The sequence below is a fragment of the Vigna unguiculata genome, chromosome 3 (genome assembly GCF_037176805.1).
Source record: "Vigna unguiculata cultivar grain cowpea cultivar isolate G323 ecotype 2 chromosome 3, ASM3717680v1, whole genome shotgun sequence".
Lineage (NCBI taxonomy): Eukaryota > Viridiplantae > Streptophyta > Magnoliopsida > Fabales > Fabaceae > Vigna > Vigna unguiculata.
The window spans coordinates 55,104,230-55,175,064 of record NC_140794.1 but is presented as its reverse complement, the minus strand read 5'-3'; the positions used below and the strand labels follow the sequence as shown (position 1 = coordinate 55,175,064).

Genomic DNA, 70,835 nt, shown 5'->3' with positions numbered 1-70,835 from the left:
TACATTCTAGAAAGATAGTTGAGTTTGTAAAATGAACTATATAATAAATACTCTATTATAATTTAGCTTTTTTTAACAAAATATTATTGTACATAATTTATTCATATATTTGGCAAAGAAAATCATTTACCAAGATATAAACCACTCCTAGTATGAAAAAATGTCACAGGGTTACCGCCCAACAACAAAGCCACATATAAGACAGTTTTTCTACAAATTGATGAGGACTTTCTCATCATTTCATATCATATCTTCAATTTACAACATTTACACATACAAAATTCTAATAAGCAATCCTATATACCACATTCATAACTATGACATTTATGATATTAAATTTGATTCTCCCTTCCCTATTCTTACAAGTTTCAGGAATTAATACTTCAGCCATGTTTTCATACAACTCATGTATGTTCCCAATCATAAATTTTAAGGGAAAACTTCAAAAATCACAATTACACTAAGAAAATCCACTATTTCACAACATTAAAAGTCTCAATGAACTTCATATCTTGAACTAGAATACTTTTCACAATAATTTCTTAACTTTCTCATATTTAAGTTAAAATGCAACTACAACATTCATACCCCAATAATTAAATTCAACAATATGACTTTAAAATTGAAAAGAATTTATCTCCTCTAACCTTATATAATCCACTCATCACTTTTCTTCCCATAGCTCCAACACTTAAGATTGCTGTAACTACACAACAAAAAAAGCCCGATCAATGATCAGGACATGATTTTAGAATCACAATAAGATGGAGTTTCATATAAGAAACAAACAAATTACATGCAATCCAAAGAAAAACTTAATGTATAAGAAGAACACCTTGTTTTATAGAAATGATAGAATCTTGAACTTACCTTAAGATGAAATCCGAAATCTGAAAATCTGAAGTCAAGTTATATGGTAGAACCATTCACACTACCCACTCCCATGACTTTGAATCCTCAAGAGAAGGAAGAAGGAGGTCGAATTTTGTTTGAGAGAGTAGGAAGAAGATGAGAGAACCTGGCTTCTCGGGATTGAAAATGAAAAAGATGTCAGAAGCTGCTTTTAAAGGAAACTTCTTAATTTTTTAACTTTTTTATTACATATAAATTAACAACCAGGAAAAATATATCATTATGAAAATAATATATACTTTTAATTTTTATTTATTTATTTATTATTATTATTATTATTTTATATCTAGGTTCTCACAATTTTCAAACAAAAATATATTTAATTATAATTTTAGTTTATTTAAATATTAATTATTTTATAGGTATTTAAAAATTAAATACTATAGCAATAGCGACGAATATTATACCAATACTTATGTCAAATTTTTTATTTTATAATTAGATGTTTAAATGTATATTTTAGAGAATAGTATATTAAATAATGATTTTACATATATATATATATATATATGTATTTAAATTAGTAATTAAATATCTATATGTTTATATGTTGTAGAGAGGACTTCAACTTCAGCGGCCATTGATCAAAATTTCAAATTTATTGTAACATCTGGATTTAATTAAATTTAATACTCTTAATAGTATTTGACGAAGTATTAAATTACTTAAATAAACGCTGACTATGTATGTTTTTATAATTTGTATTAATTTATATTTAATTAGTAATTAATACTTTTTTTATTATACAAATTGCCTTAACTTAATAATCGCGAATTAATTAAATAAAAAAATTATCAAATATCAATACATATTATATTATAGTTTACTTTTATTCAAATTCAAATTTTAAACACTTTGGATATATATAGCATTTAAATTCATAATAATAATGTTTAACCTTAAATTAGTATTTATGTTTTCTTTTATTTATTTTGAATGAGATATTTTGAAATATATTTATAGAAAATAATAATAAATTATGCTACATGTATTTTTTTAATACATCTCTCTCTTTCTTCCATATTTTTAAACAAATGTTATATTATAAGTAATTAAATTTAAATAAATAATCATTTAAAGGATCAAATAATAAAATAACTATTTTAATCTTAAAAATATTAAAATTAAATGAACCATTATTCATGACATAAAAATGAAAATATAATTATTTTAATTTAAAGTAACCGTTACTAAAAGTAACATAAAAAATGTGTAAAATCTTCTCTCTCTCTCTCTCTCTCTCTCTCTATATATATATATATATATATATATATATATAATATAATTTACATGAATCTGCATGGTTTAAAATCTATAGAAAAAGAAAAGAAGAATGTAATGTCACTCTCGGGCTATTAACTTATTTACATTCACTTTTTTCTAAAAGAAAATTCATTTTTGGAGTGTAAGTTTGAGTTGTGCAAAATAACTTTGTTATGCTGATAAAGTATAAGATATGTCGTTATGAATTTCTTTTTGACAATTTTTATACTAAGATTAAATTTTGGTGAAGTATACCGTTTTTTAAGTGAAAAATACATTAAACATAAACTGAAATTAATGTTAGCATGATTAGCATAGGATAAAGGAAATTATTCTTCTCACTTTCTAAACACCAAAATAACTAGAGCAGTCAAGTCATCATCAATGGTCAAGACCAGGAGGAGCATCCAAGTCTGGGACCTTCTCCACTCGTGTGCCACGTGTCTCACCAGACATCATCATGAAAATAAAATATGCTCTGCAAACTGTACTTAAAAAATATGAAAAGTTGTTTATTTAATGGAAAACCATGAAAGAAGAGATGGGAAAAAAAATACAAAACCAGATAATTTAATTAGAAAAGAAAATAAAAAAGTATTTAAGAAAAGGAATAATAAGTGGTGTAATTATAAGGTGTAAAGGTAACGGTCAAGTGAACGGATATCAGGGGACAATACGTGCAACGTGGCACGTGAAAAGTCTGAGTGGGATGAAGTGTCCGTACACCAACTCCCCCTTAGCAACGGTCATATTTCACCGACATGCCTCAACGGTAATGTAACTCCCCAGCTGTGGACCGTTGGATCTGAATCGGACGGTGCAGGAACAAAGTGTTTCCGTCCCTTTCCGAAGCATGTTGTCATCATCATATTCCTTACTTTTGCTCCCATGCTGGTAGATGAAAGCACTCGTAGGCCCAGAAGAGAAGAGAAGAGAAGAGGGGAACTACAACTACCTACTATGATGGAGTGGTGAAGAAGAAGAAGAAGTAGAAGTAGAAGAAGAAGAAGAAGAAGAAGAAGGGTATAACGCAACATGGTGGTGGAGGGAGATCGTACGTAGTTTGTGATATATATAAAAGCACTGGTAAAGGTTTGTGTTATCTTTTGGGTAAGTGAGAGGGGGGTGGGGGGGTTTAGTCTTCTCTTGTTCTACTACTTCATTCAAGCAAATGCATGTTTAAAGTGCATTCAGAGGTTGGGTTTCTGGCTTTTGCTTCACCCGCTGCTGCAATGATGGACTTGTTCAACGTTTCCACTGCTAATATGCCTTTCACTATTTCTCAGGACTTCTTCTGCCGCCAATTCCAAGGTGTATGTTTCTGTTTCTCATCCCTTCTTTCTGAACCACACTTCCTAATGTCCCTTCTTTGAACGATTCTGGAATCCGATGATTGCATTCATGTCTAGCTAGCACTTTTTCCTTACACTCTTCAATTCTTTCATTCTTTCCTGCATATACCAATAACTTCTTATTCTTTTTACAGATTCAATTCATATAGGAACACTTGGGATTTCTAAACATAAAACCACACTTTCTTAAATTCATCGGATTCCTTTGTTTTTCACATTAAACAAATTCTTTACAAAATCTCCACACACTCACATAGATTCTCACACTGCATTTTAGAGGAAAACAATAGATAAATACATATTTTTGCATAGTTGATCAAAGTTATTACTAGATAAAGAGAAAGGGAAGGGAAAGAGAAGCAGCAGCATTGGGGTTAGTGAAACAACAGGCCTTCCAAAAACCATAGACGATGTTGGCTGGGTGTTCTAGTTCGACATTGTTGTCACCGAGCCACAGATTGAGGAGCGAAGCACCAGCACAGTTTCAAGCCTGCCATTTTCCGCGACCTTCCATGAGCACGCAGAGGTTGGATTTGCCATGTTCTACCTTCACTCGCAAAGACAGCTCTTCACGCTCGCAGCCCCTCAGGCCAGTGGGGCTTTCGGTGGAGAAACCCATAGAAGCCAAGACCAGCACATGTTCTCTCAAGCACAACATTCGACTCCCACCTTTGGCCATCACAGCAGCAACACCATTGGTGGAAGAGTCCATCAAGGACAAGAGTTTGAAAAGGCTCGCGGAGCACGATGAGTCCTTCACCAACGTAGCCAAGAGGAAAAAGGGTATCACCGAGTGTGACAATTCCGGTGATAACTTCTGGTTTCAGCCAAGCGTTGAGGGTAACACTTTAGGAGGGCTTAACAACACTTCACTTGCTTTCTCCCCAGAGGAAGAGACGGTTTGTTTTGTTCCTTCTGAAGTGGTGTCTCATTCTGCACCTTTCCCCTTAAACCCATGGCTGGAATCATGTGTAACAAAGATCACCAACTTCGGTGAGGGTAGCCACCGTCCTCGCCAGCATCACAACGACCATGCAACCGAAGGGTCGGTCTCCAACGCTTCTTCAGAGAGCCAAAGCCTGAGGCTAAACGAGAACGCGTCAGAACATGAAGTGGGGAACGGTTCAGGAAATCCTTACCATCACCACGAGGTGGAGACAGGGGAAGAAGATGATCATCACGGGTTGGAACTCGTTAGCTTGCTCACTGGCTGCGTGGATGCCATTGGATCAAGAAACGTCGCTGCTATAAACCAGTTCATCGCGAAACTGGGTGATCTGGCGTCGCCAAGGGGAACCCCCATAAGCCGCATATGCGCTTATTTCACAGAAGCCTTGGCCATCAGAGTCACAAGGCTCTGGCCGCATGTTTTTCACATCACCACCAATTCCCGAGACATGGTGGAGGATGACGAAACCGGAACTGCACTGAGGCTTCTGAACCAGGTGACCCCAATTCCCAAGTTTCTCCATTTCACATCAAACGAGATGCTGCTGAGGGCGTTTGAAGGGAAAGACAGAGTTCACATAATAGACTTCGACATCAAGCAAGGTCTTCAATGGCCAGGCTTGTTCCAGAGCCTAGCGTCGCGAACACACCCTCCGAGTCACGTGAGAATCACGGGGATAGGAGAGTCAAAGCAGGAGCTAAACGAAACCGGAGACAGACTGGCGGGGTTCGCGGAGGCACTGAACCTCCCCTTCGAGTTCCACCCGGTTGTGGACAGACTCGAAGACGTGAGGCTGTGGATGCTCCACGTGAAGGAGCAGGAAACGGTGGCCGTGAACTGCGTTTTGCAGCTGCACAAGACGCTTTACGACGGAAGCGGGGGAGCTCTGAGGGACTTCTTGGGGCTGATCCGCAGCACCAATCCCAGCGTGGTTGTTGTGGGTGAACAAGAAGCAGAACACAACGAGGCAAGGTTGGAAGGAAGGGTGTGCAAGTCGTTGAAGTATTACTCAGCGTTGTTTGACTGCATCGAGGAGAGTGGGGTGGCGCAGGAGAGTGCAGTGAGGGTGAAGATAGAGGAGATGTACGGCAGGGAGATAAAAAACATGGTGGCGTGTGAGGGGAGGGAGAGGTTGGAGAGGCACGAGGGTTTCGGGAAGTGGAGGAGGATGCTGGTGGAGCAAGGAGGGTTGAGATGTTTGGGGGTTTCTGAGAGGGAACTGAGTCAGAGCGAGTTGCTGTTGAAGATGTATTGTTGTGAGAGTTACAGTGTAAAGAAGGTGGAGATTGAAGGAGCAACAGGGGTTACTCTTAGTTGGGTTGACCAACCTCTGTACACTGTTTCAGCTTGGGTTCCTGTTGATGTTGCGGGTACCTCCTCCTCTTTTTCTCACCCTACTTGATTTCATTTTCTTTCTTCATTCATTTCTTCACAGTCAAGTTATACACACAGAGAGAGACACACGTAAAAGAAGTATTCTTTGTAGGTAGGGAAATCTTCATCACCGTCGTTATTATCATCATTATTATTCTTTCATTCTTTGTTGCAGATAAGATTTGGTAGCCCAAAATTTAGTTGGTGCAATTTGTATCAATACATACAGAGCAATACTGCCTTCTGTTATTTGTTTTTCTTTTTAGTCATGATCATGTCTACAGAGCATAGGGTCATTTTCAGATCATTGTTTCATTCTTTGTTATGTAAGTCCAAATTCTTTAGTTCCACGAGTCATTCAGATTGAAATGAAATTAATTCAGTTATTTTTTCCCTCTGGTCTCTATGCAATTCCGATTCCTATTTGCTATGTTTTATTTCTTCTGTTTCTCACTGCAAGAACTTTGCCTTGAAACAGGCTGCAAGGATTTTTTTTTTTTCTTCTGTCTTCCCTTGTCTTCCCTTGATACTGAGAATGATTCAATTGATGAGTTTAAATTGGTACAGAAATTGAGTAGGGAGGAACTAGTTTGTTCTAAAATTTTATAATCCAAGGTTTTACTTGACATAAATTGAATTTACATTCTCTTTTTTGTGGAAATGGACAAAAAGAACTTTGATTTGGCCACACTCTTTCATGTTGGATTGGGTCCAATCAAGTTTGATGGGTAAACTAGCTTTGTTTACGAACTATCTTAACTATACAATTGTTTAGGTCTGTTTAAGGATTTTTTACATTTTCTAAAAAAAGACTTTGAATGCATCGAAATGAAATGGGTTTCTAATAAATTAGTTATTTTTATTGTGAAAAAAATATTATGTTAACAACTTTGAATAATAATAAAATATTAAATAAAGTTATTTAATTCAAATATGAATTAAATTATTGAATAATATATCAATAAAAATAGTAAATTTAGAGTTGTCAACGTGGCGCCCTCTTTTACCATTGTTGTCTATACATTTGTAACTAATGTTAGGTAACCAGAATTTATTATCAAATCAAATTATTATTGTCATTTTTTAGAAGCTTCTAAATTCTCCCAAAACATGCTTTGCTTTGCTTCTTCCTCTTATTGCTCGGGTGGGTGGCATTTTCTATGTCCTTTTATTGAATTTTATCTACTGAAATAGTTGAAAAATAATGAATAAAGAGAATGTCTGTATGGAAAAGTAAAAATTACATAACAATTCTATTAAATGGAATTTACATTTTTCTTTACAATTTTAGAATAGATATTTATTCTTTTTTTAAGAAAAAAAAACATCTTTAATAAAGATAAAACTGCAGTATTTTTGTTAACACTTTTAAATAGATATTTATTCTCTTAAATTTTTAACTAAATAATTACACTTTTATAGTTTCTAAAAGCATTTATCTTCTACGTTTCATAAAATATAATGATATTTATATATCTTGTCTTATTTAAAAGGAATATATTTAATAAAATTTAAACAAAAATTTTGAAAAAAAAAAGAAAATTTAAAATAATTAAACATCCTCTATCTAAATAAAAAACTTAAGTGTTATATATATTAACCATTTCTATAAAATGTAATATTGCTCCTTAATAAAGATTGTTTCATAAAAATATATTTTTTAAGAAATTTATTATAAAATATTTTTTTAAATGAATGAATAAATTTATTAAATTGTTATTATATTTAAATATAATTTCAATATAAATAAAAATAAAAAAATTTGTCTCGTAAAAATGTAAAAAAAATTATATTTTAGAAAACTAATATAAAATAATTAAATATTTATTAAATGAATGCATAAATTTATTAAGTTATCATTACATTTAAATATAATTTCAACATAAATATAAATATTTAAAAAAAATAAGCATGACTATAAATAAAATATGAAATATAAGTTTTATTGGTTATGACATAAGCGATGCAAAATCTATTTTAAAATAAGAGAAGTTTGAATACCATTTTAAAAGAATATCAGGAATGATTGATATGATTTTATCATAATCAAATCATTCAAAATTTATTTATATTTTAAAAATTTAATGTATAATTTTAATAAATTAAATTATATCTTATTTAATATTTTTTAAATAAAATAAAAAAGTGAATTTTCCTGAACACATAATAAAAATATATATCATTATATTAAAAATATAAAATATATTAAGTCTTTAACATATTAAATTTAAAATTGATTTAGTATAACTTTTAAACGAAATTAATACAAATTTGCTTTAATTGAATGTTATGTTTATAAGAACCTTAAAAAAATTAATTAATTATTTAAAATTTTATGTATATAATTTTTTTTATACTAAAAAGTTAAATGGTTTAAGAGGTTATTTCAAAAACCCTTCCTGAAAACCATTGTAATTCTCATAAGTCAGATTCTCGCATTCTTCTTCATTCTTCTTCAAAAATTGACCTTCTTCCTCGTTTATTTGAAGATCCAATGTCATAGAATTGGTTAGTATGAAAGATTCTACCATATAATCGGATTTCATCTTAAGATAAGTTCAAGTTATGTAGCTATAACAATCTTGAGTTGTGAAGTCGTATAGGAAATGAAAAATGTATTCTATAAGGTAAGGGAGAACTAAATTATTTTCAAATTTTAAAGTTATATTGTTGAATTTAAATATATTGAAGTATGAATCTGTAATTGCATGTTGACCTAAATAGGAGAAAAATATGAAATTAATCTTAGTTTGATTCTAGATGTGAAGTTGATTGAGACTTTTAATTATGTGAAATTGTGGAAATGTGGATTTATGAGTATCATAGTGTGGTTTAGGAAATTTTCAGTTAAAATATATAATTTGAAACCTGTTCAATTGGTGAGTGGTTGGTTTGAGAACATGACTGAAGTGTAATTTTTCCTACGGTTAAAACATGTCATAATGATGAACGTGGCATATTGGGTTGCTTATTACAATGTTGTATGTGTGTAAATGATGTAAATTAAGGATAGGAATGAGAAAAATATGAAGTGATGGAAACTCTAAATTTCCAGAAAAAAAACTATTTTGTTTATAGCCTTGCCATTGGAGTGGTAACCATGTGACATTTTGTTTATAGTAGATGTGTTTTTATATTGGCAAATGATTTTCTTTGTCTATCACAAATTATATTTATTATTGTATGATGTTATGTGTTGAAAATAATGATAGAAATAAATTTCGTACAAAATTGCAAATCTGAATAGTACAAAATTGCAAATCTTAATTGTACAAAAATTTATTTTTATATATTTAGATTTTTTGTACAATTATCTATATAGCATGTGAAGACTAGGAATAATGAATATTTTTGTTTACTTAGAAAAAAAAATAAGAAGTTTGAACTATAAGTAGTGTATCTATTGTAGAGTCATATTACAAAATTTAGCTAATATCCCTTGAACGAAAGATTAATTGTGAAAGTTTAGTGTGTTATGGTTGTCACATTAGTTATTTTCGTCCGAGGAGAAATGCTAATCTAGGATGAGGTCAAATGTATTGAAGGAGACTTTGGTGGTGAGATGATAACTCGGTGGTGAGAGTTGAAGGTGGTTTCACATATCAAACAATATGATATGAAAGAGGAACATACTTAAGGAACTAGTGAAGTCAACCATGTCAGTACTGGATGAGATATATATGATATCCACTTGAGTTATTGTTGTATAGAAGGAGGAGAGGAGGGTCAATATGACAGATGTAGAGTCTAACGAGTCCATTCAATCTACTAGTATTTTGGAAGCACGAGTTTAGAGTTTAGAAATGTCTCTCTAAGGTGATGCTTGAACTTTGTTTAACTAACTTTATTTTAATATTTTAGGAAAATTCTTAATATTTTTCAAGTATAGATTATTTTTGTGAATAAAAAAATAAATATCAAATAACAATTGAATAAAGGTAAAATAATTGTAGGCAAAAAAAGTAAAAATAACCAAATGTGTGTCTTAAAAGTAAGTTATGAAATTAAGAACCAAAAAATTTTCAATTTTAACTATGTTGACTTTGGTAATTGAAAGTTGGACAATATGTTGACTCACTTATTTGAAGAGTATATAGAGTTTTTTCTTCAAGAATACTACTTTTGTGTGAAGTGAATTAACCTCATACAATTTGATAAGAGTGTCTTGTACCTCTTTCGCAGAAGCCTTTTATACAATGATGAACAAAACTTCATTTGCCATTACTAAGCACAAATTTGTGATAACAGTTGTTTCTAATTTATTTTTACCTTTGATTTGTGATGTTACTAGTCTTTCTTGCATTCCATCTATACATTTGTCTTTTCTAAAAGGCTTTTTTATCTTCGATTTTTAAGATGAAAAATTATTCTCACTAAACTCATATATCTTATATTTTATTGCATGACTTTAACAATAGACTTCTTTATACACTTTCACGATGAAGAGTATTGTCCAATGGAACAACAATAATAGATTGTGAACCAGTAATTAGGTGAATTTATAGAAAAGAGAATGTGTCACTGATTGACACACCTAAATACCAGGTCATTCCATTACCAAAATATTCCTAAACATGTACTTTCACACTTCCACACTTTATATCGAGTAACAACAATAATTATTTTCTAAGGTAAAATATCACAATTAACTATGTTGACTTTGGTAATTGAAATGTTAGACAAATAACATACTCATATTGTTGGTGTGATGTTGACTCACTTATTTGAAGAGTATATAGAGTTTTTTCTTCAAGAATACTTTGGTGTGAAGTGAATTAACCTTATACAATTTGATAAAAGTGTCTTGTACCTCTTTCACATAAGCCTTTTATACAATGATGGATAAAACTTCATTTGTCATTACTAAGCACAAATTTGTGATAACATTGTTTGTAATTTATTTTTACCTTTGATTTATGATGTCACTGGTCTTTCTTGAATTCCATCTATACATTTGTCTTTTCTAAAAAGCTTTTTTATCTTCGATTTATCTTATATTTTGTTGTCATGACTTTAACAATTGATTTCTTTATACACTTTCACGGTGAAGAGTATTGTCCAGTGGAATAACAATAATAGATTGCGAACCAGTAATAAGGTGAATTCATAGAAAAAAAATGTGTTACTAATTGACACACCTAATACCATGTCATTCCATTACCAAAATGTTCCTAAACATGTACTTTCATACTTCCACACTTTATATCTAATAACACCAATAACTATTTTCGAATGTAAAATATCACAATTAATGGACACACTTAAATACATGTCATTCCATTATCATAATTTCCTAAATATGTACTTTCAACCTTTATATATATATATATATATATATATATATATATATATATATATATATAATTATTTTCTAATATAAAAGATCAAACTAACTAAAATGACATAACATACTAAGATAATCTACCATCAATAACAACGAGATGTGATCAATAATCTGACAACTAAAATAAAAAGTAAAAATAAAATAAAATTGTTACTAAACAATAGTATAACTTTACTAAAAAAAATTAATAGCAATATTTTCTATCTAACTTTGATGGGTTTATTTTTAAAAGGTGTATTCAGTAATGAAGGATTGAATAAACGTGACTTAAGTCCAACCCATACAAAAGATTCACATTATTTTTAACCAAAAATATAAAGACATTGAGTTTATGGTCTATTTTCTTACATAACATTTAACTTTGTCATTATTTTGTCATTTCTATTCAATGTAAAACTTAAATTCACACTTTCATTATTTTCAACCATCTTTCTTCACGAGTAAGTTTTTTTCTTATGATATGTTTTCTCTCAAGTGTGTACAATGACATTTATTTATACTACTATTTTGTTATTGTTATTGTTGTTGTTACAACAATAAGTGAGTCACTAAGATAAACCATTAAATTTGATACAATTGAAGTTTATTTTTAAATTGTGTATTTATTAGGAAATAATTATATAATTGTGACTTGACTGCAACTCTCATAAGATATTATTACCATGAATTAAAAGCAGAACATTGTTCTTTTGTTATAAAAGAAGGGAAATAGTAGAAAAATCTTAAAAAAAAAAAAAGAAGTTATTTGTTCTTTCTTAATTTTTCTTTTTAAACACTAAAACACTTAAGAAGAAAAAAAATATTTTCTCCTACTAAGAGATATAACATGTTCCTTTTATAAGAAAAAACACCAAATTAAAATTTCAGTTATACATGACTTATTTTCTTACGTCACCTCTAATAAATCAATATGCCATTTGGTTTCAACAAAATAAAATTATAATAATAAAAATCTTTGAATATATTGTGAAGGAGTTAAGGTCGACTATGGTTTGACAAATTATGAAAATGATGGAAAAGAATATAACTAGTAATTCTCTTGTATATTCTTTAAATCAAACTGCTAATAATTTCCCAATGGTCGGACAAACATCATGTGTCAACTCTAGTATCTGCTAATAATTTGTTGCCTTTCACGTCTTTTTGTTGTCGCCGTTCATTCCAAATAAAGAATATATTTTTTTCTTTCTTAATAAAGTGAAGAGAATCAAGAGTGGGAATTATTATGTTGATGACCCTTGGCTTTTATGGTCGTAAATTCTTCTTTTCTTCTGTTATACAAGATATTTTGATTGAAAACTAATGATTAAGGTATAAGTTTTACTTTGAAACGTGCAATGAAGAATTTACGATTAATGTACTAAGTACTAAATTTTGGGATTTTAAGTTTAATTTACCTTTCCAACTCAAGATAAAAGGATTTTTCCTTTGAAGTTCTAGAACGACTTATTTACCGTTTAAATTTATTTATTATTTCGAAAAGACGTCAACCTGGTATTCTATAAAAATTCTTAAGACAATTTCATATGCAGGTATACTATATTTATAAAAACTAGTAATTATTATAAAGACAAAATATTATTTTTTCTATTGAAAGTTGATTATTTTAAAATCTACCTTACGTCTAATAATTTTTAAATGATTCTGAATTATTTTATAATTCCAATTAACATTCACGTGACACATTTGAATTTTTAAATTTAAAATAAAATAATGAATAACGTTTAGTCACCTAGGTCGAATTATATATTCTTAACGCTATGTATAAAATATGATAGATATGTAAATATATTTATATTTTGTTAGGAATTCAAGTGTGAGTCTAAATCTCATATTGATTAGAAATTAGAAAGTTGAACACTATATATTATATAAGGATGAAGATCCATAAACCCATCATTTTATAAGATTTTGGGTTGAAAGTGATATTGATGCCTCGTGTGGTTGAGCTCATGTTTGATTGGTGTTTATCTTTCCAGTGAACCTCCTCCCTCCTTAAACCCAACAATATCAGAGTCGATGGTTAAAATCGGCTTATACGAGTGCGACGGTATAGAAAAGGCAAAAAATGAGTATTTATGGTTGAAAAATGCTTTATGTAGTTGGACTCAGGTCTCCCTAGTGAAACTCCTCCCTCCTTAGACTTAAGTATTTAAGTATAGTTATTAAAAGATAAAAAAATATTTTTCACTTTCTTTTTAATCCAATACTTATTGAATTATTTGTTCTTTTGTATCAAGATATAATCATAGTAAACTCATAATATCAAATATAAAAAAAGTAGTAATTAGTATAAATTAATTGGTGGATTATTTTTAAAAGATTTTAATATTAAGTTGGGAGAGATTAATACATATCACTAACACGATATATCTTACAATGTAACTATTTTGATATAATCAAATTATTATTGTCATTTTTTAGAGGCTTCTAGATTCTCCCAAAACATGTTTTTGCTTTGCTTTATATGTTTATTGCTCGGGTGGTTGGCATTTTATAAGTCCTTTTATTGGATTTTCTCTAGTGAAATAAGTTGAAAAACAATGAATAAAGAGAATGTCTATTGAAAAGTTTAATATCTATCACACGCATCATATCTCTTGATAAGTATATCTCTCGAATCACATATATCTTAATTCCAAAACACATCAATTATATAATAAAACTTAGTTTTCTTTTGCTTGACAATCAAAACTTTCGTGGAACGAACAATAATTTTACTTAAAATAATAAACTTTCACATGATTAAAAATATTTTCAATATAATTTTTATTTAAACAACTAAAGTTGTGCTTAAAAAAAACTTATGTTTCCTTGTTTTTACTTGAGTAAAAGCATCTTATTCTAACAAAAATATAAGAAAAAGAAAAACTAAATTGACGATGAATTGTGATAATTTTTTATTTGAAAGAATTAATTGATAGATGTAACAATACAACAACAACAAAAGGTTTAAAAATATATGCCGCAAAATAAAATAAAAAAATAGGTGACAAGAATATATTATAGGAAATACAAGACAACCCACCGAAAGTGACCTACCCAGCACTCTGCAAACATAAAGTCATAAAATTCTAAGATGCATCGTTGATGTCTGCGTCAATATTTTTGAGCTGGACAAGTTACACATACTTATGTCATCTTTTATCTTCCCTTTTTTTGTCACCACAAGTTCCCCATCGCACAGTTTTTCTTCTGCTATGGTGGTGAGAATTATAAGATCAGGGCCTGTCATTCATCTTAGAGACTCAGATATTTTGTTTTTCAAAGTTTACTATTGACGTCGAATCAGTTTCACCGTGCAACTGCAGTGGAAAGTCTTCCGACGAAAGTCTCACCATGATCGGTGATAACGTGAGTTTATAATATATAATTGTATACAAATTTAACTTTATAAATTATTTTTTAATAGTTGGATTAAATTTAAAGTTTAATTTTGAATGATAATAGACCTATGTGTATATGGGATGCGTAGATGCATCCCTGATTTTATTAAAGTTACTACTAAATATAAGAAAGTTACTACTAAGTATAAGAAAAAATTTATTTTGTCTTTTCTAATCTTATAGATTTAAATTTGTTAACAGTTGCTCTATGATAGACATGTGTGTAGTGGAAAGGGTACAAATACATTATTTGACTAGTCCTCACTGACTTAGGGTCTTAGATCTCTCTCTACTTCTTAATATGGTATAGAGTCTAGAGTCTTAACATGGTATAGAGTCATGAGTCAGACTCTATCATAGTGAGGTTTGTTGCTTTTAGGTTTATTGTGCTAACCACTATTAGGGGATTTGTTGTTTGTTGGAGTTATTGTTCCACCTGTTATCAAATCACTCATCAATGTTTAGTCTCATGCTCGAAATATATATGTCTCGGTAAGAAGAGATGTATTGAAAGTCTTACGTTGACAGGTGATAAGGTCAATTTATAAGTTAATAATATACAAATGGATACAAACCTCATCTCTACAAGTTGATTTTGTAAGATTGAATTATGTTTAAAGTCCATTTCTTAACAAAAACAACATCAATAATATTTTCGTTTTCTATGATGAGAACTTTTATCAAATTCTTAAATCTCAACTTGTATGACCATGTATGATGAAGAATAGAAGAAGAAATTATCAAAAAGAATTCAAAATGTTGACATTAAATTTCTAATCATTCTCAATCTCTATATAGATGAGTTTTTTCCATGTAAATAGAAAATAAAATCGTATATTATTTCAACAAAAACAAATTTAATAAGTGATTAAAAGTGCTACATCGATTAAGGATAAAACGATCTTATAGTATATGAGTGCAAATCTCATCTTACAAACTGATTTTATAATGTTGAATCATGTTCAAAATTTACTTTAGCATGATATCAGAGTTATGGTAACCACCTATGTTTAGTTTTCTAGACATATAAGAGAAGTATGTCCTTACAAGCCAGCTTTGTTTATAAGTTTGACATAGTTTAAAGTTCAATTTTTAACGTAAAAAGTTTAAATTTTTGTAAATTACCGAATTATGTATTTAAATAAGTATTTTTCGAAATAGTAAGTTGAAACTGCTACCATATATTTAGAGAGTTTTAACTATTAGCCACTCTTTTCATGAATGGACAAGCTTGCTTCCGAGTCTATCGACACCTGCACGTAAGCTACCAAGTCCATCCAACGTAGGTTGTGGTCTTGTGAACATGACTTATGTTTTTGTTCTGTTTTGCTTCCGTAGCCATCACTGGAGCCATAACTTTTACCCTTGTTGGTATTGGAAATTGTTTTTTTCTCTTGATATATTATAATATATTATCGTGATGATATGAGTATATGCTGTAGTTGTGAGCTGTTGGAGTTGTTATATAATGAAAATGTGGAAGAGGACGGTGCATATTCAGATTTTTCGAACGATAATAATTTGAAAATGACAAAAGGGGTGGTGGAATTCAGAATTAAAATAACATAAAAAGGAATGAGAACGAGATCTCCCAAGAATGACACCATTATTGTATTATTATTAGCATATAAAATATATTGCATGACTTACTCACCCGTCTACCCAAAGAAAAATGTGTTTATTTTCGAAATGTTTTTATATATATCAGTGTGTTTGCTTTTAAGATGTTTAAAAACAAGATTTTTTTAATACACATACATTATGACTCATCACTGTGTTAAACTGTAGTAGGGGCACAGCAGGAGTTCAACAGAATAAAATATAGAAAGCTATATGATATGATGGATGTGTTTGACAGAATGAAAAATGTATAAAGCAGAGGAAATTAAGGGTATGTTTGACCGAAAAAATAAATTATATATATATATGTATATGATAAATACTGCCAATAGTTTTTTTCTTAAGAAAACATAGTAAATGAACTTAAGTAAAACATATAATGAATTTTGGATGTAAGAGGAATGTGAAATGAATGGAAAAATGAAAAATAAATGAGAATAATGAAAAATAATTAGAATCAATTACTGTAATACACATGTTGTTGTAAATTATAATAAATTTACCTTTTCTGTCCATAAAGTTACGGAAATTATTTTAAATATTCTTGAATTAACATGAAGTCAAATTTTAGATAAAGTTGAAAAAAAAATAGTAAAAAAATGTAATACTCACGATATAAAAGAAGACTGTAATTTTATCCATTTAACTTCCATAAAAAAATAATTGTGTAAATCACAAGAATCTCTTTTTTAAAAATTTTCACCGAGAATTAAATTCGTGACCTTGATTTTAATACCAATTATTAGGATCAAGCCCCACTATCACTATGCCAAAAGATATAGTCACTAGTCATGACACAATTCTTAATTTTTTTTACTTAAGAGTGTAACAGTCAGTGTTAAGATTCGATTGTGACTGCTCAATTGGCCTCTGTCACGAGACAATTGATGTCACCTGCAACAATCTCTCCCTCAACGATTGTCCTACTAGAAATCACACTTTGCGACTTGGCCCACCTGACCTCCGTCTCGGGACAATTGTGCAACCTGTAACCAGTTGCGGAACTTTGAAAAAAAAATTAGGGAGGCCAAATTTTATTCTTTTATATATAAATTATTTTTTCTAATTAAAAAAATTTTCATTTCCTGACATCATTTTCTCTATTCAAAACAAGCACACATGATAGTATAATTCAAAAAATATGACAATAATATATAGATGAAAGTGTAACATAAAGTTTATCATCAACAATAATATATTAAAAAAAGCAAAATGTGCCTTTAGTTAGAGTGCTCATGTATGCTCTTTCAATACCTTAAAATCTTCAATAAAAATTTTAGACTAAATAATTTTTTCTTTTGAGTAAGTTCATGTTTTACTCCCTTTAGTTAGAGTGTTCATGTATGTTCTTTTGTTTTTTGAAACAATATGTTTTACTTTTGTATGTGACTTTTCTATGCTCTAGGCATATATCTATTTGTTAAAGATTATAAAATCATGCTCTGATTATTTATCAAACTCTTTTTTTTTTGTTATAAATAGGGTTATTTTAGACTTTGAAGTTAGGTAGGGGAAGAACAATATTAAAAATATATTTTAAGATAAAGAAAGCTAATCATTTAGAAGTTCTTAATTTTCTTAAAATATTTAGTCTTGATTTTTAGATTTAATCTGGGGTATTCATAATTTTATCTTTTTTATATAAGACATGGAGTGAACTTTTAACAAGCACTATGGTTATCTATATTGAAAGAGATATTGCAACAAATTTTAGTTCTAATTATCATGGTGCAATTTGTTTTTGAAAATAATAAAAGATTGATGATGAAAATTGACATAAAAGGGGAGAGAGTGAGAGATGGAGGTACGAAAGAAAGAGAAATCGAATAAAGAAATAAAAAAAATTACAACAGAGAGGCAAAACTTGATTTTTAAATTTTAAAATGTTTTTTTAATTAAATTCATATAAATAACATAATAATATAAAAATATTTTTTTAAAATATATATAAAAAAACATTGGAGGAGTCGTTGATCCCCTATTACAACATAGGTCTGCTTTTGCCCGCAACATATATATATATATATATATATATATATATATATATATATATATATATATATATATAAATTGACTTTATCATGTTTTTATTTTTATTATTATTATTATTTTATTTTTGGATTTTATTTAATATTTTAGATTTTATTAAATAAAAGTGAAAAAGATAAATGTGGGGATTATAATATGCAAATAAAGGGAATCTCAGATATTTCGGAAGATTATAAAGAAAATGAATGGAATATTGAATATTCAATTATTATAAAGAGTATTAGATATCCACAATGTTGGTTACTAAAATTACAAGTCATAATAATTGAAGAATAATTCAAAGATAGGGAGTCTCCAAAGATTAAAAAATCTATATCAAGAATTATCTCTTACAGTTTATTCAAGTACCGAATCAAATCTTAATTTTAGGCTTAGTCCAATTATGAAAGTCTATGAATTGAGGGTCTGACATAGGCCAAACACATACTTGGAGAAAAAGAAATTTGATATCTCTATATTTGAAGGTAGAATGACATTCTGAAAGATGGAGACATTCAATTTCAACATCAGTATAATATTTAGTAATATGTCTAGAAGTTGCTAACTCCCTAACTCCCTCATTCACAGTGTTGGGTGCAATGCATTATTAATTCGCAGTGAATTTCATTGATCAACATGATATTATAACCTATAGTAGAATAAGCAACTAATTAATTGTGCGTCTAGACATAGAGTACATCATTCGTCATTCATAACATCATAATTTTGATCATTAATGCGAACTCTTAATAAGGTCTAAGACACTTAGACTTGTCGCTAAGACATTCAAACTTGTTACATAAGGTGTGAATGCTAAAGTAGGAATTAGAAGGGTATTGTTTGGTGTTTTTACTTTTGAATTGGATCATGAAACCCAATCTCAGTGAAGATTTTATTTGATACTTTTTCTCAATCAAGTTCTTTGTTCCATTGTACCAATTCCTTTTAGTGTTTAATGAATTTATTTTATTTTATCTCAACCTAAAATGTTTTGTTATTCTCTCCCTTTATTAGTAAATAATTAATTTAAAAACACACACAGGTTAAATATGTTTTTAATCTCTAAATTTGGATGCAAAATTAGAAGTCTCTTTCTCTTAAACTTTGATATAGTTTGGTACTCAAAAAATTAAACTCAATTTTTTTTACGTAATTGGTTAGAAGAACTATATTTATTGATCTTTAATCTTTGAGGATAAAAATGTATCAAAGTTTGAGTTAGAGACGAATTTTAATTTCGTATCCAAATTTTTTTGACTAAAAACATATTTAACTATATATATTAAAAAAATTATATATATACTTGTGTTAAAGAAAGTTAAACTATTTTAAGTTTATAAAATATATATAATATATACCATTACCAACAAAATTACACAAAATCATCTCATACTGAGGAAATATCTAAGATTACACTTCCAACTATACTCAAATTCTAGGTAATTTTCAATTTTTTCATTTCACAATGTTCTTGTATCAAACAAAACTATTCTATAATAAGATGGTACGTTCGTGAATACTTAACACCTCTAATATGTTAATAAAAAGAAGAAGAGAAATTTTCAAATAAGATCATGTTTGACATTATTATGAATTTTGACATTTCAAATATGTTGAGATCTCAAAGTTCATCAATTATTTGTCAACACATGAAAAAAAAAATACAAAGCATGGAAACCACACCAAATCCATGATAAACAAATTATATCTATTATGCCAAATTAAAATATCTAAATAACATGGTGGTAAAATATTGAATCACTTATATTGTTCTCTATGAATCAAAGCTAAATTAGTTAACTTATCATCACAATTATTTCCTTCACAAAGAACATGAAAAACTCTAAATTGTATATACTTACAAAAATGCAAGTATTGATTGACACCATCTCCCACCAAGACTCTAAGAAACCACTCGTTGATAAAAAAAAAACATGAAAAACTGAACAAGAATCGCTCTTGATCCAAAACCTCTGAAATCCCTCAAAGCATGCTCTAAAGCATAAATGGTCCCCCATAAAATCAGCATAAATACAATTTGGCACTCCTCACAAAACTAAAAAGTATCACACATATTTATTGTGATTTCCTCTAAACATATCAGCACATGCAGTCAAACTAGAACAACCCCTAATTTCACCATCAATACTCACCTTGAGGCAATTAGCAAATGTAACTCATTATATTATGTCCATAAATAAAACCACCATACATTTCCTAATTTGAATGTTGAAAATTTTCAGCACCAAAAATCAATATTTCTCATGTGCTTCTTAAATTTATTTTCAGCCATATGCACTAACTCTTTAATTTGAAAAATAGCATAAAGAAACCTAATTGGATCCTTAAATCTCCGAATCATCCAAATAATTGTAGTAATGTCAATCACTTTAATCAATTAAAACAAATTACTACAAAGAGAACTTCGTAAACGATGGAGGTGTGGTTCAGGACCATCACAAGGATTTCAAAACAATTGATGGAATCATGCCTAGGACCTTCAAAGAGATCTCCAACAAGCTTCGGATCGTAGAATATGAACTCTTTATAATTTTTGTAATGTTTTTGTTTGGACTTTATCGGACCTTTAGTTTTATTGGGTCTTTTGGTGTTTTAGCCCATAGTATATATGTCCTTGTGAAACACTTTATAATCAGATTTGAGTGTTATGAAACAATGACTTTTACTCTCAAGTCTCCAGGTTCTCCTTCGAACCACCGATCCTTATATTTGAATCTTCCATTCAAAGTGGCGAATCTTCCTCACTTGTCTTGGAACCTTCTCCAAATAACGTGATTTTCTCCCGTTTCGCAAAACTCCCAATTGATGTCTTTCATTTTTTTTCCAATTTCATCCCAAATCTAAGACGATCCTACATCAATAAACAATAAAATCCAAAGAAGACAACTGTAAATCCTCAAAAATTTTCTTCAACCATTCCCATAGTCATAGATAGAACAATAAAAAAATAAATAAGAGAAATATTTAACATCATCACCACACACAGAACACATAAAACATAAAATCACTTTTTTTTTATCTCTAAATCAATAAACAAATGAATATATATATATATATATATATATATATATATATATATATATATATATATATATATATATAAATTTTCGCTGGTGACACGTAATCCAACCAAATAACTTCTCTCGATCCACACATTCTATATTAAAAAGTAAAATTTCTTTACAAAAATGATACCAATATCATACCGAATCCGATTAAACACTCTCAAATTTAATATCGGCCACTCTTGAGGTTGGTAGACAATTCACATTTACGATATATCAATTCAAAAATATTTTTTCTTTCTTAATATTTGAGTTTGATAAATATGAATCGTACCAACAAAATATGTTGTCAGTTAACGGAAAATATTTTTAATATAAATTTTATAATATTGTTTTTGTTAAAATAAGTATTACACGCTCATTCTTTTTAATTTCTATATTAACTACTTCTCTATTTGTTATTAAATACAATAAACGCATCCTTGAGAATTAAAAAAGTAATTAATTCAGTTAATAATATTTTTCACATTATCCTTTAACATGAGAATTTAACATTTTGAAATATTTTATTGGTTCAGTTTTTTCTTACCTTTCTTATCACTGATATATAATAATTTTATTGATTTCTGTTGTTATACATGGGAAAAGAAAAACAAATGTAGCCAAAAAATTTAAAGCGATAGTTGGATTTCCATTTATTTTTCTAGAAGGTCCTAAAACTTGAAGACATTAAAGTATTTTAATTTCAATAAATAAGTAGTGATTAAGGATAACATAGTATTGACGCGGTTGACAATTGCAAATTAATTACTGCAAAATTGACCAAACAAAACCTCAAAACATTAAAGTTGATTTAAATGAAATGAAAAATAAATAAATAAAAAAGTCTTATTATCCGAAAATTAAGAAGTTTTGGTGGGATTAGGGTAATTGTTAGGGATTTGCGGGGTGAAGAGGAAGGCGAAGGTGGATAACTGTGAAGTGATTCTCGTCAAGTCCTAGTCAGATCACGCTGTCTCGCATAAACAAACAAACCCACAGAACCGAGTCATCTACAAATTACAAATTACAATTGCGATTGCAATTGCAATTACAACACCAACTCGGAGACATCTCCGTGAGAAAACCAACAACACCCTAAGACCAACCCACTCGGTACCATTACTTCCATTCTCCTTCTTCTTCTCTTCACCGTTGATTGATGGGTTTGCGATTTTCGTCTCAGCCGTCGGAATCGGCGCCGAAGTGCGGTTTGGGCGAGTTGCCCGAGAGCTGCGTGGCTGAGATCATGACCTACATGAACCCTCCCGAGATTTGCAAGCTCGCTACGCTCAATCGCGCCTTCCGCGGTGCTTCCTCCGCGGATTTCGTCTGGGAGTCAAAGCTGCCGTCCAATTACCCCGTCCTCCTCCGCCGCATCTTCGATGATTTCCCTTCTCATTTGGGGAAGAGGGGGATTTACGCCAGGCTTTGTAGACTCAATTCTCTTGATGACGGCACCAAGGTAATGGATCAATTGATTAATTAATTAATTAATTAATTAATTAATTAATTAATAATTGTAATCCGTGTTGATTTTGTTATTATTGCTATTGGTTTGTGGTTTGATGTGAGAGGAAGTGGAGTTCAGATAGTTGTGTTTTTGTGCAGAAAGTGTGGCTGGATCGGAGCACGGGTAAGCTGTGTTTGTGCGTTTCGGCCAAGGGATTGTCCATAACCGGGATTGATGATAGGAGATACTGGAACCATATCCCCACTGAGGAATCTAGGTCACTTTTCTTCTCCTAGTTATACCCATTGGAATACTTCTCCCTTTTTATTTTTTAATTATCGATTTATATGGCCTTCCAAATTATGCAGTCCTGTTTGAATGAGAAAAACTGGTGATGGGAAGATAGAGAAGAAAACGGGGAATTGGAGAGGGAAAATAGAATTGGGTTGGGGTCTGTTTGGTCCTACTGGATCGTGGAAAGGGGGAAAATCAAATGTCAACCCATTTTCACTCTGGATTGCTAGTTTTCTTCATAGTCATTATCATCCTGAATTATTTCCACCTTACAATCTTCATTTCACCTGCTCAATCAGGCGAACCCTAGATTCTCGGAACTCGTGACATAGCAATTCTTGGGGAAACCCCTAATAATCGTTAGTGTTAAATTTGAGAACCCTGGGAATCGGGAATATATATAAAAGTTTCCAAAATTATAATCAATTCAATTCTCAGTATGTTATATCATACACCTAAGTGCTGATATGAGTAATATCCGTATTTATGTTGTTATTCGTGTTCCATTCTTCATCCTTTATTGTGATTCTTTACTTTGCTAACTTTTTAGTTTATAACTACAGTTGAATGATATATTTGTGTTTCCCCCTATGTTATGGATTTATATGTATATACACCCACACTATTCAAAGTGACTCTATTTTTTTCTAAAAGCCATTCTTATTCTGTGATATACATATACACTCTTCTCTTTACACTTTTGTGGTCATTGAGATCATTAAATCCAGATTTATTTTTTTTGTGTGAACAAGAAAATAAGGTGGGCTAACTGGGATTGTGTAAGATTGTATAAGATTTTTAATTACTGTTGTTGCCGCAATCTAAAAACTGTAATGTTGTGGGATATTGCAGACATGTAAATCTTACGAGTCTTTTCTGTTGCAGAAAACTAAAACCTTAGAACTTGGTACTGTGGTTGCAGTTATAGTTCAGATCACAATCTAAATTCATGACTACTGAATCAATAATGTGGTCATGTTTTATAATTTATCACCTAGAAAATTTGGTGGTTGTGTGTATATATTTTCCATGTTCATGTCAGAAGTCTTCTAGCACTGGTATGTATTGTAGCTTTTGGTATTGATTGGTGGTGGCTGAAAGATGTTCTCTGACTTGTGATGTTGTGAAGGATATGCTTCTTTTGCTATTGCTATTATGGTTGATGATGCAAGTTGCAATCTCTGTGTCAAGTAGTTTATTTGCAAAATCAGTAAAGTTTAAATGTTGATTTGGTTTAATAGAGCCTTGGAATAACCAATATTATCTCCTTGATTTTACAGATTCAACAGTGTTGCATATCTCCAGCAAATCTGGTGGTTTGAAGTGGATGGAGATGTTGAGTTCCCGTTTCCTGCTGGGAGATACAGCGTATTCTACAGAATACATCTAGGACGAGCCTCCAAAAGATTTGGCCGGCGAGTTTGCAACACAGAGCATGTTCATGGGTGGGATGTAAAGCCTGTTCGTTTCCAGCTATGGACTTCAGATGGCCAATATGTTACATCCCAGTGTTTTCTGAACGGACCAGGTAAATGGGCCTTTTACCATGCAGGCGATTTTGTTGTCGAGAATGGTAATGCATCAACAAAAGTTAAATTCTCTATGACTCAAATTGATTGTACACATACAAAAGGAGGGCTCTGTTTAGATTCTGTGCTCATATATCCAAGTGAATTCAGAAAGGTTAAAGCTTTTTTAAATAGCTCTTAACCTTGGCGATAAGTATATATAATTGTATACTAGAGCGTAGGCCGCGTCAGGAGGAATAGAGAATCGAGTTTTTAGTATGGTTCTTTAAGGTTTAATTTAGAATTTTTGTAGAAGCCAGGAGTTGATGTATATACCGATAAATGTCTGGTTATTTAGTCTGGAAGTCTGTCTCGAACATTCTATCGCAACCTTGTATGGTGCAGAATATTTTATATTTTTTTTGCAGATGGAACAAAAGTGACCATTTGATGTCAATGAAATGTTGATCATGCTTGAAGTAAACGAAAAAAAGTGGACTACTTTTTTAGTCTATGGGCTAACGTTGATCATAGTTTATAGTTTACTTGAAATTTGGTATTCCTTTCTACTTGTTCCCCGCCCTACGTTTTAGGCCATGCTTGGTTTTCTGTTACCAGAACCTCAACGTATGTTCACGGAAATATAACTGAAAAATCTCTTGTTTGGTATTCAACCGGATCTTATTAAAAAAGTAGAATTTAGTTTAAGATGAAAAAGAAAAAAAGGTTATTTTTGAAAACTCGGGTAGCAAAATAAAACTCATCCCATATTAAGTCTGTAAACATTAATTCAATATAGATTTAGCATATTTCAAACTGGTCTCCTTTGCTTTAACTTATCTTCGATATTGCTTGGTTGATCTAGAGCTTGCACGATAATTCAGTGGCGTGAAAATGATATTCTATTACTGTCCCTTTTGATTTCGTATCAGTGCCATAACTGATTCTACAGTAAATTTGAAAATCACTATAGAAAATAATTGAATCTAATTCAATCACGGATTGTTATTAGAATGCTGACCGAGTTAATTGTGATAAAAATATTGAAGATATAATGTAAGCAATTGAAAGTAAGGAGAGCTATAACAAAAGTTAACGATCGGTTATGTTCTTCTGAAATTTATTTCAAGGGTTTAAATTAAGTTCTAAACATAAACACTTTTTTGCATTAAGTGAATGAGACTATCAATTGACAACAATTTAACTAAGGTTTAAAAAAGAATCCATGTTGGTGCTAAAATTGGAGCTTCAATTTGGTACTCATTGCTAACTTAAATGATGTCCTTTAAATCACGAGTAATTGAGGTGATGATCTATTTTTAATTTGAGAATCTGAAAAAAAACAATTAAATAATGTCTTTTACTGTGGGACGATTCTGTGGCACAATTTCTAAGTGTTTTTGGAGCAATCACCTTGGTATTTAACATCGATTTTAGACGTAAATATCTTAAAGGTGGAATTTAACTTTAGTTCGGCAACATAAAAAAAACATCTAAAATAATACATATCTAAATATGGTTCTCTATAGACAAAAGGTAGGTACAAACTTTTAGGAAATTTTTGTATTGCTTTCCAAACAAAATTGAAACTTCTCTTCAGTTTCAATGAGAACTTTAAATTTATTTTTGGAGTTATGAAAGCAATGTTAGAATTAATTGACGAATTAATTCTATTAGTGACTCATTTGAAATATTATGATGGGCCCAATTGTGATTTAATAAAATATAAAGACTTATTGGTTATTATTATGGGAAGTGATAATAAAATAAAGATAAAGATAAAATAAAAACCAACTTGATGGACGTTGGTTTATAAAAGGAATTGGGGTTCTGTCTCTGGCCATAAGGTTCTTTTTACTGTAACCCATCAAGTACGTGTGAGAAGAGAAAGAAAGGCAAAGAGATAGATTGGGAAAAGGTGGTTGAAGAGCACACAAGATTATAAATTTGAAGAACGCATATTCACAGGATCTCTCATGGATCAAGGTTAGTGCTCTATTATGTTTTATCGGGTGAGAATCATAAATCTTAAAGATCCTTAATTAAGTTTTACATGTGGTATCAGAGCAAGATTGTAGGATTTATGATTCTCCTATTATGTGATGTTTCTCCCTTATTATGTTTTTCTCTAATGTTATAAGCCCTAATTTAATTTTATGAATGATGATGCTATGGATCAAGTGCATCCGCTGCTGCCATTAAAATGCCATTAATTAGGATTTATGCGTGCGCGTGCTTTACTGTAATGGAGTTTTGTTTTTAATTGGAATAAAGGAATGAATGAAAGTTAAGAACTGTTACCTGTGCAAGTAATATGGCATTGATTGAAAATAAAAAAAACCGTTACTGTTTGAAATGAAGCAAAGTGAATGGCATATTGTTAATGTGTGAACGTGTGCTGCCATCCTGTGAACGTGCCTAAATGAAAGTTTAAAAACTGCTGAACGTGCATTGTGCTTAAATTAAGATGAGTAATTTTTTTTTATTGGTTTACGTTTTAATTATTTTATTTATATAAATAATATTAATTATTTTATTTATATAAATAATTAATAATTTTATTTTAATTTGTAATAATATTTATGTTTAATATTGTTAAATTAAAATTAATAAGGATGCTATATAAAGTTTATAGCAATTAAATGTGTATTTATTTATTTGAAATTAAGTATGATAAATTTTGTTAGTCACCAAAGTGGCCAAAATTTTAATGTTTATATAATTTCAAATTATTAATCTTTTTTATTTTAATTACCCATAGTATGGATGCTAAATTATGAATAATTAAATTTATGGGTTAATTAAAATTCATTAATTATAAGACATTTAAGGATCGCCCAAAGGTTGATTAATTGTTCTCATAATTAATGAACATGATTGTAGATAATTTTGTATGCGTCACTAGTTTTATTTATATACCCAAAGGTAGTAGGTGATTCTAGTTGATGCATATTTTAATTATCAATAATGTTATAATATGATTAGCATCATTATGCTTATGTTTGTGTATTAGTGGATCTCCCAAAGGAGAACATTAGTATGCATAGAATGATTGTTTATATCTGAATCTGTTTTTACGTTTAGTTTTATGACTCAAAGCATTAATGTTAGGCATGTGTTAATTGCAGTCTCTATTCCGGTATCTTTACACGCGCTTGCTTCGTCTGTTCCAGTCTTTAATGGGTTGAATTTCCCTGACTGGAGTGAGCAAGTCCAATTTCACTTAGGTGTGTTGGATCTTGATCTAGCTCTTCTAGTTGAAAAGCCGGCTGCTATCACGGATACTAGTAGCAATGAAGAGAAAACCCATTATAAAGCCTGGGTAAGATCAAACAGACTTAGCTTAATGTTTATGAGAATGAGCATAGCAAGTAATATAAAGTCAGCTCTTCCCAAAACTGATGACGCAAAAGAATTTATGAAATTTGTGGAAGAGCGCTCCCAAACTGCTGATAAGTCTCTCGCTGGGACACTGATGAGTACGTTGACCACTATGAAGTTTGACGGTTCGCGTACTATGCATGAGCATGTGATCGAGATGACAAATATCGCAGCAAGACTTAAGTCTTTAGGAATGGTAGTGGATGAAGGTTTTCTCGTGCAGTTCATTCTGAACTCATTACCGTCTGAGTATGGTCCGTTCCAGATGAACTACAACACCATGAAAGACAAGTGGAATGTGCATGAATTGCACAGTATGCTAGTTCAGGAGGAGACCCGACTGAAGAACTTAGGAAGCCACTCTATTCAATATGTGAAGAATCAAGGAGCTGTTGGAAAGAAAGTTGCTAAGAAACATGGAAAGGGTAAAGGACCACTGAAGATTGACGAGTCCTCAACCAAAATCCAGAAGAAAAATGACAAATATCATTTCTGCGGGAAGTCTGGACATTTCCAGAAGGACTGCATAAAGCATAAGGCTTGGTTCGAAAAGAAAGGTGAGCATAATGCTTATGTATGTTTTGAATCAAACTTTCTTGTGGTTGTTCTTAATACTATTTCTTGTGGTTGTTCTATTATCGGTTCATTGTTAACCTCGGGATCATTAATTTGTTGTTCTTCTTGATTGTTGTGAGTTTCTACAACATGTGGAACAACTCTTGATAAAGAAGTACTAGTTATAGGAACTTGTACTCTAACTTCCTTAATCTCCACATTTCGTGAAGCTTCACTCCCACTGGTTTCGCCATTTTCAATGAACCGAGCATTTCCAGTTTCAACGATTCTAGTACCATGGGTAGGACAGTAAAACATGTACCCCTTTGATTTTTCTGGATAACCAATGAAAAATCCACTGATTGTTCTTTCATCCAGTTTCTTTTCTTGCGGACTGTATATCCTTACTTCTGCCTGACAACCCCAAACATGCAGGTGTCTCAAACTGGGTTTCCTATTCGTCCATAACTCAAAAGGAGTCTTTTGAACAGCTTTACTAGGAACCCTGTTCAACAAATATATGGCAGTCTTTAAAGCATACATCCACAATGATACGGGTAAACATGAATTACTTAACATACTCCTAACCATATCCATTAAGGTTCGATTACGCCTTTCTGATACACCATTTTGTTGTGGTGTGCCTGGCATTGTGTATTGAGCACAAATATCACGTTTCTCAAGGAACTTAGCGAACGGACCAGGGTGTTGTCCACTTTCATCATATCTTCCATAATACTCACCACCTCTATCAGACCTTACGATTTTCACCTTTCTGTCTAATTGCCTTTCCACTTCATTTATATAAACTTCCAAGGCATTTACTGACTGAGATTTCTCATGCAGTAGATAGACATGTCCATAACGCGAAAAATCATCAATAAAGGTGATGAAATACTTCTCTTTATTGAAAGAATTTACATCAAACGGACCACATATATCGGTGTGTATGATTTCAAGAAGCTGAGTGCTTCTTGTGGCTCCTTTCTTTGTGTGTTTAGTTTGTTTGCCTTTAATACAATCCACACACATTCAGATCAGTAAAATCTAAATCCGGAAGAAATTCATTCTTTACTAATCTTTGCATTCTTTCTTTGGAAATATGTCCCAAACGTTTATGCCACAAGAAAGCAGATCGTTCATCCACTAAACTACGTTTAGTGCCAACATTGTGATGCAAAGTCATAAGAGTTTCAGCATATAAATTATCCAAATTCAATTTATATAAACCATCATAAAGTGTACCAGATCCAATCATAAAAGTACGCTTAAACAAACTGAAACAACCATTCCCAAACTTAAAAGAATATCCAGCAATATCTAGCTTAGACAAAGAAATTAAATTTCTAGTGATACTAGGTACATAAAAAGTATCCATAAGGTCTAAGTGATATCCAGTGTCGAGGATTAGACGATAAGTCCCGACCGCTTCCACTGGAACTTTCTCTTTATTGCCCATGAAGACAAACTTCTCATTTGGGTTTATGGTTCGGGTTGTAAGAAATCCCTGCATCACATTAGAAACATGAGTCGTACATCCAGAATCAATCCACCACGTATTATGGGGAACTTCAGTTAAGTTTGATTCAAAACATACATAAGCATTATGCTCACCTTTCTTTTCGAACCAAGCCTTACACTGTATTAAGAAGATCTCACAGAGATAGAAAGTCTGCTATTTCGAATGATTATGTGGTTTATCTACAAGAGTCAGAAAATGACTTAAGTATTGATAATGATCCAATTTCTTTTTCAGAAGCCATTAATGGTGATAATTCTGATAAGTGGTTAGATGCCATGAAAGATGAGCTTAAATCAATGGCACATAATGACGTATGGGACCTTGTGGAATTGCCAGAAGGATGCAAGAGAGTTGGGTGTAAATGGGTCTTTAAGACTAAGCGTGACTCTCAAGGCAATATTGAACGTTACAAGGCCCGTCTTGTTGCCAAAGGTTTTACTCAGAAAGATGGCATTGACTATAAGGAAACATTTTCGCCTGTTTCTAAGAAAGATTCTTTTAGAATTATCATGGCATTAGTAGCTCATTATGATCTTGAGTTGCATCAAATGGATGTTAAAACTGCTTTTCTGAATGGGGATTTAGAAGAGGATGTCTATATGGACCAACCGGTGGGGTTCGCTGAAGAAGGAAAGGAGCACATGGTGTGTAAACTTAAGAGATCGATATATGGACTTAAACAAGCTTCTCGGCAATGGTATCTTAAGTTCAATGATACTATTGTGTCCTTTGGATTTAAGGAAAACACCGTTGATCGGTGTATATATCTGAAGGTCAGTGGGAGTAAGTTTATATTTCTGATTCTGTATGTTGATGATATCTTGCTTGCGACTAATGATCTTGGTCTATTAAGTGAGACTAAGAGGTTTCTCTCTAATAACTTTGAAATGAAAGATATGGGTGAGGCATACTATGTGATAGGAATAGAAATATTCCGTGACAGATCACAAGGATTGTTAGGTTTGTCTCAGAATGCATATATTAATAAAGTTTTAGAGAGATTCAGAATGGATAAATGTTCAACATCTCCTGTTCCAATACAGAAAGGAGACAAGTTTAGTCTCATGCAATGTCCAAAGAATGATTTGGAACGGAAACAGATGGAAAATATCCCTTATGCATCTGTTGTTGGGAGTTTGATGTATGCTCAAACCTGTACGAGGCCAGATATTAGCTTTGCAGTTGGTATGCTTGGTAGATACCAAAGTAATCCAGGTCTGGAGCATTGGAAAGCTGCAAAGAAAGTTTTAAGATACCTACAAGGAACAAAGAATCACATGCTTACTTATAGAAAAACTGATCACCTTGAGGTGATAGGTTATACAGATTCAGATTTTGCCGGCTGTGTGGATACAAGAAAGTCTACATTTGGTTATGTGTATCTTTTAGCCGGAGGAGCGATTTCATGGAAAAGTGCGAAGCAGTCTGTCATTGCTGCATCCACCATGGAAGCTGAATTTGTGGCATGCTTTGAGGCCACAGTTCAGGCTAATTGGTTGCGGAACTTTATTTCAGGACTTGGAGTAGTCGACAGTATTTCCAAGCCGCTGAAAATTTATTGTGATAATTCCGCAGCAGTCTTCTTTTCTAAAAACGACAAGTATTCTAAAGGTGCTAAACATATGGAGTTGAAATACTTTGCCGTTAAAGAAGAAGTTCAGAAACATAAAGTGTCAATAGAACATATTAGCACAGATCTTATGATTGCTGACCCTTTAACAAAAGGGTTACCGCCCAAATTGTATGCTGGTCATGTAAAGAATATGGGCATTATGTCTACTAGTGAATGTTAAATGTTGAATGTTAATGTTTTGAATGTTTATGTGACACTTTGAGCTCCCTAATGTATAAATTTCTGAAATCTGTGTTTTCTTCTTTATGTTTATGCATGCAAATTATGATGAAGAAAACAAATTATATTATGTTATTGCTTTGTAAAATGACATTATGTTTGAACCCATTATTGACTTCTCGTTTTTAAGATCATATTAAGGAGAAAGGGATGATATAGTAGTACATGGAAGGGATCATGTCGATCAAATGATGTGTGACCGCCATGACTCTTATTATGTCTGTATCTTTAATTATGAATAATGATGGAACCAATTTATGCAAGGTCTTTTATTGCGCATTATGTTTATGTATTAAATCACATAATGTTATGATATCATATGAGTCAAGTGGGAGAATGTTAGAATTAATTGACGAATTAATTCTATTAGTGACTCATTTGAAATATTATGATGGGCCCAATTGTGATTTAATAAAATATAAAGACTTATTGGTTATTATTATGGGAAGTGATAATAAAATAAAGATAAAGATAAAATAAAAACCAACTTGATGGACGTTGGTTTATAAAAGGAATTGGGGTTCTGTCTCTGGCCATAAGGTTCTTTTCACTGTAACCCATCAAGTACGTGTGAGAAGAGAAAGAAAGGCAAAGAGATAGATTGGGAAAAGGTGGTTGAAGAGCACACAAGATTATAAATTTGAAGAACGCATATTCACAGGATCTCTCATTAGTGCTCTATTATGTTTTATCGAGTGAGAATCATAAATCTTAAAGATCCTTAATTAAGTTTTACAAGCAAAACTCTGATCTCAGGTAGAGAATAAGAACAACCACAAAAAAAACACCTAAAGAGCTATATCTAAATCCCAACCCAATTAAACGATAAAACACGGAAGTGCACAATATAATGGTACCATTACCATAATATGTTGGCCCGTATTGTTGAATCGAGATGAGTGACAGGTTTGGGCTTCGGCCCATTTACTGTTCCATCTTCTTCTGCCTGAGGTGTTTCAATAAACCATTCCCCAAAATAAAATACAACAAATAAATAAAACGATACTCGATACAATTATTGGAATGGGATATAAAAGGGATGGATATATACGAAAATGTGATTGAAATTGATCCAAAAAATAGTAAATTTGAATTAACTTATTAAGTAAAATATTTAAAAAATAAAATAATTTCAAATTAGATCAAGTCAAATTTAATTTATTTAAATATTTTAAATTTTTTGAAATTATCAATCTATTGTAAATAATTTTAAAAAGAGTATATAAGTTTTATGAGATGTTAAATCATTTGGAACTTAAGACACCCATCTAAATAATCTTGGAGTCGCCACAAGAAAGATAAGAGTTTAATAAAAAAAAATGTTTTTATTGAAGAACATATAATTTATTAATAAAACTAATTATCTAAAACAAAACAAGACCTTCTATCATATAGAGATGGATAATTATTTTCAACAAATTGACATTGCATTCAATGCTTTCACCGCCCACTCACATCATTAACTTTTTTAATTTTACCTTTTTAAAATTTTACCTTTATTTCTCCCTTGATATCATTAATGGTCTTATTTTATTCTTTTAGATTGTGTACAAATAAATACATATATTACTTTCATAGCCATATGCGGTAGGATGGCAACGGGTCAGGTCGGGTCGGGCATGGATAGTGCCTACTCGTAACCTGATTTGCAAAAAAAAAATTTGTCCGCTATCCGTCTATTTATCTGTTGGGTATCCGCTTAAAAAATATTTATGGATAATTTTAAAATTCGCGAGTACCCGTGGATGCCTGATATCCACAAATATTTAAAAAAAATATATTTTATAAATTTTTTAATATAAAATTATAAAAATAAAATATAAATAAAATAAAATTATAATTATAATTAAATTTGACATAATAAAATATACTGTTAATTTTAATTTTAATTAAATTTAACTTAATAAAATATAAATTAAATTTTAATTTTAATTTTTTTCGGGTAACAAGTACCCGCGGGTACGGATAGTATGATACACGTACCCGACCCATTTATGAGTATTAAAATACCCGTTACCCGCTACCCACAAATAATAAATATCCGCGGATAGTAACTATTCGTCATGAATTTTATCCGCAGATATCTGCGGGCACAAATATTTTTACCATCCCTAATAGTAATCTTAAAGTTGATACAGTACTAAAATTATATTTTATTCAAAAATGTATAGCTGGCTGGCACGTGTTGATCAGTCAAGATAAGATTTTTGAATACGTTATTGACATATACATATAAAAAAAAATCTATTGACCTAATCCAACGTGTTAATGATAGGTTTTGATTACACCCTCTTAATAATAGTACAAGTTTTCTATATTTAATAATTAAATTTGATATGATCGTAAAATGACATTTAATTTATTTGACACGTGGAGAGGATAGACATACTAAACATAAGTATATACTTTATTTAACTTAAATTTAAATAATCAACCAAAATGTTATAATAGAGGTTACCGAAAATTCTCCATTTGTATCTAGGTGGGTTCTTATGAAATGAGAGAGTGAGTATCAGAACTTCCTTCTTATTGTGTCAAAATTAGGAAGGAAAATCAACTAATAATGAATAAAAGAAAGAATACACACTTTTTATTTTTTATTTTTTTAAATTGTTGGTTTGTAATAAAATTTATTTGTATCTTCAAAATAGTTTTGATCTTATCACAATCTTCATGCAATTATGTTCAAATAAGTTAATTAAATATTTTTTTTATATTTCACATTTGAACATTTTAACTCTTTTTTTAATATTTTCACTTATCGTATATTTTTTTTATACATGAAAATGTTTAATACTTTTAATTTAAGTGTTTAATAACACAAACTTTTCATTTCCTAGGTTATATAATTTTCTTTTTTATTATATCATTATTAATTTTTGTTTTATCTGAAGAATTATTTTTTTTTTGCTAAAACAATTTTCATTAAAAAAATCGACTAGGCTGATATTTGAAAACTTTTCTTAAATATCTAAAGTATTTTTTATTTTATCATATCTTTAACTATACATTTGTTTTTCTTTGTGCGATTTCATCTAATGGTCTCTCAAATTGATTTTAAGACACATTTGATCATTTTTTTAAAATATTTTTTTTATCATGTAGAATATTATTTTTATATTTTATGTAATTATTTTTATTTTTAACTCATTATCTTACACATAATTTTATCACTCTAATTATATAAATAAATTTTGTTTACTATATATAATAATTTAATGTTATTGTCATTGATTTTTTTTATCATCATTCAATATATTGCGTCTGTGTGTACGCATTTTTTAATTATGAATGATAGTATGTTGGTAGGTGATAATAGTGTAATGTTATTAAGTTAATATATAAAAAAATTTATATTTATTAAAAATAAAGGGAAATAAATAGAGAAATTAATTGTTGATGAATAAAAAAAACACAAAAGAGGTAGAATTGGTATTACTTTTAAAATAACCATTAATTTTAAATATTTAATAAATAATTATATTGTAAAGGGTATAATTGATCTTATGAAATGTGGACACACAAAAGGGAATCCTCTTTATATATTGTTTTAAGAAATAAAGAAAAACATAAAAGAGGTAGAACTGGTATTAATTTTAAAATAACCATTAATTTTAAAATATTTAATAAATAATTATATTATAAAGGGTATAATTGACATTATGAAATGTGTACACAAAAGAGAAAATTCTCTTTATATATATTTATAGATTATAGATATTGAAGTTCAAAAGAGAAAATTCTCTTTATATATTGTTATAAATATTAAAGTTCAAAAGATAAAAGACCTATGTTAACATTATATTATTATTAGTTTTTTTTTTCTTTGTATAATTTTAATCGAGTGCATTATAACTTTTATTAGTATGTAAAAGAGTGATTTCATTAGAATTTAAAAAGTTGAAGTAAACAAACATTTATAATATTTTTTTAATTTGATTTTTTTTTCTTTTTATACTTTTTTAAAAATATTTTTAAATTTTATTAAATATATTTATTAATATTTTTAAATTTAATAAATGTTTGTATTCATAAAATTATAATGTAAAATATATACAATTATAATTTATTTATAAATATTTAATATTAAGAAACAAACATCATTTTAATTTTAAATATTTGATATTATATTTCATTTTTTATGATTTTGTATTATTTCATAAAAATTAATTAACTAATGTTAAAACCGTAAAAGAAAATAGTACAGGTACGATTGCGAGTACGTAACTATTCTAATGGAAATGAAAACAAAATAAAATTTTGATATTTATTAAATTCAAATATGAAAAAGATAAAATTTATCTCTAAAATTAAATATAATATACGAAAACTGCCCCGGTGTCAAGAAGATTAATATAAATGAAAGAACTTCTGAATGCAAATAATTTTCCTTAGTCATAGGTACTATCAACAACAAATAACACGGATATAATTAAAGTAGTTATCAAGTACATAATAAATAAACTCTCTAAATATGGGCAGTTACCAATTAATTATTCTTACTTCTTTAATGTAAAATAATTATTTATTAGTACTATACCTACAATTTGGTAGAGGATACAAAGGAAATAATTTTGCGCGTTTTCTTATAACAAAACAATATCTATCACCAATCTGTTATATATATAATAATTATAGAATCATATAAACATAATAAAAATTATTACTAATATTTATACCTGTAATAAAAGAGATTTCTTTTTTACTGTCTAGATTTTGTTTTCCAAAATCATTAAACATATTTTTAAATTAAAATAATTATATTATCAATTTTATATTTTTCTAATTTAACTGTTTTCCTTAAGTTAACAATTTTTTAATTATAAAACTATTTATACAATAAATAAAACCTATTTACAACAAAATTATAAAATTAAGTATATACATGTGTTTTCATTAATATTAATATAATCGTTATAAAGTTTAATTCATAATAATATATAAATGTAATATTTATCGTTGAATAACAATGTTAATAATATTTTTCAAAATATATTTATAAGAAAAATAAAATAAAAAGATCTAACACGAAAAGTGGAAATTTATTAAAATAACAGATTAAATGGAAAATTCGTTTATATATAAAATAAAGTTTTAAAAGAGCAAATTTTTAAAACGATATTAAATGTTATTAAATGTTTTTCACGAATGAAGAAGGTAAACAGATTGATACAGTAGATGCTCATAACCTCACAGTATATACGTATTGTATAATACGAGGATAAAATATTATAGCAGGATAAATTGAATCGAGGTTGTTTGGTTTCACCAAGAAAAAGTAATAATTGAATTATATTTATTGTTTTGTTTTACTGAGGAAAACATAAACGTGAGTAAAAAAAAAAACATTGACGGAGTTTCCTAAGAACATAGAAGAACGAAGATCTGTGCGAAATTGCGGTCACGCAAAGGGGCTGGCGTCATGTGTAGAGCGTGTGGTACTTGGAAGGTGTTGTGTTGTGAGGGGTACACATGTCATTTCACGAATATTCTGATCGATTAAGAAGTTCAATCTCCAAGATTGTGTTTGTTGAAGATAGAAGAGAAGAGGAGTACAACAAGAAGCCAAATATCACTTCCACCAACTATTCTTCTATTTCCATTCAAAGCCATGGCCATGGATTCCATGGCCGCTTCCATCGGAGTCTCCGTACCGGTGCTCCGCTTCCTCCTTTGCTTTGCCGCTACCGTTCCCCTTAGTTTTATCTGCCGCTTCCTACCCCGCGGCCTACCCAAGCACCTTTACTCCGCCGCCGTTGGCGTCGTCCTCTCCTACCTCTCCTTCGGCGTCTCCTCCAACCTTCACTTCCTCGTACCTATGTTCCTTGGCTACGCCTCCATGCTCCTCTTTCGCCCCCGATGCGGCATCCTCACTTTCTTCCTCGGATTTGGTTACCTCATTGGCTGGTATGATCGATCTATTTTCTCATTGCGATTCAATTGTTCCTCTCTTTGACCTAGCACCGCATTTCTGACTGTCTCTTCTGCAGCCACGTTTATTACATGAGCGGCGATGCATGGAAGGAAGGTGGCATCGATGCCACTGGTGAGCGCAAATTTATGATTTCTTATTTTGTTTATTTAATTTTTGGATTCAGGAATGAGGGGTTTAACTGACTGTTATTATTACTGTGGTAGTAACGTTATTTCTGGTGATGGTTGGTTGGTTTGATCATTAATTGTGTGGTTGGTTTGGAAATAGGGGCCTTGATGGTTTTGACGCTCAAGGTTATATCCTGCGCGGTTAATTACAACGATGGTTTGTTGAAAGAGGAAGGCTTGCGCGAGGCTCAGAAGAAATACCGTTTGGTGAAGTTGCCTTCGCTTCTTGAGTACATTGGTTATTGTCTCTGCTGTGGCAGTCACTTTGCTGGTCCGGTTTACGAAATGAAGGATTATCTTGATTGGACAGAAGAAAAAGGGGTATTTTTTATTGTTCATTTTGATTTTGGATAATGATGATTAAACTGAGGCATGGTGTATTATGTTAGTGGATAACCTTGCTTGCTCCTAATGTAGTCAGGCTTTGATTTCTAAACCCGTGTGTATGGAATTTTTTTTTTCAGGATATCTCATATCTAGGCCTGTAATCAGGGATTAGTGGTCATACCCTGCTGTAAAAATAAATAGTACATTAGCATTGAATGCCCAATTCTCCTGAAATTTAAATAAAAATTCAGGGGCAGTTTCTCATTTTCTATGCTGATACGTTATGAATTACTGTTCTCCTATTTGTTATTTCAACCCTAGTATTTATTATTGTTGTAATCCCAGATTTGGAGCCCTGAAGCAAAAGGGCCATCGCCATCACCTTATGGGGCAACCATCCGGGCTCTCCTCCAAGCTGGGTTTTGTATGGCCATGTATTTAAACCTCGTGCCGCATTTTCCTCTGTCCAAGTTTACTGATCCTACCTACCATGAATGGTGTTTCTGGAAAAAATTAAGTTACCAGTATATGTCTGGCTTCACTGCACGCTGGAAGTATTATTTCATTTGGTCAATATCAGAAGCTTCTATAATTATCTCTGGCTTGGGTTTCAGTGGCTGGACTGATTCGTCCCCACCAAAACCACGATGGGACCGGGCCAAAAATGTAGATATAATAGGTGTTGAGTTTGCAAAGAGTGCAGTTACAATACCAACTGTTTGGAATATTCAAGTCAGCACCTGGCTTCGTCACTGTGAGTTTCTTGCCATGAGATTGAATGCTTTTATTGCGGGGTTTGATTAGTTATCTCAGTAGGATATAGACACTGTTCAGGTTTAGGCACAAAGTTTAGTTAATGGTCCTAGCTGCATCATTTTTAAGTTTTGGTTACAATTTGGCTATATTATATTTTGTGTTTACTTCTGAATTTGGATAAACTTTCCAATAAGAAAATAAAGAAAAGGTAAAATGCATTATGTTTTTCCTGTGAGCTAATTATCAGTTTTGAAGATGTTGAATGAAAGAACTTCTATAAAGTTGAAGTACATAAGTTGATTTTGATTTATGAAGGAAACATAAATAGTTTCCCTTCAAGTAATTATTAAGGTGTTTATCAAAACATGGCCTTAAGTGAACTTTGTATCATGCATTAGTTGGGTCATATTAATAATATCTCTTCTTGAGTTAAAAGTCAGTTTTGAAGATGTTAAATGAAAGAACTTATAGAGAGTTACATAAGATGATTTTGATTGATGAAGAAAGCTTAATTAATTTTAACTTTATTACATTCTTCTCGTATAACTTTATTTATTAAGATGTTTATCAAAAGAGGGACTTAGTTGGAACTTTGTATCATGGATTACTTGGGTCAGATTAATAATCCCTCTTCGTGAATTAGAACATGGCTTTTGTTCACAGCAAATTATAGCATGATCAAGCTATCAACCCTCGACCAATTGATTTTCATTTTTTTGTTCATCTTGTAGGCTTTGCTAGATACAAAATTAAAGTTGATGTAAATTACCTATTTATATGTCATTCGTAAAGGTTGACAATGAAATATAAAATATTAATGTTGCTATTGTTTGGGTTTTGGTAGATGTTTATGAGAGGCTTATTCAGAGTGGGAAGAAACCAGGTTTCTTTCAGCTACTTGCCACCCAGACCGTTAGTGCTGTTTGGCATGTGAGTAAAATTTTAGCAGCATTTTACATTAATTGTTTCTATTGTACTGTACATTGATATTTGCATTATTATTGCTTCAGGCTTACTATATTTGCAAATGTATGTATAGTTTTTTAGGAAAAACTAATTCTTAGACAAATAATCATTACACTTATTAATAAGCAGTATGAGATAGATGAGGTGATGTACAAATATATCTATTAATTTTTTCTACTACGTTATTTGGGACATATGATCCATTTTGGACAGCGAAAAAGAAACTGCTGCGTGAAACAACTTTGTGTGCTGGTTTTAATATGGTCTACCTATGCTCTATGTAAGGATTTGTGACAGTTTTTTTCTAACAATTTGACTTTATCGTTGTAGGGCCTGTACCCTGGATACATAATATTCTTTGTTCAATCAGCATTGATGATTGCTGGTTCCAGAGGTATATGCTGATTTTTGCACATTTGTTATCTTTTATTCGGTTAGTTAACTTGAGTTGCTGTGTTTCTATTGAAACAGTCATTTATAGATGGCAGCAAGCTGTGCCTCCGACAAAGGCTCTGGCTAAGAATGTCCTTGTGATTATGAATTTTGCGTATACGCTTTTGGTTCTAAATTACTCCTGCGTTGGTTTCATGGTTCGTCCTCTTTCTCTCCCTCGTAACCCGCAAAAACACTAACGCCCACATTTACAACTTCTATTTTCAGCCTTAAACATGCTAATATGGATTTCAAGGTTTTTACATGTTTCTATTGTTTAATTATATTTGAATAGGTGTTAAGTCTGAATGAAACTCTTGCCTCATATGGAAGTGTGTATTACGTTGGGACCATTGTTCCTGTTGTTACGATTCTTCTTGGTAAAGTAATCAAACCTGGAAGGCCTGCTAGATCCAAAGCTGAGAAGGAACAGTGAGTAGACAATGCTGTTTATTCTTGTTGGAATTTTTGAAATTGGATTAGGATAATGTGGGACAACGGGTTTCCAGCTTCCACAACTTTTCTGCCCCTGGTTTTCAACCTCTTGTAACAGCTGCTTTGGTCTTGAAAAAATGGCTGGGCTCTTTCATATTCCTGGCTTTAGCATTGAGTTGTATTTCTGTGATAAGAAAACATCCTGTTGGCAGGTTTTATAAAAGCAGTTACCGACGAGATTTTAGGAACATTTGTATTTCTGTGATTTCTCTCTACTTTCAGATCTCGTGACAATTACTGCTAGAGGCTATATTTTTCAAATCTTAACTGTAGACAAACATGCAGATACTCTGAAGTATGGTAGCCAACTGTGCTATTTAGTTTTCAACCCACCCCATCATTTGTTGTCATTTTGTACAGAGTGATGCATGCTTTGTCGCCCAGAAAGTACAACTTTTGTATATGACCTGCCTATCACACAGGTCTATGAATTTCATGTCTGGCTTAGTGCTTTACCTTAAAATATCCTACCTTGAGACTGGATGGAGATACATTATAATATGAGCTAGTATTATTAGAAGAAAGGAACAGAGAGGGAGAGCGAAAAGTTTAAAGAAGAATCGAGATTATTAAATTTATTTGAAGACAAATTGAGATTATTTAATCCATCAATTCAACCATTTTTCATCTTAATCTATTCCTGGCGACTGGCCTGTCATCTGGTTTCTCAAGAGTTTATGCTCTTAAAATGACACCATGCTTTTAAATGAACAAAGACATCTTTCTTGTTTTTTTACCTTGTCATATAATATGCATATATATAATGATATGTCCATTAGTCAAATCCTGCGGAAGATCTCATACTGTCATAGGATAGATAGAGACAGCATCATGTTCAAGGAAGCAAACGCTTGTGTGGACCACTTGCATGTTTTCCTTTTATTACCGTTCAGTTATTTGCAGTCTCCTCTTGAAGGATTTTCTGTTACTTATACATTGAACAGCACATAGATTTCATGCCACCATATTTACAGCATCAATATAAAGATGCTCTTCAGCTAACATGGGGGATCATCTTTCGCTTTCCCCTGCTTTGTGAGGACAAACCTCCTCTTTTATCTTTTCTTTGACAAGTTAGTGTAGGTTTTTTATTTTATTTTATTTTATTTATTTGGCTGTTTAGGTTTTGTGTTCAAAAAAATTGCCTTTTAAACTTCTATGTAAAATAACGTGATTTTTTAAGCTAATTATTTATTTAATGAAGAATTTTACCTTTGATATCAAATTGATCTTTTAATTCGTAAGCTGAGGGATTCAACTCCTTGTGTTTATTTTAAGATCTGTAAATTCTTTTTGGCAATTAACTTAATGTCTTAAATTTATCAAATGGTAGCCAATTTTTGAAATCATTGCAACTTCAATCTGTTAATTAAAAGAAAAAATCTCAGGGGTGTAGTCCATTGGAGCGGTTCCCATTCTGAGTAAGTTAAAACTAATTTTCTAATATACTTATAAAATAAAAATATTTGATATAATTAACATAAAATATATATTTTTCGTCTTCTTCAACATAATATAACTGAATACGTAATTAAAAAGTCATGACTAAGTATTTTAAATTTCGTAACAAATCATTAATAAATATGACATTTATTGCAGTAACAAACTGACAGTAGTGAAATTGTGAGAAACCATGGGTATTAAACAGTGTGCTCTGACTGAAACCATGGCTTAAATTGTTGCTCTGACTTTGGTGATATGCTCTTACACGGTATTAAACATTGTGCACTGAGTTGTTTTAAGATTAGCCAACCCTCTGCTTTCATTTTTTCGCTGTACTTTTCAGTTTTTCCTGTGTTCAGTTGCTTTTACCTTAACATTATGCTGAAGAAATTAGTATTTCTTGTTGAAACATTCTACAGTTCTCTTTTTCAACATATAGACAAGATAATCAGAAAACGAGAAGCTAAATATATATATATATATATATATATATATATATATATATATATATATATATATATATATATATATATATATATATATATATATATATATATATAACATGCTGTTAATTGTATACAAACAATAGAATTAACTCACCATATATATACCTTTCCTCTTATTTTACTTTATAACACGAAAGATAAGTTGGGAAGTATTGTTTTTTTGTGTAAATAAAAAAAGAAAAAGAAAATTGACATTTTTTCAACCAATAAAAGATCATAAATAAATATGATTTTTAAGATATACATTGTAAGAATGAACATACTTCATTTCTCATGAATTTGCTTTTGGTAAGTTCTTAATTTTCTTTTAAGTTGATGTATCATATTTGATTGGACATTAACTTGTGAAAAGTAAGTGAAGATTGATATAATTTGAGGTAGAATATGTGAAACAGAAAAGCAACAACACACAATTTATGGTTCAAAATTTTCATTAATTAATTCTCTTCCAGCGCGTTACCAAATTTGATTGTTTTTCCTTATATTCTCCCTTCACGATTCTGACACTTTCTGCAGCTGCTTCTCATTTTCTTTTCTTTTTTTATATATTTTCTTTCACTTATCCCATTATCATAGTATTTCTCAGTCGGTTTCTTTTCTCATCTCCATTCTCTCTGTTTTTGCTTCCACCGACTTGTAGTTTCCCCTAACTTCACCAAACTCAAGGTTTGTACCTTTCTCTTCCTTTTAAATTATTCTAATCTTAATTCTCTGAACTTTCTTTTCCTTTTGTTTTTCTACTCTTCCTTCCATTTTATTTTCCACAGTCAAGTTCTTTCTTCTCTCCTTGGTTTCCTTCCTTCCAAGGGAGGAACCTCTTTTTTAGATGTCCGTTTTTTCCTCAGACAAAACACAAGGTCAATCTCTTCTTTTTGCAGCCATAAAACTTGGTTTTGGTCAAAGTTACAGAACATGTTTTCTAGCAGCAGAAGAGGTGACATTGTTGGTCATTGCAACACAGACATGTCTGAGTGGGAATTAAGACCAGGAGGCATGGTGGTCCAGAAACGCAACTCAGATGCGAATCAAAATTTCACATCTAAATCCACTATCAAAGTCAGAGTGAAATATGGATCATCCTATCACCAAATTCAAATCAGTTCTCATGCAAGCTTTGGTAAATTCATTTTTAGAAATTTCCCTCTTTTTTTCTTGTTTCAGAGTTTAATTTCATTCATTGACAATTAATTAGTACTATTGGGAATCATCAATTAGTATAATTTTATACTGCGTGTACTCCTTGCTTTATCTATTTTTTTTTTTCACAAATTATTGTACAAGTTGATGGATTATTGAATGTGGTTTTTGAGGGGTGCAGGAGAATTGAAGAAAATGTTAACAGAACCTACTGGACTGCATGTTCAGGATCAGAAGTTGATTTACAAGAACAAGGAGAGAGATTCAAAGTCATATCTTGATGTTGAGAGAGTAAAAGATGGGTCAAAATTGGTGCTTCTTGTGGACATTGAGAGCAGAGAAAGAAGGATACTTGAGAAGTTAAGAATTATAAAGAAGGAAAAAACTTCAAAATCTTTGACAGAAATAAAGTTGGAGGTTGACAAACTATGCAAGAAGGTACTAAGTTTCACAAATTATATGAGCAATTCCACTATTAATTTCTGTGGTGTGAACTGAAACCTGTTTCTCGGACTAATTAATGTGTTTGATTAATTGAAATTTGACAGGTTGCAGCTTTGGAGGCTGATGCTTCCAGAGGTGGGATTATAACAGAGTTAGATGTGGAGACTTTGACTGAAAATTTGATGAGAACATTGATTGCATTGGATGAAATTTATGGTGATGGTGAACTCAAACTGCAGAGAAGAGAACAGGTACTAACTCTTCCTTCATCTTCAAAACAGCTGAAATATATATATATATATATATATATATATATATATATATATATATATATATATATATATATCAATTGATATTAAAAATTATTTGTTACTAACATTGTGAAAAAAAATATGAAGGTTGGGAGAGTTCAGAAACACATTGAGACTCTAGATATGCTGAGGATGACAAGGCAAAAATCAATCACCCTTAAAAGAGATGAAAACATGAAGAAGGTGCAATATGGTGATGAGTTTGAAAAGAAGAGACAGGGAAATCCTAAGCAGCAGCAACCAATGCAACATTCTGACTCTGTTGTGGTGACGACAAAATGGGAAACTTTTGATTAAGGTTTTTAGATTTATGACCAGAATGTTTCACTCACATTAGTGAGTCACATTAAGAATGTATTATTTATTTATCATGAAAAAACATATAGTTATAAATTTTTGGTAGAAAGGAACTTTGTTTTACTCTTTGGAACTTGCTGACTCTGTTGGACAATCTATGCCTCCAAAATATTTTTGCTCTGACTATATGTTTGTGCTTAGCTGTGACTATTTTTTTTTTTTTTCCTTCTGATACAGGTAGGTAGGGACCATATAAGTAACCATTGGTATGAATTTGAAATAAATCATTATTCTTACTGGATTCAAAAATCAAAATATTCTTTTTCTGTTCTTTTGCCAATCACCTTAACTGATCCGGGAAAAAAATATTATTTGTTCTTTCTTTCTAATTCATGCATGTTCTTGTGTCTTTATTATCCTGATATCCTTTCTCTTGTTTTTTTCTTCTTCGATACATAGTTTACTTCTCATTTTTATATTTTATTTTTGTAAGATGTTTTAATGAAGTATTGATTTGTTTTTTATTTATTCAAATTAAATATTATAAATATATTTTTTTATAATAAAATATAATATATGTTTTTTATAATAAATCATATTTTGTAATAATCATTAATAATAAAACAAATTTGATATACTAGTAATGTTATTTTAAAATTTTAATAAAGTAAATTACTTTTTTGACATTTGTTTTTAGGTTAAGATTTACTTATATTTAGGACTGAAGAAATATTAAACAAAATAATTTTTTGTATCTGTTTATTTGCTCAAATTCCAAGTTTCAATGTTTGATCTTTTAAATATGTGAAATTTATTTAATATTTTAAAAATTTATAATTTTTAATCAATGATTAAATTTATGAAGAATGTACTATGAGATCCCGTGTATTAAAGAGAATATGGTACATGTTTGCAAAATATATATTTTTTAATGGTTAAATGCTTTTGAAGTTATGATAAATTATGAAAATTGATTATGTTTATCTTGTTAGGAATTAACATCTTGTGTAATGTAGGGAGAACTGAGATTTTCTATTTTTAATGTTTTTACATTATCATATATTTTTAATTTCACAATACAGATGAATAAAATCAATATAACTTCTAATATATAACACATTATCTTTTGTTAATTAAATTTTTTTACAGGGGAATACAAACAATACATTCTTTAATACAATTTTAACACGGTATCTCTTATTGATTATTTTATTAAATTATAATTCAAGTCATTTAAATTAAGAGTAAAACCTAATAATTTTTATTTATAAAATAGTTAATAAAAGAAATGCACAAACTTGTAATGGTATTTACACAAAGTTAATATCAGGACGGTTTAAGAGTTTTCAAGACATAAAAACAAATTAAAAAAATATTTGAGATCTTTTAGTTAAAATTTATTTTTAAGTATTTTTTATATAAAATTATTATTAAATTTTTGTAATTAATTTTATTTTTTTCCACTGTTTTTTAATTCCAACTTGAATTGATTATTTATTTCATTAAAGATTTTACTTTTATTATCTATTTTAAATACTAGTTAATAATTTTTTTAGAATAAAAATGTAAGATTTCATTCAAAATATATATAATTTTTTTTTTGAAATTCATAAATTAAAAAAAAAACAAAATCGGACAAAAATAATATATTTTTAATCTTAATATAAATTCAACAAGTAAAATGAAAATAAAAGTAATACAACTATAAAAAAAAATATTAACAATAATTAAAGATAAAATGATTGCTACATACAAAATAGCATGAAATTAAAAAAAACTTCTCAAAACAAGAACACTGGAAAATATTAAAGAAAAAAGAGTTATATAGAAAATGGCATAAAGATAAGAGAAGAAATATAAATCAAAATTGATTTTAAAAAGAACATAATAATTAATAATTTCTTTTCTAAATAAAATTATAATTTATTGAAGGTAGTTTTAATTTATTAAATATTATTTTTAATACTAATAGAAAATAACGTACACCGATAATAATTAAATTAATTTTTTTCTCAAACACAAAATTATAATTAATTTAATAAATATATATTAGTAATAAAATATATTTTATATTTTTTCATAAACATTATTTTATAATTAATTTAATAAAATCATATTAATATTAACAAAACTTTTTAAGATTATTTTTTTAAATATAATTTTATAATTAATTTAATAAAAAAACCAAGTGTTTTATCCGTTTCATTTTTAAACCGACACTGATTAAGATAATTACATGTTTATATATCTATCTGCATTTTAACTTATATAAATAAACACCCCTTAAAGTTACATTTTTGAGATTTTTGTAGTATAAAATAAAAAATAATGACTTAATTAGAAAAAAATAGACATATATTTTAAAATATAATATCAATTATAAACAATGTATGAAACACATTACATACTATTATTTAGATTTTTATTTTTAATTTATAAAAAAAAATCATCAATAAATATATACTGTACTCTAACTTTATTTATCCTACATTCATTCATGAAGGTAGTCCCAGTGGATTGAAGACCATATCAAGGGGTCTTCTGTCTTATTAATAAGGCATATCCTCTCTTTACAAAATTTTAGAAAAATACCTTTATTTCTATATCTCCTGACTATTTTATCTCCAACTTTAATTTCAGGTTTCTGTAAAATATATATCCAAATTGTTTCTGGATTATAACCGAAACCCTTTTTTTTATCCATCTCACATCAATAACGAGCATGAATGGGTTATTAAACTTTTATTTCTCCATTGGATCTTAAACTTTGCTATTCAAACCTCCTTCTTGCTATTCAAACCTTGAAGTTGAAAGTATGCATTTTTTTTTTTTTAAAAAAATGTTCCTCACAAAAAGGAAGTTTTCTTTACATCATTCAAAGTAAAAATTTACAATATATATTATATACATTTTAATAACTTTAATGTTGTATTAAAAAGAATAAACTTTAAACCTAATTTGAATTTACAAAATTGATCTATAAGATAATACAATATTTCTATACTTTCCTATGTATTTACTAATGTTTTACTAATATCTTGGAGATGTGTAATTCTTACTATTTGCAATAGTTTCTTACTCATTGTCTTGTGTGCATCTCCTCCAAAACAAATATTCTTTAATCAAATTACACTATTTATTATTTGTAATTATTTTGACATTTTTCCTTTTCTTTTTCTTTAACCAATATACACATTATAGCATGTTCAAATTACATAACGGTTCAATTTGAAGATAAAATAACATCTGAATTAAATAAAACCATTTTTTTATGGTTTTTAATTTTCCAATTCTAAAAATGCTCATTAAAAATTGACTTTCTTTTTTTAATTTTTAAATCAAAAATATTTTTAAAAAAGTGATAATTAAAAGTTAATAGATTTTTCACATGTTACATTATATGTTAAATAAAAAATATTTAATTTACTTTTGTTCTTCTTCAACATTAGACTGTTGCGTACAAAAATATGAAGTAAATATACTATAAATATTTTATTGGCTAATACTAATACCCTATAATTGAAAACCAAATTATTATTATTATTACCATCGAATCTCATCGTAATACGATATATGTTTTGATTCTCTAAATATCGAATAAAAATTTAATACATTTTGGTATTCAAATTTTAAAATTCATTAAATATAACTTTTTTAACTTTAATTATATTAAAAAATTTAGGTTTAATTATATTTTTTTCTATTTTTGTAGCAAAATATTGATTTGGTTCCACTATTTTTTCTTCTCTCAATTTGGTCATATGTTTAGGAAATTTAATGCAATAAAGTCTTTCCGTTAGTGATACTATAACAACATTAAAGGGGTGGCACGTGTCAATTTCTAGATTTTTTGATTTTTTTTTTAAAAAGTAAAAATTTTTCACATGTCACGTTGACATCATACCACGTGACAGTTACAGAGTGATATGGTAATGACAAATCATGTGTCATTATTAAGCCAAGTGTCATTTCCTCCTTCTCGATTTGGTCCCTGTATTTTAATTTTTGTCTCAATTTAGTCCTAATTTTTGTAAAAAATATGCAATTTCGTCTATCTCCAAATTGAAACAAAAATTAATTTTTATATAAATGTTATACAAATATTTTTATCGAATTTTATATTTTTATTCAAATTGATATTTTTATTATATATTTTTAACATAACTAAGTTTGTTTAAATTTGTGTTTCACATTCAAATTTACTTAAATTTGTTTTTAATTTTTATATTTATTTATTTTCGATTATTACGTAAACTAGTTAAAATTATTTTTAAAATTTTTATAATTGTTATTTTTACACCAACTCAAACTAGATAAAAATTATTGAACTTTACACATTTTAAAAATATACAATTATTTGAAATATAAATTCAAATAAAAAAAATAATATTAATGTAAGATGTAATAAAATATCAATATAATTTATGATTTTTTTTCTATTAGCATTATTTTCTATTAAGACCTTTAAAACAATTTTAAATAAAGTTTAATGTAAAATATAAATTTAAATAAACTTAATTTTGCTAAAAATAGTTACTTGAAATATCAATTTTGTATAGAAATACTTGTGTACATTTATATAGAAATTAAATTTAGTTTCAATTTGGAGAGAGACAAAATTGCTTCATTTTTACAAAATTGGGAGTAAATTGAGATAAAAATTAAAATATAGAGATCAAATTGAGAATGAGAAAATAATACTTGACATAATAGCCACGCATGGCACTATCACTGCCACATGACATGACCTCAACGTGACACGTGACAATTTTGTATTTTTTAAATTCAAAAGATCCATAAACTGACACGTGACATCCCCTTGAACGCGGTTAGTGTACCATTAACGGAAAGGATTTGATTGCATTAAATCTTCCAAAACAAGGACCAAATTAAGATAAGAAAAAATAAAGGGACCAAATTGATATTTTGCTATGAAAATGGGCAACAAAGACATAATTAAACCAACTTTTTATATATAAAACACATTTTTTAGTTATAGTGAAAATATGGCAAACGTTATAAATAAGTCAAATATTAATATGAAACATGTTTGACACATTAAAAATTAATATAATTGAATTAAAATGACCATTTTTATTTATTTTTAAAATTTAAATCTGAAATATATCAATATTTTAAACATGAACGAATTCTAATTTTGCATACTACAAATATATCTATCCTGATAATACTAACCATAAACTACACAACAATAACTCATTTTAGAAAATAAAAAGTAAAAGAAATCTAAAAAAACTTAAATTTTTTTCCGGTAATAAGTTTTTGAGAAAAGGTTAAAATTGAATTCCCCGCTTCTAGAATGAAGATGAGCAGAAACCTGATTGGGTGGATTACAATAACTTGAGCAACAATAAACCTTTTCTTATTGGCTTAATCTATTATACTCAAATTCATTTCTGTCAAATTTGCCGGCATTACTTGTAGACGGATAGTTAAAGTAATTTTCATTCAAAATTTTATATATATATAAAAAAAATATTAAGGCCAAAGTTGCTCTCGTCAAGTTCATCCTGAGCTGTAAACACATGTAAATGATTTTCTTGGACAATAATAGACAAAATTAACGCGTAAATATACAATTGTACTTTGGTAACGGCCATAAATCTTGTTTCTCTATTTTATAATATACATGGCTGTCTTTTCTCACAGTGGCGGTAGATAAAAACATGCTTTTTACAATAAAAAAACTTGTTATGTTTAGGATGAGAATATACAAAAAATCTAAGTTGTGTATACTTGTATTTGGATAGAAAGGAATGAATGGAAGAGAATGATTAAAAGGTCCTATCATAGATAGATGCTAAGGAAATAGAAGACAACGGGACAGAACAACTATCAGGTTCAACTTTGTTTTGATGGAATTCCCAAAATTTGAATTGTTCATACAACAGATATGTTTTAGATTTTGTACTCTTCTCTTTCATGTTAAAAATCTCTCATGGATACTGATTTCTCTTTGAAACATTGTGTACTAGTTTTAAGCAACTATATACTTTTCCCGTAATTACTGACCAACTTTTATGTTATTCTGCGTTATTCACAAATTTATTTTTTGGATTAGAAATGATCTTTTGATTTTTTTATATGAGTGTACTCTTGATGGTGTTAAATCTCCTCCCCCTAAAATAAACTCAATATCAACAAGATGTGTTTCAGTTTCAAATTAAACGGCTAGCTGAGGTCCATATAAATTTATAACATAAAGATGAAGTATTTTTAGGAACAATTTTATAGGTTTAAAGGCGAAAATATAAATTAAATGAAAAACATATATTTTTATTATTTTAATAGTTATACACATAATATTATATAACATATAAAAGTAATATTTTCCCTAAATCTTAAGTGTCTTATTTGTAGATTTGTTCGTTGATATGCTATGACCGAGTAAGATGAATGATTTTTTGCTAGATTAGATTCGTATTGATATATTTATTCTGTGAACGAGGTTTCGTGTGGTAATGCAAATCTTTTCTATACTTTTGTATCAATTTTTTTAAGAACACAAAATTAAGGTAAGAGATAGCAAATTTATTTACAAATTTAAATTGGGAGAAATTTAGGCAAGAGATAGTAGATTGATTTACAAGTTTGGAAGATAATGCTGTGAGTAGAACCTTGAAGACCTATGAAAAACACTTGTGGATTTAATTGTGTTTTATTGAAAAATGTGAGATCATAATTCGATTTTGATGATAAAATAAAAAAGTATATTACTGGCAGACATTGTTTGCATTAATTTGAATTGAGTTAATGAATGTTATTTTGATATATTTTTGATTTTGTGTGATGTATGTTTTTTGTTATCGGATCTTTTGTTTTATGAGATTGTTTGCTTTGAATGTCATTGAATTGAAATAAGTATGATTTTATATTATATATATATATATATATATATATATATATATAAAACTATTTTAAATTTTTTAGTTGTTTTAGTTAAGTTAGAATAAAAATCATGTGAGATTTGACATTAGTTAAGTGAGAAGATTCATTGTTTAAGTTTTGGATGATAACTCAATTGAACGAGAAGTCATATCGTTTCTTTCTCTCTTGAATTTTTGTGACTCATGTCATAATTGTATCATAGTTAATCACTCAAGCCAAATAGATGTTGTAACAATTCTATTTTTTTTATAGTTTAGTCATTCAAATGTTTCAATGACACAAATGATATTTTGATGCTCATGTTGAATTTTGGTAAAGAATATATTGAAAAAATATTTCTCTTAACACCTCGCTGACATTATATCAATTTTATCTCATATATTTCGATGTGTACTTTTGAAGCAGGCTAAATATGACATTGAAAAAATAGTATGCAATTTACTATGTTTTATTTATTATATATGTATTTTGGAATGTTACTAGGATGATTTGATTGCTAGAAACAAGTGTTATGACAAAAATATCCGTATTGTACGAATATTATATATTGATGAAATTAATAATGAATAGTCAAACTTATCCAAATAAATTTCATAAAGAAAAATTGTCACCATCCATTTGGTTGCTTAATTTATCGTTGTACAAATATTGACTTTGGATAATTAAGGAATAATGTATTGCAAATATATATATTTTAATCACATCTCAAGTGTATCTGGACAATGTGTGGTGATGTAGGGTATGAGAAATGTTATTAACATGTTTTAACACACTCTAGATATACTTTATTATTATTAAAAACTAAATTTATTAAGAGTAAAAATTCATTGCCCCCAAAATTTAAAATTTCTTAACTAGCAAAATTAATGACACGTTTTATAACAAAATAAAGTCAGAAGAGCAAGTTCGGTATTTCCATCAACATAATATTTACCCTCTTAATCAATAAGGAATATTATTTCTCGCACTAATTAGTGACAAAAATAAGTTTCTAAATAATTACTTTTTGATGACCAGTTTTTTCTTCTCTAACAAAGGGACAATCAAAATATTTAAATAAATAAAATTAAAATAAAAAAATATTTTTTGGTTAACATTCTATACCCTCTCTCCCTCTATATGCAATTTGAATTAGTTTACAAAATTTAAAATTTACATATACAAATAATAATTAATACTTACTAATTTTCTCTCATTTTGTATATTTAATACTTTTACTACAAATTATAATTTATCATATTTAATAAATAAATAAAAATATACCTTATATATATATATATTAACTATGATATGCATTTAATTTAGTATATTTAATAAATTTAATAAATATAATATGCGTTTCCATATGTAACTTTGAAAAATTCATTAGTTGAAATTTTTTTTAAGATATAAAGTATGGATATAAAATACTACGAAAAGCTAATATCACACAAATTTACATGATAAGAAATAGATATATTCAACGACATATCTTAGTATGGACAAAGAGGACCATGATTAGGGATAACAAGAGGACGGGATGGGGAGGAGTTTCACTATCTCATGTCTATTTTCGTAGAAAAAATTCATTCTCATACTCAAACTCAACGGGTATCAAACTTTTGTCGCATCTCCATCCTTAACAAGTAACGGGTATAATCTTATACCCATACCCGTACTCATTTTCATACTATTTCAATATTAATTTTAATTAATTTTTATAAAATAATAACAAATTACGGTAAAGGAAACATAATATAATCAAATATTCAATATTAGGAGGATAATTTTTCTTCTATATAAAATACTTTGAAATAAATTATAATTGTTTACATTTTAGATTAGAATACCAAATAAAATTTCATGAGAACCAAAATATTATTAAATTTGCAAATATTAATGAAACCTAATTGATAAAATTAAAAAATATTTTCAAAAAAATATAAAAGAAAAATAATATTTAAATTAAAATATATTTTAAATGTTTGTTTAATTCAATTTTTTAAATTCTAATGAATTTATTTTTTATACACTAATAAAAGTTATAATACATCATTTCATCAAAATGACACAAAAAATAAATAATAAACATAATAATAAAATTTTAACATAAATCTTATATATTTTGAACTCCAATATATGTTGAAGGGTGATAAAAAAATATTCATGTCAATTACATCAGATTTTTATATTGTAGTAAATAAAAGTTATTTATACAATTATACTGAAAAAAAATATAGTATGATTGATAATGAGTTAAAAAATAAAAAATAAATAGATAAATTATATCAAAATAGTATTATACATGATAAAAAAATAACAAATAAAAATATTAAAAAATTAACAAATGTATGTCTTATAAATAATTAGAGACTATTGAAAGAAATCGCACAAAGAAAAAACAAATGTATAATTAATGGTATGATAATATGAAAAATACCTAAGAGATATAAGAAAATTTTTCAAATATCAATATATATACTCAATGGTTGATAAATAACAAAAATTAATTGTTTTAGCGAAACAAAAGAGTTATTCAAATGAAACAAAAATTAATAATAATAAGTAAAGAATATTTTTTATATTACCTAGTAAACGAAATATTTATGTTATTAAACATTTAAATTGAGAGTATTAAATATTATCATTTGAAAGGAAAATATATAAATAAAAATATTAAAAAATAATATAAATATTAAAATGTGAGAGATATTTTTTTTAATTGACATATATCATTTTAACATAATTACAAAGGTTATAATAAGATGAAAAATATAATGGAAATGCGAATGACTTTCATGACAAACCAAATCATTAGTAGAAATAAAAATAGAGATATGGTAGGGACAAGTATTATGACAGAGATATGTAGATCTCCCCATCCCCATATCCAATTGAAAAAAGTCGAGGATTTTCCATACCCATATCCATACCTAATCAATGCGGGGAGTCTTTGTCAAAATGGGGACGAGTTCGAACAATACCCAAAAAACCAATTTATTCACCATCTCTAGCCATGACCCCTCCATTTTGTTTTTATATTTATATAATTTCATATACATTTTTTTTAAAATTAATATTTTAATGTATAATATATATTTGATATTGTAATAAATTTTTATATATTTATATTTATTGATGAGGAAAAGTCTTTTTTTTCCCACATTTATTTTTTAATTTTACCTTTTAAATAAAAATAATTATTTAATTTATATTATTTTTTAAGTGATTATCCGTCTAATTTAACCATTTTTTATTTGATTATTATTTAAACTCATCGTTATAAACGAAAATTAATTACAAGAAAATAAAAATCTTTTTATATTTAAATTTATAATTATAATAAAGTTAATTATAATTTTATTATTTTTATTATCATAAAAAAATTAAATACAATGTTTTTACTAGTTTATATAAAAATTTTGGAATTACTCTTTGGTTCTTATTTTCGTTCAAAAATAACAATGTGGTCCTCCAATCTTTTTTAGTCTCAATTTGGTTTCGATTTTTTAAAAAATGATGTAATTTTTTCATTTTTTTCATTAAATTTTTTGAATCGGACCAAAGTTTTTTCATCAAAATTGAAGTTGTGAATAAGGATGGTTTGCTTTGTTGGTGTAATTGACATAATCCTAGTATCAATTTTGACGAAAAATTATTGCTCCACTTTAAAAACGAAAAAAATCAAAATACATGAATTTTTAAAAAATAAAAACCAAATTGACAAAAAAAATACTAGATGACTAACTTGATTTTTTGAACGAAAAAATAAATCAAAAGAGTAATTCAACAAAAAATTAAACACTCTCAAAATATTGGTCAAAAATCGGCCACCGAATATATCTTACTTAGAGTATATTACTGCAACAGGCATGTAAGTTTTTTTTGTTAATTTAATAAATATAATATATGTACTTTTAAGCTAATATGTATAGTATATTATATTAAAAAATCGTTATTTAAAAAGTTTGAATTAATACAGACTTTAAAATTTACATATATATATATATATATTAACTTTAATTATTCAATTAACACTTTTAATATTATTAATTTACATATATAATTTAAATAAAAAAAATATAAATATATACTTAGAATTTTAGAATAATTATGTGACATTCTTTTTTCTTTCAACATTATATATGAATGTCTGTATAGTTACTTATTGTGTCTTACCTTTTAATATAATTATGTATACTTAACTTAAACCGAGTGTTACAAGTTAACAGAGTAAAATTAAATATTATATAATCATATTTAAATAATAAATTTACGTTACGAATATAGTAAGAAATAAATTAATTACTTTAAATTTTAATTTGATATTTTTTTTACAGTCATAATTTCGTTAAAAGAGTTCGACAATCCATATTATTATTCTATTAAAAAATGTGTATATATAATATATATCTCTGTCTATATATATATTAAAAGGTTATTTATACTAAATTACTAATCCATTTATAATAAATTATAAACTGTTCATATAAGGTTTCATACTTAATTTAATTATGCCAAACGCACTGCATTACATTACAGGAGTTAGTTTAGTTGTTTTCTTCTTTCTTCTTTCTTCTCACTGCACAATAAACATAGTTTTGAAAGAAGCTTGTGATAGTATAAATTTGAAGTGATTAAACTATAGTGTGTGAACAAAATCGGGGACATGGACAACCGTTTTCATCTGAAAACGATTCCAGGACAAGGGCAAAGAAGTTAGAATTTTCCTGCAGCAAAGTTCAGTTATCAATATTTTTCAAAGCCCCCAATATTTACACATAAACATTTGAAAAATATGATTGGAAAAACAGAGCAAAGATTTTCAAACAACTACCACAAGGAACTTGCGTCCATCCGACACGTCTTGCGGCAACGGAAAACGAAAAACAGATGTTCTTAGCTGAAGCTACCGTATTGAAAGAGAAAAACTTCAACAACACCCAAAGTTGAATAGTTAGAAAGTTGAGGCATGAGTACGGCTCTTAGATTGGTTAGGAATGGGATGCAGAAAAACACAACCTCTTCACTTTTGATAATGTTCCTACTTCATCTAAGGTCAATGTCCAAAATCAATACCAAATATTTGAGAGTTTTTTAGATAAATTTCTCCTCTAATATTTTGGAGCTCGACCACATCTGAATTCTTTGTATTTATCTTAACTTCAAAATACATATTATTCGAGATTCTACAGCAATTAAATGTTAGATTAATTTACTATTTCAAGCTCATTTTATCTTGGTTTGTTAATCCAAAATCCCACGTGTGTGCTGTGTGCATATATATATATATATATATATATATATATATATATATATTCTTTTTCTTCTCAGGTTTTTCCTTCAATAATTTCGTCCTTTGGAATTTCATGACCCAGCTATTTGATTTCTTACATGATTATGATGACGCTAAGTGTGAACACTCCTTTCTGACACATTCAAAGATCGGTTATTTACATGTTTATCTACTTTTCATCTCCTTGGAATATAGTATTATTGCACGTGAATTTTATGATAAGCTTCGATCCTAACAACTAACGATTCAAAAGGTCAACATGCAGTATTGTTGGTGAAAAAGAAAATCCAAGCTAGTGTTCCTGCAGAATGTACGTCAAGGCTATGCTGCAAAATTTACTCATCGACCAAATATTAATCAAGTACAATGCGTTTGTTTTATGAAATGACCTAGTTAGTTTTTTTTTTTTTTAATGCCAGGTTACGTAATTAATGCAATGTATTCCTTTTTTTGACTGTTAAAAATACTTGTTCAAAGAACACAAGTTTACATTGAAAGAGAACAAATTGGATTTGACTGAGATGAAAAAGATGACAGAACTTATATCTGATACATGTGGAGTTCATCACATGTACTAGTTAGCAATATTATAAGTAATTCTCTTCCTTCAAATTAACATTTTGAGACTTTTAGTTCGAAAAATAATAAATAATAATAATAATCGACATAAGAATACTGGTCAGATTGCGGCTGGTCAATTTTTGTTGCCAATAACCCGACATTAGACCTCAACCAGATCAGGGAAGGTAAATGCTTGTTTTATTCCAACTTTGATTCTACAGGCTTTTACGTATGACTTAGTATTACTCCAAAACATTGTTTTATTATTGTTAAATGAAGTGTTTCTATATATTTAAACATATGAGTGGAAATAATTATTTGAAAAATAACATAATTTAGTAAGAACAATGACGTCCAAGCTAGAATGATATAAAAATGAATCAAAATCAAAACCAACATGCGTGAGTTTTCTAACAAAAGTAATTTTTTATTTATTTTTAAGAGAAGTAAAATGGAGGTGCTACAATTTTAAAACCTTCAGAAGGCTCCTATAGTTTTCAAAACAAATAAAATATCGTCAACAAGTTTTTAAACAATGTAAAATGGTTATTATCAACATCCTTCAGCTTACTCTAAATAAAGAATATATAACCTACGTGCTACAATATTAAAAAAAAATTGTCAAATTTTGCATTATATATTACTTTTTCTATTTCGACTTCAAAATCTCTTAATTGCTTTTGTTTTCCATAGGTATTTTAATCGTAGATAATTGTTTTGGGGATGAAAACACACTAAATGTGTTACATGCACACACTTATAAAAATAATAAAATAAAATAATTGTGGTTAAGATAAAATAGACCTTCGGTACAAACTTGAGCTGACGGAAGTGGTGAGAAACTCATATCACTTAACTAAGAGATTAGAGCTCGATTTCTAACCTTTGGAAACTTAGACTTACATGAAGATTAGTTTTCGTGAATTGACTACGCTTTACATAAGAGATCACAAATTAATTAATTAAAAAAAAGACATAGTAGAAGAAAGTATTTTTTTTGTTATCATTTATTACATTTATTTGAAAACATTGCGCACAAAACTCAAAAATAAAGTTTTAAAGAAAATTAGCATGCATCACCTATTTTTAAAATATATTCTCAGATGATTATAATATAGGCGTGATTCGGTAAGCGTAGCTGCTAACCTAGAGTTTATTATTTACGTTTAAGAGTTTTATGGATACTTGAATATAATATTCAGGTCAGGTGTAAAAGTGTGAATGTCATATTGGTGGATACCATATGATAGACTATGTAAGTTAGTCCATGAATTACTTAATATTAGATTTTATGCATGGTTGACTAAAGATCAAGATGATAGAAATATACATGAAAGTCTGGCTTATCAAATTGTTAAACGGTTATTCATTTTGTTTTATTTTCTTTAATAGGAAAAAAAGAGCCGTAGTAAGTTAATAAGTATAAACATATAGTAAAATAATAATAAAAAAGAAGAAGATAGATATTGGTCGCTTCATTATCAAGTTCTTGTTAGATCAGTGACGATCTTATGTAAGTAATAATCTATATCCAATATCTGTGAAAAGTTGTTGATAAGAAAATTGATATCTCTCCAATAAACTTTGGAGAGGTTATGATAGGACTAAAAGGTATGAAGCTGTTGAAAGTTGATAAATGTATTATAAATATACGTATAATGATATTATGATTTCTGTTTTATTGTTTTTAAAAATTAATGACTCATATTAAATCATATAAAAAAATAAAAGATAATAACCAAAAAATAAGAGTTAAAATATAATTCTTTTAAATATATAAGTGAATTATTAGACTTTATTCTTTTTTATAACAAAATAACTAATGTTCAATGAAAAAAAGATAATAACAAATTTATGATATTTAGGTAGAAAGATAACTATTCTCTAAAAATAGTCAAGATAAAAAAAGAATAATAAATAGTTTTGTAAGTTAAAATCGTATAACCTATTTTCACTTATCTCACCACTTGAAAAATAATTGTATCTAATAAGAAAAAGAAAAAAACAGTTTCAAATAGCAACACACTTTCAGTATTTTTATTTCTTTGATGAAATCTTGGTGTATTAGTTAGGGATAGATCAGAAAGCGAATAAAATAAAACACGGGAATTCATTCCCTGCAAATTTAAGCATTATAAAATGGCTATTCACGCTTGAATGGAAAACGTGATAAGATCGTGACATGGAGCTGGTTAGGCGTTCACAGAAAGTAGAAAATACATGCACCCAAATCAATTCAACCAGAAGCAACAAAATTGAGTATATAGAAAGGACAAAGATGGAGTAAGTTTGACGATGTTTTTGGTTTTTCCCTTGTTCAAAGCTAAACCAAAAATGTGTTGTTAATCGAAACAATTTTGAAGAAAGAGTATTATACATTTAAATTCAATTCATAGATCCTGTCCTTGATTTTGCTTTTCCAACAAAAGAATAATCAACTGTATAGAAGAATGATCTTTCTATCTATATATCATGAATCTTGAATATAATAAACCATTAATCCCTGCGATAATGTTGTGATGAGTTGTTGTTGTTACTCATTACCAATCAAACAACTAACTCAGAGGCTTCTTTGGTGGCACATGATCCCAAAAAACCTTCCTCAACCTCTTTCTCTTCTTCTTCTTCTTCTTCCTCCTGCACCAGTTTTTTCTCCTCGTTGGAATCACATGAAGTGAGTTCCTTAGCTCTCAAAGCTTGACCCTCCCAATTGGTCCGCGCCAACACGAACATCATTGTTATCATACAAGATCCCTGCGCCGCCAACATCCCCAACCACAACCCTTTGAAGTCAAACCCTGCAAAGAACCCCAACCACACCGCAACGGGCATGCCCACAAGGTAGAAGCAACCCAGGTTTATGTTCGCCCCCAATTTCGGCCTCGCCGTCCCCCTCAGAACGCCGCAAACCGTCGTCTGGGGACAGTTTCCGAGCTCGCAAAGCCCAATGATGGGCAACACCATCGACGTCAAAGCAAGGATTTCTCCATCCCCCGTGAACATCGTGGCCCAGACCTTCCTCACCGAAATCGCGAACGCCAAAGCAGAGAACCCCAACACGAAACTGAAACAGAGGCCCACGAGCGCCGCAATTTTCGCCCTCGCAGGATTCCCCGCACCCAACTCGTTTCCAACACGCGTCGACACTCCAAAACTTAGAGACGACGGAAAAATGTATATCAAAGCCGTGGTTTGAATCAAAACCCCCATGGAGGCCACACTTGCATGAGGGTTCACTAACAACCCGCACAGTAAAATCATTATCTCGTACCACCACCATTCCAGACAAACCGAAACGCAACTCGGAATCGCGAGATTCAAGAGCCTTTTCCACCCCTTGAAGCAGGACCGGGAAATACCCGGCCACGTTTTCTTGTGCGTGCCTGATACCACAACGTAAATAACCAACGACGCGACGAGGTTGAAGTTCGTGACCACAGCGCTTAACGCGATGCCTCCGATTCCGAGGTTGAGGACGGAGACAAAGAGGTAGTTGATGGGCACGTGGAGGATAATGGAGAGAGCGGCGCAGCACGTGAGAGGAAGGGTTATTGATTGGCTCCGGAGATAGATTCTTAGAGGGTGCAGCAGCGATTGTAATATAAGATCCGGGAGAGAGTAATATATATAGAATTGCGCCTCATTGGCTATGTCTTCTTCCTGGCCACATAGGAGTAGTAGTTTCTTGATGTTGAGCCAGAAGAATGAGATGAAAAGTGAAGTGAGGAGAAGAAGGAGCACGGTTCTCTGCATGGTGAGGCCGAGGAGTTTGAACCTTTTGGCTCCGAAGGCCTGACCGCAGATGGGTTCCATCCCCATGGCGAGGCCAGAGAGAACAGAGTAGCCGGTGATGTTGGCGAATCCGATGGCTAAGGAGCCACCTGCGAGAGCGAGTTCTCCGAGGTGGCCGAGGAAAACCATGGAAATCATGGAGCGAGAGTAGAGTAATAGACCGGTTAGGATCATGGAGAATGATATGTTGGAAATACACTTGGCTTCGATGAGGGCCAGGGACAAATGGGTTTTGTTGGGATTTTGTGTTTGGTGATGATGGTGTTGACATGTTGGGGATTTGGGGATCAAAGTGGTGCACATGTTGGTCTCATCCTGTAATTGGGGATTGGATACGTTTGGGTGGCCCTCATTCCTTTCACAGAAAGTTGAGGTGGGTGATAACTGGCGCATCGTTTCTTTGACGGTTTCTCACAAGAGACAAAGCAACGAAAGAGAGTTTACAATAGAGGTTTCGCTGGTGGCGAACTTTTGCACTTTGCAAGAGTGTAACAGAGGGGTTTATAAGGAAGGGTTTGAGCAATGAATTTTTGGAATGTTCCATTCAAATTGAAATGAAAGAGTATGACACACGGCCACACGTAGGGTCGACACACACTAATGCTAGTGCTACAGAATATACATTTATTTACCAACTCAAACTCTCTGAAATATTTTTCTTTTCTGGTTTTTCAATTTCAAGCCACCTTTTATGACCGACCAATAGCGTATATGAGATGAGAGTATATCACTATTTGGCCTGCTGCTAACACAATGAGGGGTGAGACGCGGAGGCCGCCGAACCGCACTCAACTCTCACCAAATGTAAAAATAAAACACTCAATCGATCAATTTTGCCGAATAATGGGTCAGACCAGTACAAATGAGTAAAATGATTTAAACGGGTGAATGTAACTTTTTCTTCTTTTTTTGTTCTTCATGTTATTGATTAACCGTTGCGTTACATTGATCATGAAGATTACTGAGCTAGATATCAGGAGAATGTTTTCTGACAATGGAAACAAGAAATTGTATTATTTTTGGTAGAGACCCCATGCTCAATAAATGGTAGCTACATTTGATTTTTAATTAAATGCTTAGGTTTTAGAAAACGATACTCATGTGACTGAATTGCATGTCGGCATTTATAAGTAGGGATTGAATTTAAACCCACCTGGGCGAAATCCCAGCCGTATAAATTGTGGGTTCAGTTACTTTCGGCATTCCTTTTATGGAAATGGAGACATGTTTCACAGCAGTGATTGCATTCACAATGGATATAGTTGAAATAGAGGTCATGGTTAAGATCCTAATTAAGAGATTCATAAAATTAGTAAACTTTACTTTTTACAACAAAAATAATAAATTATTAAAATGAAATTATTTTTTCTGTCAATATTTTATCGAATTTAAACTTTACAAAATTAATTACTTTATGAATTCTTTACCATTTTAATAATAAGAGTTTTAAGAGATGTAACAGAAAAGAATTTCCTTACAATTCTAATAATAAGAGTTTTAAGGGGTGTAACATAAAAGAATATTTTTAATTAGATTTACTTTTTTTTTTGAATTAAAATCTTATTTATCAATCTTAATTAAAATTCATTCAAAAAGGTAAATTTAGGGTGATCTTGCAGTTAATAATACCAATAAAATAAGTTTTAACTAGGTTATTGTAAAAATATTGATAATATATATGTATATAACAATGACTTTTTAATTGTATTAAATTTTAATTAGGTTTAGATTTTCTTGAATTTTATACATTCACCTAAGTAATTAAACATGTGGTACAGAAAAAGAAATTTACATAGTTTTATCATTTTGTTCGATTACTCTCCCGATTTTATATGTTGTAATGATACGTAAAATCAAACTCGCAGATAATATTATTAATAATTTAAATATAAAAAATATAATTTAACAAAGTTTTTTATAATAAATTTAGACAAATTATTTATTTAAATTAAGGATGACTATTTTATTATTTCATTTTTATTAAAAAATACAAATTATTTATTTTAATTTTATTTATAGAAAACATGTCAGTTTATTAAGATACTTTTTAAAAGATAATTCTTTTAACATTGATTTTAAGCTAAGATGAAGTATGATTTAGTTGTTGAGCTGCGTCTTGTAACATTATCAAAGAAATCCGGCGGAAAGGATGATACTGAGTCCAAATTGGGTTTCACACGGAACCACGATTCTCTGACGCTAGAAGTGGCCTAAGGTTCTTTTCCGCCTAACGTCCATTCAGGCCCGCATTAAACAAGTTTAATAATTACTCATTTTTACGCTGACATGACACTTTTATATATATTCTAAATTCATAAATATTACTTTTATAACACTTTTTACACTATTATTATAGATACTTTTTATTTCATTACGCACACTAGTTTCAAAATATATAGTGCAATATCTGCTTTACTACCCAGAGTTTACACCGCGACATGCTTGAACCATGCACTCAAGACCAAGCACGTAGGAACTTCTTAAACAATGTCTACAAATTCAGGTATACTGCATACAAGTTGCATTTCTTACCATTAAAAATTGCGTCTAATTTACATCATTTATATAATATAAATTGACTTTTATAATTAATGTAATATCTCAAATATATACTCTCAAGTATAGATGTCAACAGGCGGGTAGGATACGGATAATAGTTCCCTCATATCCTACCTACTCGATAAATATTCGTCCCGTACCTGTATCCATATCCGTCGGGTATCCATTATGCGGATATCCGTCTATTTCTTTGATATCCACGGGTACCCGCAGGTATTTACAAAATTGTTTAAAAAATAAATTTAATCATAAATTTAAATAAAATAAAATAAAATACATCACTGTCATAAATTTTAAATAAAGTTCAAACCAATTCAAGTCCATACAAGTCCAAATAATTACAAAAATAAATATAAAATGACGTTCAACACAATGAATATTCTTTAATTAGTGTTTTGATCAACAAACGCTTTTTCTCTGATTGATTCCTGCAAAATAATCAAATAGTAAACCTTACCTGTCACGTGCCAAGTATTCTTATTTTAATTCCATCATTTGACAACTAGCATATCATAAACGTCACTGTCTTTATAGGATTTGAGTATATGCCCAACTTCAAAGAAGGAAAAGAGAAGAATGTCAAGAGGTGTACTTGGAAGAAGACAACGTACCAATACTTGAAGCTGGAAGAATGAAGACAAGACAAAATGTGCAACTTAGAAAAAATTAGTTAGAATGTTTTTTACTCATATATATATAAGGGTATTTTTGTGAATTAAAGTTTAACGGGTATGGGTATCCACGGGTACGGATACGATGATACTCGTATCCGCCCCGTTAACATGCGAGTATCAAAAATACCCATACTTGCGGGTAGCGGGTATCCATTTTTAATATTCGTTTTCTATCTATTGCGAGTTTTATCTACGGATACCCGCAGGTACGGATATTTTTGACATCCCTACTCTCAAGTCGAGTTATACACATCTTGAGTACAATACTAGACATTAATGAGTGATATGATATTAACCCAATAATGGATGATATGACAGACTCAACAATCAACAAATCTTCTGATAACATAATGACATAATAGGTCAAACAAACAATCAATATCTTTACTAATACTCTAATATCATGTTGAAGAGTAAACTTTAAATCTAACTTAGTTTTACAAAATCGACTAATAATTTGCCATTAACATTCATTTGTATAATGTAAATTGACTTATCCCTACTCAATCCACATCTTCAACCCTTCACCATTACAATCAAAGCACAATTTCCGTTTTTAAGAAAAAAAAAATCAATATAATTGAATGAGTGAACTCAATTAGATATTAAGCATGTATTTAGATTTCAGTTAAAAGTTTAAGCTAAAATGAATTAGAATGAAAACAATTATTATAATAGCTTTTAAGTCGATTTAAAATATAATTTATTTGTTCTAACTGAAATCCTAAAACACCTTAGATCTTATAATAAAGAAACAATTTGCACGTAAGAAATATAGAAAATGTAAAACTTGTACAAAACAAATAAAAGATAATAGTTGTCTCAACATAATTTCAACTTTGTGAATTTTAATTATATAAGGTAATAATTAACTTATTTATTGGGTTGGATCCAGGCAGCAATAACATGTGGATAATTGTGTAATCTATATAAAGAGGAGATGAAAGAGTTTGTTGAGATAAAACGAGTAATAATCCATGTTTCAGAAGGAAAAATAAAATAAAATTCATCAACAATTTTTACTAAAGGTTATTTTGGTTTATATATTTTAAAAATATTCATTTTTTTCTTTAAAATGTAAAATTTGTTTAATTAGATTTAAACATAAAAATTATAGAAGCAAAATATTCTAACATAAGGACCATAAACATTACGTAAATCAAGCGAAAATTGAATTTCATGATAAATCAGGAAAAGAAAAGGGCCTTGCGAACATTTTTACCTTGTTATAATAAAATTTAGTTTCGGAATTAAGCCGTTTGAGTGCAAAAGTTCTTCGAGCATCATCAACAATAATGGAATCAATTACAATCTCTTATCTTCTTACTATTATTTTATAAATTTTGAAAAAAAGTCAGAAGTTTGTTTATGTTTGTTTATAATGAAAAATTATTAATAAAGGATTGTTTGAAATAGTTTTTATTATAATAATATTTACGATTCTTTTTATAATACTCTAATAAATATAGAATAAAATTTTACTTTTTCAAATATTGCTTAATTATAAAGAAAAAAAAAACTTAAAGAAAAGCTTGCATAAACTCTTCTGCATTGGTAGCTGTCATTCTTTCTTATCACCCAAATTATTCTTCGTATCTTATACGCACGGCCAAGTATCCAAATAATCCTTGGCGGATATAATACTTCTCTTGACTTTATTTATGGAATTAGATTAGTTTAATATTAAGTCTTGAAATAATGATGGATTATATTTATAAAAAATAAAACGAAAATATTACAATTATGTTGATTTAAAAAAAAAAAAAAATCTTAGATTCAATGTAGTTTTACAATCATAATTTGATAATTCTTAATAAATTAACTCTAAATAGCCAAACTATATATGCGATTAAAATTGAAAAGAGTGTCTTAAATTTTGCAGTTTTGATTTAATTTACATTCGTAAAAATATCAATATGTAATATTTCATATCAGGTTTTTTTTTTTTTTTTTATAATTAGTACTTATTTCAACTTACACATGTACCAGAGGAATAAAATGTTGAAATTTCTTTTTTTCAAGTGGAGATATTGACTACTCAACATGAGTTGTTTATAATAGATTTAGAAATATTTCCTAATATGATATCATAATTCAAAATATTTGATAATAATAAAAGATAATAAAATATATTATATTTCCATTAATAAAATTAAAAGCAGGAGATATATGATATCTTTAACATGTATTTTAATGTATAAAATATATTAATAGAGTCTTAAAAAATATAGGACTATAAAAGCATATTATTTATATAAACCAACTAAACCAACAAGCTCTATACATGAACTAATCATTACTAAAACTTATTGAAAAATTTACCTATTATAGCTGATAGCTCATCATCCTCCAAAGGTCCCTTTAAACTTACAACTTCATGTGCTCCAACCAAAATCACAAAAATGGTGATCATTGCGAAAGAAGAAAACAACACGAAATAAAAGTGCAAGAGTAAACTAGTTATACAAGAACAATCATACCTCACAAACAACCAATTTTATTAAATTTATATAAGCGATCAAGATCACACACATGTATTTTATCAGACTCTCTAGAACTCGATATATTTATCCGGATAAGTGCAACTTGAGTAGAACTAGGGACGCTATGCACTTGTGGTGGTGGAGCAACTCGACACCTGATAGAGATATATTTCATATATCTTTTCTGTCTTTTTCCCCCTTTTGTTTTTCGTTCTGTTATTCTGTTTTAGTTTTCTGTTACCTTCCCCAACTATATGCTTGTTTTATATAAGGCTAAGCTCTGATATTGTAAAGACACACTGTTTCATTCAATGAATAACAGAAGCCATTTCCTTCTCTCTTTCTTAATACACTAACAACACCCGAGCTACCACACGCAGGATGCTCTATCTACACATAGAAACATCACAAGAACAATTAGGACATACCGTATGATCACTTATCAGCAAAGACTCATAGAGAATATAAAAACCTCACATGCAAGCATAATATGCCTCAAATGCAATAGAAACAAAAGAAGACCAAGAAAAATGGCCAAAACTTAACTTATGCGAACGAGAAAACTGATTGGTCAAAAGTGAGAATCTTGTCACGAGGATCACTCCTACGGTCTTAGATCTTCAATCTGTCTGACAAACAAGGGAGGGAAGAGAATCCTCAAAGAGAAGTCATAGAATGCTAGAAAAGTGGTTTCTATAAAAATAGTTTTTTTTTTTAAATAATAAAACTCGTTTATAACAATTCTATTTATACTAAAATCTTTTAATATTAAAATTATAATTTAAATACTGATTTGATCCTAATATTTGTTCAATTTTTTCAATTTGGTTCAAATTGAGAAAAAAAAAATATTATAATCAAATTGAAAAAATTGAACAAATATTACAACTAAATCAGTATTTAAGCCAAAATAGTAACAATTTTTTTACATATGTTAGTGATTAGTGTGATATACTGATTTTATTGTTTGTTCTTTAATTAGTTTTAATCTTCTTTTCTTTTTTTTCTTTTTACTTTTTTTAAATATACATTTAGAGAAATAAGGTTGGTTTGGTTTGATTTAGAAGGGAGGGTGAAAAAGGTTTTGGTTTTAACTCCCCTTATTTACAAAAACTAATAATTATTGATAAAAAAAATATATTTTAGTTAGTTCCATTGGTAAACTTTTCATTGACCTCAGTAACAGATTCTGCCGTTAACCATTGGAGCCATCACAGTTTATTTAGTATACTATATATTATCTTTAAATTCTGTATTTATTTATTTGTTATAAATATTAATTAAACTTCTTAGTAAAAATAATAATAAGAGTTTAAACATGATATCATCCATAGTCGTGGGTTTCCATGAATGAAACATGTAATGGGTATAAAATAAATATCGTAAATGGATATCGTAATTAATGGGTATAAGTGATTTTTATATCTGCTTATCAACAGAGTGAGTCCAAATATTATATAATATTTGTATTCGTGTTATACTCTAATTTAAATTAAAAAAATTATGTTAAATTTTAACACATTGATTTTTGGGTTGATTTGCATCAATTAATTTTAAAATACAATCTCCTTTTTATTTTGGTAAAATATCATTCAACAATATTTAAATAAATTATTTGAATTTAATTTAAAATTTATTAATATTTTGTATTTTATTTTATTTAAATTTATAATTAAAATATATTGTTATATATATATTTTTAAATATTTATAAATACTTACAAATATTCATAAATATTAAAAAAATATATAAATATTTATATAATATATATCTACACATATATGAAAAATAAATAAAATATAAATATTTATCCAACAAATAAAATATACGTGATCCTGCCGATCTTGTTGAGATCTCTGAACATAATATAAAAAACACTAATATAAGAGAATCCAAAACTTTAGGAGTCACTACCAGCTTTAATTATAAAGTTTGTTAGCCGTTAGGTTCCTTCTTCCGATGCATTTAACACATTTGTTTAAAGCATTTTATGGCGGTTCTTTATGTCGATTTAACAATTATGTATGGATTTTTGTTAGACGCCGCATTTTAATCTCTATCATATTCTTAAAGCAGTGTGAAATATTAGAAACACGTTCATTCTAACATATTCTTTTTGAGTGGTACCTCTAACATATTCTACACCAATGTTATCGGTAGAAACTATTTCAAAATAAAAAAAAGTTTGTCTCTTAATAAATTGTATCCATATTTCGGCAATTTTTAATAAATTTGATTTAATATTAAAGAATTTATTAAAATGAATGCATTGGAAAATATGACGCAAGACCAACTCTCTCATGGTGTTAAATTCGTCTAATTTATGTTATATTATTGTTTAATTTTTAAAAATGGGACTTTTTCTATTCTATTCACATATGATTCTCGAACCGTATCTCCACTCAATTATGTTCACATTTAAAGTATCAACATTTTACTTATATCCTTACTTATTCATATTCTAAATATGTTGACTTGATTAGTATAGCCTTAGCGGTATGATGTATGTGCTCACCATGTACCGGGTAGTATGGCGTGGTTTGTAAGCAAGAGTACTTTAGGTTCAAGCAATCACAAGCTAATTAAAGGAAGTTGAGGTAGTCCTGTAATTTTGGTTTCATACATTTTCTTAGTTTATGCTACTAACATTTAACATTGTATTATTAACCATTTTTATAGTTAATATTTTAGAGTTGTCAATTTAAATAATGGTTCTGGGTTAATCTCAACCCACCTTCAAATTAAGTCTTCTTTTATTTTAAAAAACACTATCAGTGATGAACTTCATACTACGTGTTGGAATCAAGATTAACTTTAACCCATAACAATACTTCAATTATTTTTCAAATATTTTTAATATTGCACGTATCTTTTACAATATTATAAATTATAAATTGATTATTAAATAGTTAATATTAATTATAAATTTTTCTTTAATTGATTTTTACTATTTAAAGTTTAACTCAATTTGTTAAGTTGTACAGATTTGGACTCAACATGAATCTGATTTTTCTCAACCTAGTATATGTATATCCTAACCTGAATTATCTACTTTATTTGGATTTGAGGTGAATGGACTTGACCTAAAGCATGATCCAACTTGACTCATATAGGTTCAATCCAACTTGGTGTTGGAAATTTAAGTGAGTCTAAGATTTATATCGGATAAAAATGAAAAAGTGGAGTATCATATTAGAATGAAGATCCATAAATTTATTGTCTTAAGGTTTTAGGTTGACAGTGATCTCAATTCCTTACGTGATTAGACTAAGATCTCTTTGATATTGTGTTTCCATTGTGAATCTCCCGTTCATAGATCCATCACTTGGCCTAACATGAGTCATTTTAACCTTAGTTAACTTACCTGGAATTGGATTTGACCTGATTGACTTGAGTTTTGATTTGGATTGTGTAAATATTTCTAAATATATATAGATTGTTTTAAATAACTTTTTTTTTACTTTGATTTTTGAATAAACCTTTTACTGAAAAAAAAAATCCCTACATA

The 70,835-nt window shown here is 29.2% G+C and overlaps 4 protein-coding genes and 1 pseudogene across 8 annotated transcripts; 4 read left to right on the top strand and 1 right to left on the bottom strand.

Annotated features, from left to right (window-relative positions):
* Nucleotides 1-3,064: 3,064 nt before the first annotated feature.
* LOC114178621 (GRAS family transcription factor) lies at nucleotides 3,065-6,243 on the top strand. Of its 4 annotated transcripts, none has more exons than XM_028064629.2 (2): nucleotides 3,065-3,285; nucleotides 3,462-6,243. In XM_028064629.2, the coding sequence occupies exon 2, from the start codon at nucleotides 3,938-3,940 to the stop codon at nucleotides 5,876-5,878; it is 1,941 nt and encodes a 646-aa protein (XP_027920430.1). In that variant the 5' UTR covers nucleotides 3,065-3,285; nucleotides 3,462-3,937; the 3' UTR covers nucleotides 5,879-6,243. The 4 variants fall into 4 exon arrangements, with proteins under 4 accessions (XP_027920430.1, XP_085527671.1, XP_027920431.1 ...); XM_085671545.1 differs by having other exon boundaries at nucleotides 3,073-3,261; XM_028064630.2 differs by having other exon boundaries at nucleotides 3,073-3,267.
* Nucleotides 6,244-22,227: 15,984 nt separating this feature from the next.
* Nucleotides 22,228-25,070, top strand: LOC114178902 (F-box protein PP2-A12-like). Its single transcript, XM_028065051.2, has 3 exons — nucleotides 22,228-22,758; nucleotides 22,905-23,023; nucleotides 24,321-25,070. The coding sequence occupies exons 1-3, from the start codon at nucleotides 22,456-22,458 to the stop codon at nucleotides 24,748-24,750; spliced, it is 852 nt and encodes a 283-aa protein (XP_027920852.1). The 5' UTR covers nucleotides 22,228-22,455; the 3' UTR covers nucleotides 24,751-25,070.
* Nucleotides 25,071-37,296: 12,226 nt separating this feature from the next.
* LOC114178143 (lysophospholipid acyltransferase 1-like) lies at nucleotides 37,297-41,264 on the top strand. Its single transcript, XM_028063878.2, has 8 exons — nucleotides 37,297-37,765; nucleotides 37,849-37,904; nucleotides 38,061-38,281; nucleotides 38,633-39,041; nucleotides 39,888-39,973; nucleotides 40,340-40,403; nucleotides 40,481-40,599; nucleotides 40,737-41,264. The coding sequence occupies exons 1-8, from the start codon at nucleotides 37,470-37,472 to the stop codon at nucleotides 40,875-40,877; spliced, it is 1,392 nt and encodes a 463-aa protein (XP_027919679.1). The 5' UTR covers nucleotides 37,297-37,469; the 3' UTR covers nucleotides 40,878-41,264.
* Nucleotides 41,265-43,393: 2,129 nt separating this feature from the next.
* LOC114177249 (BAG family molecular chaperone regulator 1-like) lies at nucleotides 43,394-45,207 on the top strand. 2 transcript variants are annotated; one of them, XM_028062523.2, is made up of 5 exons: nucleotides 43,394-43,551; nucleotides 43,764-44,002; nucleotides 44,204-44,460; nucleotides 44,571-44,717; nucleotides 44,865-45,207. In XM_028062523.2, exons 2-5 carry the CDS (start codon nucleotides 43,798-43,800, stop codon nucleotides 45,072-45,074), a joined length of 819 nt encoding a protein of 272 aa, XP_027918324.1. In that variant the 5' UTR covers nucleotides 43,394-43,551; nucleotides 43,764-43,797; the 3' UTR covers nucleotides 45,075-45,207. The 2 variants fall into 2 exon arrangements, with proteins under 2 accessions (XP_027918324.1, XP_085526997.1); XM_085670871.1 differs by lacking the exon at nucleotides 43,394-43,551 and having other exon boundaries at nucleotides 43,579-44,002.
* Nucleotides 45,208-60,103: 14,896 nt separating this feature from the next.
* On the bottom strand, nucleotides 60,104-62,098 carry LOC114177051 (protein DETOXIFICATION 49 pseudogene; annotated as a pseudogene).
* Between the last annotated feature and the right edge of the window lie 8,737 nt (nucleotides 62,099-70,835).

Excerpts from the sequence above, each read along its gene's own strand:
- LOC114177249 (XM_028062523.2), top strand. The coding sequence starts at position 43,798 with ATGTTTTCTAGCAGCAGAAGAGGTGACATTGTTGGTCATTGCAACACA. Across the intron at positions 44,461-44,570 it reads TTGACAAACTATGCAAGAAG|GTTGCAGCTTTGGAGGCTGA; the intron begins GTACTAAGTTTC and ends GAAATTTGACAG. Across the intron at positions 44,718-44,864 it reads AACTGCAGAGAAGAGAACAG|GTTGGGAGAGTTCAGAAACA; the intron begins GTACTAACTCTT and ends AAAAATATGAAG.
- LOC114178621 (XM_028064629.2), top strand. The coding sequence starts at position 3,938 with ATGTTGGCTGGGTGTTCTAGTTCGACATTGTTGTCACCGAGCCACAGA.
- LOC114178143 (XM_028063878.2), top strand. The coding sequence starts at position 37,470 with ATGGCCATGGATTCCATGGCCGCTTCCATCGGAGTCTCCGTACCGGTG. Across the intron at positions 40,404-40,480 it reads GATGATTGCTGGTTCCAGAG|TCATTTATAGATGGCAGCAA; the intron begins GTATATGCTGAT and ends CTATTGAAACAG. Across the intron at positions 40,600-40,736 it reads ACTCCTGCGTTGGTTTCATG|GTGTTAAGTCTGAATGAAAC; the intron begins GTTCGTCCTCTT and ends ATATTTGAATAG.
- LOC114178902 (XM_028065051.2), top strand. The coding sequence starts at position 22,456 with ATGGGTTTGCGATTTTCGTCTCAGCCGTCGGAATCGGCGCCGAAGTGC. Across the intron at positions 22,759-22,904 it reads CTCTTGATGACGGCACCAAG|AAAGTGTGGCTGGATCGGAG; the intron begins GTAATGGATCAA and ends GTTTTTGTGCAG. Across the intron at positions 23,024-24,320 it reads ATCCCCACTGAGGAATCTAG|ATTCAACAGTGTTGCATATC; the intron begins GTCACTTTTCTT and ends TTGATTTTACAG.